The sequence below is a fragment of the Mustela lutreola genome, chromosome 3 (assembly GCF_030435805.1).
Source record: "Mustela lutreola isolate mMusLut2 chromosome 3, mMusLut2.pri, whole genome shotgun sequence".
NCBI lineage: Eukaryota > Metazoa > Chordata > Mammalia > Carnivora > Mustelidae > Mustela > Mustela lutreola.
In genome coordinates this window covers 98,698,068-98,770,156 of record NC_081292.1, presented here as the reverse complement: position 1 = coordinate 98,770,156, position 72,089 = coordinate 98,698,068, and the positions used below count along the sequence as shown (strand labels likewise).

General features: G+C 38.8%; 1 non-coding gene across 1 annotated transcript; it reads left to right on the top strand.

Moving 5' to 3' along the window:
• The first annotated feature begins 36,733 nt into the window (after positions 1-36,733).
• Positions 36,734-36,870, top strand: LOC131828255 (U4 spliceosomal RNA). Its single transcript, XR_009352306.1, has one exon. It is a non-coding gene; the product is annotated as a U4 spliceosomal RNA (small nuclear RNA).
• The last annotated feature ends 35,219 nt before the right edge of the window (positions 36,871-72,089 follow it).

Here is a 72,089-nt window from a genome sequence, read left to right as displayed (position 1 = left end):
CCCATCCTCTCACAGGAGCCAGACCCATGCATTCTTGGGCGCGCTGGCGGCTTAGGGACCAAGACCTGGTTTCTCCACCACACTCTCACTGGATCAGTGCCATGGGAGGCTGTCCTGGGACTGCGGACTTGAGCCCCTGTCCCAGCCACCCCGATTCCTACACTATCCACCCCCCCTGCGATCCTTTGCTCTTTTTGAGTGCTTTCAACCAGTCTCCAAGTTAATGCTGGTCCCCAGACGCAGGGCACTCTTGCTCGTATTGGGGTATTACTTTCCAACCGGTCGCCTCTGGTGGCTCCCTCCCCCTTTTGTTTATCTTCTGATATCAGTCCGCGGTTCCCACTCTGCTTTACCTGCCCACTGGTGTCTTCTGCCCCTGTAGATATCCAGATGTATATAATTCTGATCTCAGGCTGATTTCATGTGTAATCGGAGTTCCTTGGTAGGTAATCAGCTCACTTTGGGGTACAGGTTAAAAGGGTACCTCCTCCTACTTCCCCGCCATCTTGCCCCCCCCCCCCATTAACAGTTTTCTTATGTAGTTGGCTGCTCCCATATTGGGGGCATAGATATTTACAATTGTTAGATCATCTTGGTGGATAGTCCCTTTAAGAATGATGTAGTGTCCTTCTGTATCTCTGACCACAGTCTTTAGTTTAAAATCTAATTTATCTGATATGAGAATCTCTACGCTGGCCTTCTTTTGAGGCCCATTGGCATGAAAGATGCTTCTCCATCTCTTCACTTTCAATCTGGTTGTGTCTTTAGGTTCAAAATGGGTCTCTTGTAGACAATTTATGGGTGGGTCCTGTCATTTTATCCACTTGCAACCCTGTGTCGTTTTATGGGTGCATTTTGGCCATTCACATTGAGAGTGATTATTGTTAGACATGTTTTTATTGACATCGTGTTAACTTTGAAGTCTTTCTTTCTGTAGATTGTCTCTATATTTCTGTTCAATGCCATTCTTAGGATTTTTCCTCTTTTATAGAACTCCCCCTTAATATTTCCTGCAGTGTCGCCTTGGTGGTTGGTTGCATAGTCTTTTAAGGCTTGCCAGTCTTGTAAACTCTTTATCTCTCCAACCAGTTTGAATGTCAGTCTTGCTGGATAAAGTATTCTTGGCTGCATGTTCTTCTCATTTAGTGCCCTGAATATATCTTGTCAGCCCTTTCTGGCTTGCCCAGTCTCTGTGGACAGTTCTGACATTTTTCTGATGGGTTTTCTTTTGTACGTAAGGACCTTCTTTTTCTTGGCTTCTTTCAAGAGGGTATGCCTAGAATTATAATTCTTCATTCTTACTATTAGGTGTCTTGAGGACTTTTGAGAATCTATAATCTCAAAAGGAGATTATAATCTCAAAAGGGAGACCGTACTGCCTCTAGTACATGAACACTGGTTCCATTAGTGAGATTGGGAAAATTTTCATGGGCATCTTGTTCCACTATATTTTCTAGACTTCTTTCTTTCAGGGATTCCAATAATTCTGACATTGGAACATTTCATGGCATCATTTATTTCCCTGATTCTGTTTTCGTGGTTTCTAAACTGTTTGTTCCAGGCTTCCTCCTGATCCTTTCTCTCTTTCTGTTTGTCCTCCAGATCCCTAATTCTATCTTCTGTCTCAGTTACCCTAGCTTTGGGAGAATTTAGATTAGATTGGAACTCATTGAGAGCATTTTGAACATCACTCCTCGTGGCTTTCAGTTATGCCCTAACATTGTGAACATCATCCCTGGTGGCTTTCAGTTCTGTCCTAATCAATTTAGCTTGGTCATCCATGGCTTTCTCCAACCCAGCTATTGCCTGGATAATTGTTAGCTTGAATTCCCTTTCCGACCTATTGTCTATGTGATAGCCATTCACTCTGCTGCAGAAGGCCCATCCTCTGTATTTTTCTTCTGTTGGGCATTCCTCCTTCTAGTCATTTTGGTGAGAGATGACTGAATGGATGTAGCTGGATGTACCGACAGTGATGTAGTCAAGGTGTACCCTGGAATGCCTTTGGCAATCAGGATGCCTCACCCAAATGAGAAAACGAAAAGAACAAGACACACAAAGAGAGAGAGATACACAGGGAAAAAAAAGGGAAGATAAATGAGTGCTCAGCTCAAATGGGCCCCAAGGTAAGATTTATGAAGTAGACAAACAAAAACAGACAAACAAAAAGACTGTTAATAGCATATGACAAGAGAAAAAAATATAGATTTGTAAGAGCAAAAAAGGGAGGAACCTCGTCAAAAAGTACCCCACGTATAACATTTATATACCATCAGGACAAACACAAAAACACAGGAACACTCGTGGAAGAAAAAGATGGGAGAGTGGTTATAAATTCTCTGTGTGGGTGTGGAAGGTTATATTGATTCTTCCTGGAAGTACCTTGATATCTTTGTTAAAGGACTCAACTTTCCTGAGATAAAGGGGAATTAAAAATTGGTTTACCTATAGGGGTAGCATTGATTGGGGAAAGGGGGTTACCTTGAACTTTAACTCTATATGAATATTAGAAAATAAAAAAAAAAAACTAGACTAAAATAAAATGTAAGAAAATATTAAAAAATAGAAAAGCAAAAGAAAAACATGGGTGTATGTATCAAAACGTTCAGGTTAGAAGGTTATTATGGAATTTGATGTACTGGACATCTCACTGTGATGGTAAATAGGTTAAAAAATTATCTATCTATCTATATATATATATAAAATGAACCAGAATAGTGGGAACGAGTTAAAAATAAAAGTTGTGTCTATGAAGTAGTGGTGGTTGTTCTCTTGTCGTTTTTTTTTTTTTTTTTTCTGGTTGGTTTTCCCGGGGAGAGGCCTGCCACGTGGGTTTTCAGTCAATGATGTTCCCTGAGTTAAGTCCTCCCGCCCCCTTCAAGGGGGTGGAGTCTGAGGAAAACAGTTTTTCAGGCTTTTGTTCTCTGGAACTTTTTATGTTTGTTTTTTAGGTTTTTTTTTTTTTTTTTTTCTCTCTCCTTGACAGCTTTTGATGGTTTTAGGACGTTTAGAAGGCAAACTGCACCCTGACCTCCCTCTCAGAGAGAAGCCTCAGTCTGTTCCCCTGCGGGTGCTGCAGAGCTGCTGGCAGAGCAGGTTCCAAATTGCAGTCCCTGGGAATGCAGGATCTCCTGCTTGTACCCAAAACCATGGCATTGGTGGCTGTCTAGGCAGCTCCAGACCACCAGAGAGGTTCCAAGCAGTGATCACACACTGAGATTTTCCTGCTGGCATGGGATGGGAGTGCCTGGTCTTTCCGGGTCCGAGAGAACTGGGCTGGCACCTGCACACACCTCTCCCATGGGAGGGTGTGGGGTGTGTATGTCTAAGGCTCTGATAGCATGGCGCAGCGTTCTGCCATGTTGGGGCAAGGCTCCCAACCCCTCATGGGAGCCGGACCCCAGGCATTCTCAGCATGCTGGCAGCTCAGGGGCCAAGACCTGGTTTCTGCGCTGAACTCTCTCTGGCTCAGCACCAGGGGAGGCTGTCCTAGGTCCGGGGACTTAAGCCCCTCTCCCTAACCACCCTGATAGCCACAATTTCCCCCTGCAATCCTTTGCTCTTTTTGAGTGCTTTCTCCAAGTTAATGCTGGTCCCTAGACACAGGGCACTCTGGTATTGGGGTATTACTTTCCAGTCAGTCGTCTCTGGTGGCTCCCTCCCCCTTTTGTTTATCTTCCGATATCAGTCCGACATTCCCACTTGGCTTTACCTGCCCACTGGCATCTTCTGCCCCTGTAGAGATCCAGATGTGTATAATTCTGATCTCAGGCTGATTTCATGGGTGATCGGAGTTCTTTGGTAGGTAATCAGCTCACTTTAGGGTTCAGGTTGAAATGGCGCCTTCTCCTACTTCCCTGCCATCTTGTCTCCCCAAATTAAAAAAAAAAATAATAATAACTTTGCAAGACTAAAGAATCATGGGGAGAAAGTCATGAATTACATGCTTTGCTTTCCTCTCCTCTGGAATTCCACTGCTTTCCTTGATCAGTGAGCTTGGTCTTGGCTGGATATTCTGCTAATCTTCTGGGGGAGGGCCTGTTGCTGTGATTCTCAAATGTCTTTGCCTAAGGTGGAATTGTGCCATCCTTGCCAGACACCGGGCTAAGTAATCTGCTCGGGTTCGCTCTTGGGAACTTTTGTTCCCTGAATGCTTTCTGTAGAGCTCTGGAAGAGGGGAATGAAAATGAGAGGATTCTCATCTCTGTTCCAGAGAAGCTGAGGGCTCGAGGCCTTGGTCCTCAGTGCACCCTCAGAGAAAAGTGGCCAATCACTCCTGTCTCCCTGGTCTCCAGCCATGCTCCAAGCTCACCTGGTCTGTAACCAAACATTTCTGTCTCTGGCGCACAGTGCTTTTTGGAATCTCCAAACCCAGCAAATTCCTGCCTCCAGAGAAGGAAGGCGAGTCTCACTGGATCTGCCACTTGTGGGGTCTCTGCTCAAAGAGCAGTGGCCTGACTGTGCCATGGATCACAGTTCAAGGTAACCCCAAGCTGAGAACTCACTCCCTGGCTCTCTGTAGTTGGCCTCCCTGCTCTGATACCTGTGAGCTCTGCTATACTCAGACACCCCTGATCCTTCTGTGACCCCATGGGACCTGAGACCACACTGTCCTTGTGAGGGCTCAACCCCTGCTTGGCCTCGGGAGTGATGTCCCTCAATGGAGTAGACTTCTAAAAATTTGGTTTTTGTGCTTCATTGCTCTACTGCTTGCTGGGAGCTGGCCCCTCCCCTTGCAGTCTATCTTCCCATTGCTTCAGATTCACTTCTCCGCATGTCCTACCTTTCAGAAAGTGGTCGATTTTCTGTTTCTAGAATTGCTGCTCTTCTTCTCTTTGATCTCCTGTTGGGTTTGTAGGTATTCAGAATGGTTTGATAATTATCTAGCTGAACTCCTGTGACCTGATGTCATCTCAGTCTGCTACTCTTCTGCCATCTTGACTCCTCTCTCTATTTTAACTGTTCTGATAGGGAAGTAGTAATATCTAACTCTGGTTTATTTATTTATTTATTTAAAAGTATTTTTATTTATTTATTTACTTATGTTATTGTGCTATGTTAGTTACCATACAGTACACAGTACAGTACAATACAGTATTGGGGTGGTTAGGGAGAGGGGCTTAAGTCCCCGGACCCAGGACAGCATCCCCTGGTGCTGAGCCAGAGAGAGTTCAGCGGAGAAACCAGGTCTTGGCCCCTGAGTGTCCCACAGTTCATTGTTTGCATGTAACACTCAGTGCTCCACATAATCCATGCCCTCCTTAATACCGATTAGCAGGCTCACCCGTGCCCATTTCCCTTCCATTTTAAAACCCTCAGTTTGTTTCTCAGGGTCCCCAGTTTCTCATGCTTTGTCTCACCCTGTGGTTCCCCCTCTTCATTACTCCTTTCCATCTCCTAAATCCTCCACGCTATTCCTTATGATCTAAAATTAAGTGAAACCATATGATAATTGACTTCTTGTGTTTGACTTATTTCAAGTAAGCGAAACCATATGATAATTGACTTCCTGTGCTTGACTTATTTCACTTAGCATAATCTCCTCCAGTCCCATCCATGTTGATGCAAAAGATGGGTATTCACCCTTTCTGATGGCTGAGTAATATTCCATTGTATATATGGACCATGTCTTCTTTACCCATTAATCTGTTGAATGGCATCTTGGCTCTTTCCACTGTTTGGCTCTTGTGGACATTGCTGCTATGAATATTGGGGTGCACATGGTCCTTCTTTTCACTACATCTGTGTCTTCGTGGTAATACCCAGTAATGCACTGTGGTTTTAATTTCAATTTCCTAATGGTTGATGATGTTGAACATCTCTTCATGTGATTTTTTTTTTTTTTTTTGGACATTTGGATATCCTCTTCAGTGAAATACTAGTTCATGTCTTTTCTTACCTTCTTTTGCTTGTAAAGATTTATTTATTTGTCAGAGATAATGGGAGTGCAAGTGGGGAGAGGGGCAGAGGGAATCTCAAGCAGACTACCCAACAAACATGGAATCCCATGTGGGGCTTGATGCAGGGTTGATCCCACAAACCTGAGATTATGAATTCAGCTGAAACCAAGAGTTGCATGCTTAAATGAGCCACCCAGGCACTTGTCTTTTGTGATTTTCTAACTAAATTGTTTGTTTGTTTTTTACTGTTGTTTTTTGAGAATTCACTATATATTCCGAATACAAGTCCTTTGTTGGGTACGTGGTTTGCAAATATTTTTTGCAACCTAATTTGTAGGTTGCATTTCAACCTTTAGTAGTATCTTTCATGGAGTAAAAGTTTTTAATTTTGGTGAGATCTTATTTACTGATTTTTTGTTTTGTGGATTATGCTTTTGGATTCAAATCTAGGATCACTTTGCCTAATCTTAGGTCTGTAGATTTTATTTTGTTTTTTTCCTAGAAGTTTTAAAGATTTTTATTTTACATTTAAGTCAATTTTGAATTAATTTTTATATAAGGTGCGGTAAATTTTTGTGTAAGGTGTGAGACTTACATTGAAGTTCACTTTTTGGCCTCCCACACCATTTATTGGAAAGGCTCTTCTTCTTTCTCCTTTGACTTGCCTTTGTGCTTTTCTAAACAATTCATTTGAGGTGTTTTCTTTTCTTTTGACCAGTATGTTTATCCCCTTCTAATACTACACTTTCTTGATTTCTATAGTTTTACATTGATCCCTAATTATAGAAGAGTGATTCTTCCCACTTTCTTTTCTTTATTTCTCCTTCTCCTCTTTCTTTTCACCTATTTATATGCATTTTAGAGTAAACTCATCTATCTCTACAAAACACCTTGCAGGAATTTTGATAGGGATGGCATTAAATCTACAGACCAATGTGGGGACTATTAGTATCTGTACTATGTTGAGTCTTCTGATCATTGAACACAGTATTAGAAATTTTTTGTCATTGATTTATTTCATCAGCATTTTATAATTTTCAGCATATTAATCATGTACATGTTTTGTTAAACTCATACCAAGGGTCTTTTCATTTTTTTTTGATTTTATTTATTTATTTGACAGAGAGAAATCACAAGTAGGCAGAGAGGCAGGCAGAGAGAGAGAGGAGGAGGAAGCAGGCTCCCCGCTGAGCAGAGAGCCCGATGCGGGACTCGATCCCAGGATCCTGAGATCAGGACCCGAGCCGAAGGCAGCGGCCTAACCACTGAGCCACCCAGGTGCCCCGGGTCTTTTCATTTTTGAAAGTGTGAGATAAACTGCATTATTTTTTGGTCAAGAAATATTTGGTTCCATAACTTCATTTCCCTGTTTCTCAATATTTTATTTTTAAAGTTAGAGAATATGGTGTGAGTATGTTAATTTAATTTATAACACCCTTGATTTGGTGTAAAAATTATCTAGGTGAATTGAGTAATTTTCTAACTGAACCTTGAACTTTGAGTGTGAAGGTGCCTGTGTATGTGTGTGTGTTCTGAAAATAATGCAGTTTTAATATATTGTCTTGATTCTGTTTTTAGTGACAAAATATAACAAACCCCAGTATATTAGAACATGTGAAGTTTCTGTTCACTGATTGAGGAATGTAAAAGCAAATCAAAGCCTGTGCTATACAGCTTTTCTAGTTTGCCTACATGATGTAAGCTGAGCCTTATTTCCAGGTGGGACACTCACATTTAGGAGCACCTTTCTCACCTTCATGAGCCATGTGACAAGGAGGTCTTTAAGGATTTTTTGTGTACACATCCATCCCTCAAACACAGTGTAAGGATTGTTGTAATTTCTGGACTCCACTGTGGTGCCAGGCTGTGCTGTCCTGCAGCTGTTTGGTTGTGATGCATGGCTCTTCTCTTGAGGGGAGTGGGAAAAGGCTTCTCCCCACAAAAAGCCAAATGTCCTCTGTGTGCCAGGATGTAGCAGAAGCCTTGGAAAGGGAAAGCCCAAGGTGACATTAAAGAGTTCAGAAGAGGGAAAGGGAGGGCACAGTGTCACCAGAGCCCTGAAAAGAATGGGCAGCATTCTTGCCCACTGGTGAGCACTCAGGATTTTAGGATTGGGCTGTGAATGCTCCCAGGAGCCAGAGCTGGAAACAATGTGGGGACTCCAGCAGTGAAGACTGTAGATCAGCAACATACCACCAAGTCACTGTTCCTGCAGAGGAGGAGGTTGAGACAGAATCAGCCCACTTAACATTTAGTAGCACCTAATAAGCAATTAAAGGCCTTTCAGTCCCTTATTTGTCAGATGGAGTGCTAGGAGCTTAGTACCCATCATTTTATTAGTCTTAGGTGGTAGTTCCTCTTATTGCCAGGAATTTGTGAAAATAGAAGCTTTAGTAGGGTAGTAAAACTTGCCCCTAAATCTTCAGGCAGAATGTGGGGAGCCACATAATCTATGTGGGTGGCCACAGAGATGACCTATGTGGGACCTCATTATAGAGGGTGTGTGCATGGGGTGGGGTGAATGGGAGGCATAGCCCTCATTTAGTCATTTTCCTGTCAGTTTCATTAAGGCCTCCACTGAGAAGGCCCCCTGGGATTTGCCTCCAGATGGAAGCAGGCCAGGTGGAAACTGCCTCTACTCCACAATAAATATTGTCTATCTGTGGTTACCAGACCCAAAATATAGGACAGTGTCTTTCCAGAATGGTGGTTTTTGTGTTATGTGCCTAAGCTCTGCCCAGGAAGGTATCAATGAGTATGTGAACAAGAGAGCAAGGGCAGAGAGAGTGAAAAGTGTACAAGGGTGGTACATGGGGTCAATTTAAGTTTATTGAAAAGCAAAATGAGCTAGAATCAAGTGATACCTGACTGGGTGTGGGAAGGCCAGGATAGTGAAGGAGGTGGGCTGGCTGATAGATGTCTGCTTAGTGCTCTGGTGGGACTTATCTGTCAGGATACAAACTCCTCATGAAAGAGTGTGAGCAAAGCTGGGCTCAAAATATCCCAGTGACTAGAAGGTACCTAGAGCACAGTGGTGTTTTTGGAGATTGATGAAAAAATGAGTGAGTGAAAAATAAAATGCCACACTTGATGAATGAGACCAACTTCACTTTTGAGGTTGGGACACTGGGCATTTAAAAACTAATGATGTACTATACATTGGCTAATTGAATTTAAATTAAAAAAAAAAGAAGAAATTATGATGTCTTTGGGGTCAGATATTCTTTACATAACCTTGGATAAGTTGCTAAGAATCCTGCACCTATGTTTCCTCATCTGTGGAATGAGACTGCCATAGGGGTTTTGTAAGCTGTGGAAGGAGACCCATAGAACCTTGAAAGACTGCCACATGCAAAGGGTTGGCACTGGGTCCCTCCCCTGGTATCTCCCACCCCTTTCTTTCCCTTCTATGGCTTTCCTTCCTGCTCCATGTATGGGATTTCTTGAACTCTCTGTCTCTCCTTGTCTTTCTCTTCCTATATGCCTCTGTCCAATATGACTACCCAACCCCTGCCCAAGATGCCTTTAATGAAAGTTTCTCTCACCAATTGCTTATGTTCAAACATGTCAGTTCAAAGTTTTGAGGTAAAGGAGGTGATGGACTAACCAAGGATAGCCTGGTTTAGGCCAAGTCTCCACCACTGGTCCAATCATTTGTGTTGAGAGGGGTCACATTATGGGTGGAACAAGCAAAGCAGGAAAGCCTGGTGGTAAATTTTCAGGAGTCTGGCCTTGCTCCTTGTGTGATTGTTGGTGGTGCAGGAGTTGGTGGAGACATGCTAGCTCTTTTCTTCCCAGGCTCTCTCTGAGCCTGTGTGAGTAGGGCCTGTGCTCAAGGGCAAGTTCACCAGAATGATTTGATAAATTCAGGTCTTGAGACTACTAGAACTTGGCTGCTAAGATTCATTTCCTTTTCTTTTGCTGTCATGTTATCTGTTGGATGCTATTTCAACTGGATTTATGCTTTTAGTCATTTGGGAAGGAAACAAGGGTTTTTTTTTTTTTCATACATTCATACTTTCCCTTCTGCTGCATGGATCCCAGCTGCTCAAAGTTACAATTCACTTGCTCAGAACAAAAATAAACTAAACAAAGCAAAGCAAATAAACAAAACCAAACAAACTACAGTGCTCTAACTCTCAGTGAGACAGAATAAGATTCTAATTTGACTTTGGTCTTTTACCCAAAGTCAGTAACAATTTATCAGAAAATGTGATTACAAGATTAAATTCAGTCCAAGAGCAGTCAGAGCTGGAGGAAAATATCAGTGTTCAACATTGCTGAGATGAGAGAGAATCAGGGAAGGAAGGAGTGACTCTGGACATACTTGTGTTTCTGAATGAAGGTGCATTTCCCAGTTGGGTGTCAGGGCAAGTCTCAAATATGCAAGCAGAATATCTGAAGGAAGGAATGTTCCCCAAATCCCTCCCCAGACTCCTCTCTTGGCACTGAATCCATCTGTGGTTTGGGTGAGCCCACTTGAAAGTGCTGGCCTTCTCAAGGGTCTAGCTGGAAGTCAGGGTGGTAGACCTTGCATTTATGAGGCAGGGCTCAGGAGTCAGGTAGAAGGAGTGCTTCCCTTGTCTGAGAGGTCAGGGAGCTGTTGTCCCTGAGTCCCTAAGAACCATGTAAAGTGGGGTTTTTATTTCCAGGCTAAAGACCACCGCATGGTCTCCGGTTGAGGCTAAGCAGGTCCCAGGGCCTCTTTCTGTTGAGGTTGTCTGTATGTGCAGAGAGGCCTCTCCCTCACATGTACAGAGGTGAGCCCCACAACTACAAGGTCAGCATTTGGGTCACAAAGTCCATGATCTTTCTAATATAATGCAAATTTCCTAGAAAGAAATGTGCCCCAAGGCACCAGGCTCTGTGGGGTGGGACAGGGAATAAGAGGGGATAAAGGGCAGCAGTGAGGTAGCCAGATGGCTGGAGGACAAGATAGTGTGAGCCAGATGAGTTTCAATAATGCCCATCATGAGTGTGAAGCATTCTGGGTGAACTTATAGATGGCTCAACAAGCTCTCTTTGTTGCAGGCCTTGCAGAGTTAGGAAGGCCAAGGACACTGAGGGGAACAATCTAGAAGTGTCCCATCTGAACAGGAAGGTCCTGGAGAGATGGCAACAGAACTCAACTTTTGTCCAACCACAATCTAATGTCCATGGCAACATGGGAACCAGTTGGTGGCGGGGTGGGGGGCAGCCGTGCATGGGGGTGTTTGAAGCTGGGTGGCTGAGCCCCCTGATGTCAACATTTCTGTGAGGCTACTGGGCTCCATGAACACAGTGTAGAAATCAAGGTTGGGCAAGGAAATATTCCAGGACATAGAGAGGACGAGATGCACATGGGCAGGTTATCACAAAATTGAACCCAGTTCCCTCTATTGTGGGTAAGTAACATTTTGGAGAGAGAGAGGCCTGACTTTGAATGTTAGCTCTATCACATCCTAATTGTGCCTTTGTTGACTTCACATTTTTCACTCTGTACCAGGGACAGGAATGCTCACCAGCTGTTCTCTAAGCACAATACTGTCCTGGGTCAGCTGCCCTCTTCCTGTCCTTCAATTCAGGTATATCTCCTTCAAGAAACTGTTCTAGCTGAGCCTGGGGTATGCCCCCAACACAGGGCCTTGGGCTTCTGCCACCCTTGCTCCCATTCCCCCATGTGTCTCTTCCTCTGCTAGGCCTCTACCCTATCTCAGTGCCAGTAGAATTGGGTAGAATGAGCTCAGGCTCTGGAGTCAGAGGGTCAGACCCCCAGCCTTACACTCAATGCTAGAAACCCACCAGCTTTGTGACCCAAGGTTCAATTCCCTGTTCTCTCAAGGTGGTTGTTGACCCCAGCAAGGTGGTATAATAGAAAACAAGAAACAAAAAACAAACAACAACAACAACATCAACAACAAAAACAAATGATTTGGAAGTAGACACAGGTCAATTAGACACTGCTAATTATGGGTTTAGTTATATACCTGCCTAATTATGGATCAATCACTTCATCTCACTAAGCCTCAGTTTCCACATCTATAAAGTGATCCTTGTGCCATAGAGCTGTTGGAAGAATTATTGAGTTATTGGCATAAAGTTCCTGGCATGGGGTAGGTCTTCCTTTCTGCCTCCCAACTCCAGGGATAAGTGATCCTTTCTTTTCCTCTGACCCACTTTTAGGGCTGAATCATCTTATCCATAAAATGCTAATAGTGATCATAGGTATCCATTGGTTCATTTATTCCCACCTGCCCTGCAGTTATGTGGCCAGTATTTGTTGAATGCTCTGTCCCAGGTAAGTGCCTCCCCAATAGGATGTCTGTGAGACCACAGAAAGCAACTGATAGCTTGTGGTTGGTATGGTTCCTCCCAGTTAGGTCACAGGGCACACACACTGGCACAGAATGTCAACACTCTTTGATGACTATTAGCATGATGGAATAAGTAAAAAATGACACACAAACATGAACAGACATATAAACAAGGACCCAAGTCATCTACAAATGGATTGGCTAAAATGACTGGCTGTTGATTCTTCTCCAGTGACAAATCCAGCCTTGGATCTTTTGTTCTTCTTGCCTCCTAGATAGAAGTTACCAAGATACCTGTTCATTGATCTGTCTCCACACTCCAATAGCACTGAACTTACAATAGCTCCCCTTGCTTCCCTGAACATTCCTTGGTCACCCAACATAAGTCCAAATCCTACAGTAAGCCCTTCTAGACTCCTTTGCATCAAGGTGTCCCATGGCTTCCTGTGGCATGCGCTCTTTCTTGCCCCAGCAGGTAAGCACCAAAATCTGAATGTGCTCCTGGTGGACTTTAATAGGCTTAAAATTTAGACTTTAATAGGCTTAAAATTAAGACCAAATAAAATATTGCAAATCCAAGTGTGATGCAATTTTCAAAGCCTTCCACAAATGAAATGGCCAAGTCACATTAAGGAAAGCTCTCGCTGCACTGGAAGCAGTTGCAAAAGCTGTCTATCAGTCCAGTTTGATGAAGCCCAGTATATTAGGCCAGTCTGTATATCCTGCCAGTACAATGAAGCCCAGTGTGTTCTAAGTTAGCTGCTTCCAGATCCAAAGGACTGCAGTTTGATGTTTCCTCAGGCTAAGTTTAGCAATCTTGTAATGACCTTCACCTGGTACAGAAGGTAATTTGCACACAAACAAATCCAAAGTAGCTATTTTAATCATGTTGTTATTCAATTACCACTTACCAGCAGTAAACAGTTCAAGTGGAGAACTCACCACACCTTATGTCAACATTCCCACCAGCCACATATTTGGCCTCTAATTGCCCTTTAATTTAGTATTTATTTTGCCTGGAAATATTTTGACTCTTTTGCCTGATCATCCCAGAGCAGGGAAGACATTAGCAAATAAACAGAGAAGCACACAAATTTTTCAACAGATGGATTACAAGGAATACAATTATATGTAAAATGCCTTTGCTTTTAGAAAGCATTAACACATAAATTAGTCTGCCAGGAAATGTATACAGATAATTGCACCAAAAAATATAGGGTATTACAGTAATATCATCTACATATAGTCACTTGCAAAGCAGGAGTGATTGGGCACATTATTAATGGAACAGAATTCAAACTGTATTCATTAAATTGCTTTTTTTTTTTTTTTTTGAGGGAAGAAGCCTATTAGAAATATCTTACAACAAACTTACTTCTTTTTACAACTTAATAAGTATTTAACTCTTGTTTGCAGGCCAACTGAAGAAATGATCTTGCCATTTTTATAGTAAACTAAAAAAACAAACAATAAACCATAATAAGCATAGATAGACCAGGCATGGCTGGAAACATCTTGGGGCTTAGTGCTTTGTGTCTGGTTGGAGGGCCTGACATTGACAGGGGCAGCTACCAGTGGTCACAGTAAATTACAGGCTGCCCAGCCCTAATGGAACCATAGAAAAGGGAGCTGACTTAATTGGAATCATCAGATCTGATGTGTGTAGACAAACCAAATTCCACTTCTGAAATGAGGATAAGAACCGCCGATTGCTTATTGTACACCTGACTGATCTCTGTAATGTGGACATCTCAAAGCCTGCATGAACCTTCTTATTTCTGGACCTGGAACATAGCAATGGCTATTTAAATGTGTGTTCCATGCATGTCACCTGGAAGAATTGGTCCTTGACAGTGTGCCTGAGGAATGCATTTATAAGGGGGTATAGGTGGTACAGTGGTTAGATGCTCAGACACTGGTGCCAACTGTCTGGGCTGCTTCATGCTGGGGGTCTGTCAGAGGCATGGGGCATCTGCATGGTTTTGTGAAAAGCAAAGACATAGCCAGTGAGAAATATATCTGTTCACTATTTGTAACTTCTAAGTACTTTTTGCCTCTGCACTCTGACCCACTGTGAACGAAAATAACTATTTTTTTGAAGATACATTTGCTAAAAAGAGTCTGGCATTCAGTTGGTCAGAGGCCCTCTCCAGAACTTGAGAATGATGGTGAAAGCCTCTGGTCTTCTGGCCAGGGTGATGCTCAGTGCCAGAGAACACATTCGTCTCTGAATCAGAAGTAGGGACAACTGAGGGGTGGGAGAATCCAGGGAGAAAGCATACACATGAACAATGGCATAGAGGCGGGAACAGCTGGGCAGTCAGAAAACAAGCAGGGTCTGGAGTGTAGGTTTTAGGGCTGAGGGTGCGAAGCCTGTCAAGAAATAAGCTTACAGGTTCCACCCTGGAGCACTTCAAGAAACAGTGAACTAAATGTGCCAGCAATTCCTTCAGCCTACACCTTGGGCAAGTCCTTTCTCTGTGAACTGGGAATTGTGTTGACAAGTTCTGGCTCAGCAGTGGCTGAAAGTTTTAAAAAATTCATTTATAAGATGAATCACATGCCTTATCAGGTTTTAGGCCATGGTGTTTTTGTTCTCTGAGAATGGCAAGCATCCTCTGTATTTTTATTATATCTTAGTCATAACGCATACCATGGAAAGTCTTTGAGAAGACTTGCTGAGCTGGCAAAGTAGCCTTTCTGTGGATGGAAAGATCAGCTATTATTAAAATGAACCATTAACCAAGATATTTTATAAATTCCAGATGATCTCTTTTTCTATTATACTCTAAGAAGATTAACATTTTTAGTGTTTCTTTCTTTCTTTTTTTTTTTTTTAAAGATTTTATTTATTTATTTGACAGAAAGAGAGATCTTAAGTAGGCAGAGAGGCAGGCTGAGAAAGAGGGGAAAGCAGGTTTCCTGCTGAGGAGAGAGCCTGATGCGGGGCTCAATCCCAGGACCCTGAGATCATGACCTGAGCAGAAGGCAGAGGCTAAACCCACTGAGCCACGCAGGCGCCCCTTTAGTGTTTCTTTTATAAAGTTTTGGGAAAAGACAAATAACCCAAGGTTAAATGGAAGCATCTTTTCCTGTTGTTAATTTCTTTTTCTTAAGATCCTACATTCAGGAACAGGGAGCTCATCACTTCCCAATGCAGTTACATTTTCCTAGTTTCACCAGATCTTGAAAAGTCATTCATCTGTTCAATAATTTTTTTTTTTAATTTTTATTGAGTGACTTACAAGGGTCATATAAAAACTTAAGGACCAGGTAAGGGAAATCAGAAAAGTGGGATGAACATGTTGCAATTTCAAATAGGGTAGGAGGGATAGTCTTCATGTAGAAGGTGGTGTTTGAAAAAATGGTTGAAGAAAGTGAGATGGGTAACCATGATGACACATATCAGTTGTGGATGCATTTGATTCATTGATTTATTTTACATTATGGGTTATATTTTCCTGCATTTTTGTTTGCCTGGTAATTTTTGATTGGATGCCAAACATTATATGTTTACTTCTTTGGATGGTGGACAGTTTGAACTCCTATCAGTATTCTTTTTTCTTTCTTTAATTTATTTTATTTTATTTATTTAAATATTTTATTTATTTATTTATTTGACAGAAAGAGAGACACACAAAAAGAAGGAACACAAACAGGGGGAGTGGGGGAGGGAGAAGCAGGCTTCCTGGCAAGCAGGGAGCCCAATGCAGAGCTCGATTCTAGGACCCTGGGATCATGACTTGAGCCTAAGGCAGATACTTAAAGACTGAGCCACACAGGCACCATTCCTATCAGTATTCTTGAGCTTTGTTATGAGATGCAGTTAAATTATTAAGAAACAGTTTGATCCCCTTAGAATTTAAGTTATTTATTTATTTAGATTTTAAGACTTTTTAGGCAGGACTGAAAAATTACTAGTCTAAGGTCAATTATTCCATGTTCCTAATGTAAGGCCCTTCCATGTACTCCACCTATTGTCCTATGAACCATAACATTTTCTAGTCTAACCGGTGGGGCAATATTTCCAGTCCTATGTGAGTTCTGGGAACTGCACCCTTTCATTCTTTTAGGGGGTCCTTCACTGGCCTATGGTAGTTTCCTTGCATGCATGTTCTGGTGAGGACTCCTAAATGTATAAGGGCTCTCCACAAGCCTCCCATATGCTCTCTCCTCCCTGGTGCTCTGTTCTGCAGACTAAACAGTCTTCCCAGATGCTCACCTCAAGGAGTCTATGGGTTCTAGGTAAGTCCCTTCCTTTGGCTGTGATCAGGAATTTTTTTCTGAGCAGTAATCCTAGGATCAGTAAGGCTCTTCTTACCTGTTGGCCAGTTCTCAGGATGTTTGTCCATTTCTGCTTGATGTACACTGTCTTGAAACTGTCATTTTGTACATTTTGTTAATTGTTTTTTTGACTATTTCATCCAGGAGGATAATCTAATCCCTGTCACTTCCTCTTGGCTGAGGGCAGGAACCTCTTGTCATCCCATTTTATAGTTTTGGAATTAGGATGCAAAGATTTTTTTAAATTAAATTTATTTATTTTCAGCATAACAGTATTCATTATTTTTTCACCACCCCAGTGCTCCATGCAATCCGTGCCCTCTATAATACCCACCACCTGGTATCCTAACCTCCCACCCCCCCTCCACTTCAAACCCCTCAGATTGTTTTTCAGAGTCCATAGTCTCTCATGATTCACCTCCCTTTCCAATTTACACCAACTCCCTTCTCCTCGCTAACACTCCTTGTCCTCCATGATATTTGTTATGCTCCACAAATAAGTGAAACCATATGATAATTGACTCTCTCTGCTTGACTTATTTCACTCAGCATAATCTCTTCGAGTCCCGTCCATGTTGCCACAAAAGTTGGGTATTCATCCTTTCTGATGGAGGCATAATACCCCATAGTGTATATGGACCACATTTTCCTTATCCATTCGTCCATTGAAGGGCATCTTGGTTCTTTCCATAGTTTGGCGACTGTGGCCATTGCTGCTATAAACATTGGGGTACAGGTGGCCCTTCTTTTCATGACATCTGTATCTTTGGGGTAAATACCCAGGGTGCAAGGCAGGGTCATAGGGAAGTTCTATTTTTAATTTCTTGAGGAATCTCCACACTGTTCTCCAAAGGGGCTGCACCAACCTGCATTCCCACCAACAGTGTAAGAGGGTTCCCCTTTCTCCATATGCCCTCCAACACATGTTGTTTCCTGTCTTGTTAATTTTGGCCATTCTAACTGGTGTAAGGTGATATCTCAATGTGGTTTTAATTTGAATCTCCCTGAGGGCTAGTGATGATGAATATTTTTTCATGTGTCTGATAGCCATTTGTATGTCTTCATTGGAGAAGTCTCTGTTCATATCTTCTGCCCATTTTTTTATATGATTGCCTGTCTTGTGTGTGTTGAGTCTGAGGAGTTCATTATAGAGCCTGGATATCAACCCCTTGTCTGTACTGTGATTTGCAAATATCTTCTCCCATTCCGTGGGTTGTCTCTTTGTTTTCTTGACTGTTTCCTTAGCTGTGCAGAAGCTTTTGATTTTAATGAAGTTCCCAAAGTTCATTTTTGTTTTTGTTTCCTTTGCCTTTGGAGACATATCTTAAAAGAAGTTGCTGTGGCTGATATCAAAGAGGTTACTGCCTATATTCTCCTCTAGGATTCTGATGGATTCCTGTCTCACAATGAGGTCTTTTATCCTTTTTGAGTGTATCTTTGTGTATGGTGTAAGAGAATGGTCGAGTTTCATTCTTCTACATATAGCTTTCCAGTTTTCCCAGCACCATTTATTGAAGAGACTGTCTTTTCTCCACTGTATATTTTTTCTTATTTTGTCAATGATTATTTGACCATAGAGTTGAGGATCCATATCTGGGCTCTCTACTCTCTTCCACTGGTTTATGTGTCTATTTTTATGCCAGTACCATGCTGTGTTGGGGATCACAGCTTTGTAGTAAAGCTTGAAATCAGGTAACATGATGCCCCCCAGTTTTATTTTTGTTTTTCAACATTTCCTTAGTGATTCAGTGTCTCTTCTGATTCCATACAAATTTCTGGATTATTTGCTCCAGCTCTTTGAAGAATACTGGTGGAATTTTGATCAGAATGGCATTAAAAGTATAGATTGCTCTAGACAGTATAGACATTTTAACAATGTTTATTCTTCCGATCCAAGAGCATGGAATGGTCTTCCATCTTTTTGTGTCTTCTTCAATTTCATTCATGAGTGTACTGTAGTTCCCCAAGTACAGATCCTTTACCGCTTTGGTTAGGTTTATTCCCAGGTATCTTATGGTTCTTGGTGCTATAGTAAATGGAATCGATTCTCTAATTTGCCTTTCTGTATTTTCATTGTTAGTGAAGACACTTCAGTCCAAAACCTATGAGATACAGGAAAGGCGGTCCTAAGGGGGAAATACATAGCCATCCAAGCCTCCCTCAAAAAAATTGAAAAATCCAGAACACAGCAGCCGTCTCTATACCTTAAAGAACTGGAGAATCAACAACAAATAAAACCAACTCCACACATAAGAAGGGAAATCATCAAGATTAGAGCTGAGTTCAATGAGGTAGAAACCAAAGATACAGTAGAACGTATCAATGAAACTAGAAGTTGGTTTTTTGAAAGAATCAATAAGATCGATAAGCCACTGGCCACACTAATCCAAAAGAAGAGAGAGAAAGCCCAAATTCATAAAATTATGAATGAAAAAGGAGAGATCACAATGAACACCAAGGAAGTAGAAGCAATCATCAGAAATTATTATCAACAGTTACATGCCTATAAGCTAAGCAACCTAGATGAAATGGATGCATTCCTGGAAAACTATAAACTCCCAAAATTGAACCAGGAAAAAAATCGACAACCTGAATAGACCAATATCTAGTAACAAGATTGAAGTAGTGATCAAAAACCTCCCAAAAAACAAGAGCCTAGGACCTGACGGATTCCCTGGGGAATTCTACCAAACTTTCAAAGAAGAAATAACACCTATTCTCCTGAAGCTGTTTCAAAAAATTGAACCAGAAGGAAAACTTCCAGACTCTTTCTATGAAGCCAGCATTACCATGATCCCCAAACCCGGCAAAGACCCTACCAAAAAGGAGAATTTCAGACCAATATCACTGATGAATATGGATGCTAAGATTCTCAACAAGATCCTAGCCAACAGGATCCAACAGCACATTAAAAAGATTATCCACCATGATTAGGTGGGATTCATCCCTGGGCTACATGGATGGTTCAACATTTACAAATCAATGAATCAATGTGATACAACAAATTAATATAAGAATAGAGAAGAACCACATGATCCTCTCAATTGATGCAGAAAAACATTTAACAAAATCCAGCATCTGTTCCTGATTAAAATGCTTCAAAGTATAGGGATAGAGGGAACATTCCTGAACTTCATCAAATCTATCTATGAAAGACCCACAGCAAATATCATCCTCAATGGGAAAAAGCTTGCAGCCTTCCCATTCAGGAACAAGACAAGGATGCCCACTTTCACCACTCTTGTTCAACATAGCATTAGAAGTCCTAGCAACAGCAATCAGACAACAAAGAGAAATAAAATGTACCCAAATTGGCAATGAAGAAGTCAAACTCTCTCTATTCGCAGATGACATGATTCTTTATATGGAAAACCCAAAAGACTCCACCCCCAAACTACTAGAACTCATACAGCAATTCAGCAATGTGGCAGGATTCAAAGTCAATGTGCTAAGATGCAAAGATTTTAAGTAGCTTGCTCAAGCTGGTAGATGCTGGAACCAAGATTCAAGCCTCATGCTTTTTCCAATATGCTATGCCATTCTGTCTTAGACTAATTACTTGAATTCTTTAAACCTGTTTTTTTCCTTGGTGAAATGGGACAGTAATGAGATGTGCATGGATAACACCCAGCCTGCTGCCTAACTCATAGTTAATATGCCTACTGTGGATACTACTTTAGCACCCCAGCAAGGGAAAGAGAGTCTTCTCCTTAGGAACAGCCCAGAAAAGGTAGGTGGTCACAACTTAGCCAATGAGCAGCCATCATACTTTCATCTACCAGTTTACTCCAATGAACTTTGGGTTTACCACAGCCTCCCCAACTTCCCTTTTTCTCTATAAAAGTATTCCTCTCCTTTGTCCTGTGGGCTTGCCTATGGTTTTGCCATAGCCTGTTCCATATTGCAATTCATTGCTAGTCCTAAATAAACTCACTTTTGATGGTGAAATACATGGCAGTTTTATTTTTATTTTTTAAAGCTTTATTTATTTATTTATTTTGCAGTGGAAAGGCCAGAAAAAGAGGAAGGCAGAGAATTCTCAAGCAGACTTCCCATTGAACATGGAGCCAAACTTGGGGCTCTATCTCAGAATCCTGAGATCATGACCTGAGATGAAATCAAGAGCCTGCTGATTAACTGAGTGGACCACCTGGGGGTGTCTCTGGCACTTTAATTTTTATGGTTAACATGTTCAGTTCACAAGTGAGGTTCTCATTGGCAGGATGGGGTATGCTTCTCTTTGTTGCATCCGGATGAAGTGTGTTTGAGGAATTCTTCATTCTCTATCCAAGTGGTCAGAACCTTGCCAGTGAAATGTCTCAAAGTTTCACCTTCAGTAGATTCTTTGGTTCTAACTCTCAGCATATATTAATTACTAGTGAAAACAATCCTGCAACAGATAAGATGAGTATTGGCCTGTTGATATTCATTAGACCAAGTGGAGCAGTGAGTCCTGAATTTGTTCAAAGAATGAACCTTCATTCCACACAGTTAGTGCTTCTGTGGACAAGTCATATTGACTGGAATATGGTGGAATCCCTGGCATTCAGTAGAAGGGGGGCTGAGAAACTCATGCCCAGCTGTTGGCTTTGGGATGTCACATGATTCAGGGCTAGAGAGCTGGGTGGACTCAGTGCCAGCTGTAGTTTGCTGTGTGAGATTGGGTAGGTCAACTCCTTTTTCTTCATCTGTAAAATGGAAATAATAATACCTAATTTTATAAGGTTGTTATGAAGTTTGTAAATAAGGCATGTAAAGTGAGTGGCACATAACAGATGCTCAGTAAATCATAATTTAACTGGAAAACTTAAACTGTATCCAAACAGCATGTTTCCAAACAGGGTTTGGGGTCAGGAACAATGAAATATTTCAGAGCTGTTATGACATCATATAAAATTATTAGACCCCCAGATCTCACATAAAATCAATCTTAATTGAGTAAGACCTGCTATCAATTTGTAATATGAAGACTTCATTTTACTTTATGGTGGGCTGCACTTAAGTAAGATGTTTATAATACTTGTGCTATGATGAAGCCTGCAGGTAAAACCATAGCAGGCTGAGTTTATTTTGGGAGAGGCGGGAAAAACCTAGGGAGTTTGCCTTTAGACCCAGCGTCCTAGAAGGAAGATATGAATGGCCCCAGGAAAGCATGTTTTCCTGACATCTCCCATTCATCTTTATTGTAACACCTATTATGTGTCAAGTGTTCTTTTATCCAGGAACTCTGCATTGTATCTTACTTTATTCTCACAACAACCCTGCAACATCAGGATCATGTATGAGGGCCTGGAAGCTTAGGGGGATGTAGCTTAAGCTGGCTCTGTAGCTGGTGGCTGGCCACTCTGTGACAAGAACCTGGACCTGTCTGACTCCAGACTGCCTGTTTCAGAGGAACCTGGACTTAGATACTATGTGTGTCCAGGAGGGTGCAGCAGGTGTCTGCTCACAGCAGAGCATCCTCAGAGCATGAAAGAGAAACTGGAGATGTAAGGAGCTAGCCAAGAAGAAGTGCACAAAATGCTGCATGAAAGATTATGTCAGGGAAGGTCTGGTAACTGGAGGTTAACACTTGAGGACTCATAACACTGAGCCCTAACTAGGTACATGGGTGGTTCTGAAGCCACAGGTCAGGTTAAGTGGGAAAGTAGGTGGAGCTCTTGGGCATGTTGGTGGGCCTGTATTCTGCTTGGGGTCAGGACTGACTGAGATATTGACTGGATGGTAGTGAGTTTGTTGATAATCTGGGGAGAACTGACATGTTTACATTATAGAGACTTCTAATCTATAAGTGTAATTGCTTATTTGTTTATGTCTCTTTAAGTTTTCCTTGCATAATGCTTTGTGATTTTCTGTGTAGAGGGGTTGCCAACATTTTGTTAGACTTAATCTTAGGTATTTCAGGTTTATTAGCCATTTTTATAAGTGGGTATCCTTTATTAAATTTAATTTTCAAATTTTTTGTTACTGGAATACAGAAATATACATTATCGTTTAATTTCTTCCTTTCCAGTTCTCAAGAATTTTATTACTTTTTGTCTGCCTTTGGCATTGGCTAGTATCTTCAATAAAATGTTAAGTGGAAGTGGTAATCAGCACTGATTCTTGGTCCTGATTTTAGAGGTTAAGTTTTCAGTATTTTATCATTTAGTTATGATATTTGGTGCATAGATTTTTAGTAGATATTATTTATTAGATTCAGGAAGTTGTCTTCTAGTCCTAGTTTGTTAAAGTATTTTTTTTCCTAAATGGATGTTAAATTTTATCAGATGCATTTTCTGCAACTAATAAGAAAGCTTGTATAATTTTATTCCTTTGTTCTGATACTGTTGAATTAAACTGTTTTAATTTTAATTGGAAACCAATCTTTCCTTCCTAAAATAAACTCAACTTGGTTCCTTTAAAAAAAAAAAAAAACACCACTGGACTTAATATGACTTTTGCATCCATATTCCTGAGTGAGATTCCCAGTGTGAGATTTTCCTTTCCTGTAATGCCCTTGCCAACTTCTGGTAGCAAGGTTAAAGTGAGTTGGGGAATGTTCCTTTCTTTTCCACTATTTAGCCCTGAATATGTCTTTGTGGGAAGAATTTTCATTACTGATTCAAAGTTTTAAAAACCTTCAGAAGATCTTTGGAGGAGTCAAGATGGAAGAGAAGTAGCAGGCTGAGATGACATCAGGTAGCAGGAGATCAGCTAGATAGCATATCAAACCATTGTAAAGAGCAATCCTAGAAACAGAAAATCAACCACTTTCTGAAAGGTAGGACTGGAGGAGAAGTGAATCCAAAGTGACAAGAAGATAGACCACAGTAGGAGGGACCAGCTCCTGGCAAGCAGCAGAACAAAGGAGCACAAAATCAGGACATCTAAAAGTCTGCTTCTCTAAGGGATATCACACCAGAGGCTAAACCAGGGTGAAGCTTATGCGGGGTCAGCATGGCCCCAGGTCCCGTGGGGTCACAGAGGAATCAGGGGTCTCTGAGTGTCACAGAGTTCACAGGTATTAGAGCAGGGAAGCCAGCTACAGAGACAGAGCCGAGGAGTGAGCTCTCAACTCGGGGTTACCTTAAACAAGTCACAGGCTGGGTGAGCTCGGAGCACAGCCAGAGGCCAGGGAGATGAGAGTAATTGAGCGCTTTTCTCTGAGGGCACACTGAGGAGTGGAGTCCTGAGCTCTCATCTCCATCAGGCCAGATATTGGGAGGCTGCCATTTTTATTCTCATCCTCCTGAACTCCACAGAAAGCGTTGAGGGAACAAAAGCTCCCAAAGGCAAACCTGAGTGCATTACTTAACCTGGGCCCTGGTTAGGGCAGTGCAATTCAGCCTCCGACATAGACACTTGAAAATCATTACAACAGGCCCCTCGCCCAGAAGATCAACAAGAAATCCAGCCATGACCAAGTTCACTTACAAGGAGAACAGTGGAATTCCAGAGGAGGAGATTCTTTAGTCTTTCAGTTAATTAATTTTTCTTTTAATTGTATTTTTTTTCTTCTGCTAATTTTTTTAACTTTTACCCTTTTCTCTTTTAACATTTTTAACTAGTTTATCTTAGTAATACCTTTCATTAAAAAAAATCTATTTTGAACCTTTATTATTATAGTCATATTTTATTCTTCATTGTATCTAACTTTATTATTTTTTTTTATACACACAGGGTTTTTTCTTCTAAAAAAATGAGGGTACAACTTCTTCTAATAGATCAAAATATACCCTAAATCTAGCTCTGGGCTTGTTCTAGTCTCCAGCCCAAGCAAATTCTCCCCACTTTCATTTTTGTTATTCTCCCAACCAACTTACTTTATCAACTTCTTTTTTAGAAATTAAAAAATATTGCATATTTATAGGCATATTCCATCCCTTCACTGTGTTTACCCTTATATATGTTTTTCATTCTTTAAAATTTTGGGAGGAAGTTTCTTCTAAGAGACCAAAATACTCCCAAAATAAAGTGTGTGACCCTGTTCTATCACCAGTCTCTCTCTCTCTATATATATATTTTTTTCCTTTTTATATTTTTTCTTTATTTGTTTTATTTCTTTTTATCCCCTTTATTCCTTGGGGTCTCTTCTGATTTGGTAAAAGCACATTTTCATGGGGTCTTTACCACCCTTTTAGTATTTTATTTGCTCCTTCATATATTCTTATCTGGAAAAAACGACAAGGCCGAAAAACTCATCACAAAAAAAAAAAAAAAAAAAAAAAGAGGCAGTACTGAAGGCTAAGGACTTAATCAATACAGACATTGGTAATATGTCAGATCTAGAGCTCAGAATGACGGTTCTCAAGGTTCTAGCCAGGTTCAAAAAAGGCATAGGAGATATTAGAGAAATGATGTCTGGAGAGATAAAAGCCCTTTCTGGAGAAATAAAAAAACTAAAAGCTAACCAAGTTGAAAAAAAAAAAGCTATTAATGAGATGTGACAAAAAATGGAGGCTCTTACTGCTAGGATAAATGAGGCAGAAAAGAGCATTAGTGATATAGAAGACCAAATGACAGAGAATAAAGAAGCTGAGCAAAAGACAGACAAGCAAATACTGGACCACGAGGGGAGAATTTGAGAGATAAGTGACACTGTAAGATGAAACACCATTAGAATAATTGGGCTTACAGAAGAAGGAGAAAGAGAGAGGGGAGCAGAAGGTATATTGGAGAGAATTATTGGAGAGAATTTCCCCAATATGGCAAAGGGAACAAGCATCAAAATCCAGGAGGAGCAGAGAACCCCCCTCAAAATCAATAAGGATAGGGCCACACCCTGTCACCTAATGGTAAAATCCACAAGTCTTAGTGACAAAGAGATACTGAAAGCAGCCCGGGAAAAGAAGTCTGTAACATACAATGGTAAAAATAATTAGATTGGCAGCAGGCTTATCCACAGAGGCCTGGCAGGCCAGAACGAGCTGGCATGATATATTCAGAGCACTAAACGAGAAAAACATGCAGCCAAGAATACTATATCCAGCTAGGCTATCATTGAAAATAGAAGAAAAGGTAAAAAGCTTCCAGGACAAACAAAAACTGAAAGAATTTGCAAACACCAAACCAGCTCTACAGGAAATATTGAAAGGGGTCCTCTAAGCAAAGAGAGAGCATAAAAAGTAGTAAATCAGAAAGGAACAGAGACAATATACAGTAACAGTCACCTTACAGGAAATACAATAGCACTAAATTTATATCTCTCAATAGTTACCCTGATTGCAGATGGGCTAAATGCCCCAATAAAAAGACACAGAATAACAGAATGGATAAAAAAAAAAAAACATTAATATGCTGCCTACAAGAAACTCATTTTAGACCCAAAGACACCTGCAGCTTTAAAGTGAGGGGGTGGAAAACAATTTACCAGCGCTAATGGACATCAAAAGAAAGCTGGCGTGGGAATCTTTATATCAGATCAAATAGATTTTAAGCCAAAGACTATAATAAGAGATGAGGAAGGACACTGTATAATAATCAAAAACTCTATCCAACAAGAAGATCTAACAATTTTAAATATCTATGCCCCTAATACAGGAGCAACCAACTATATAAACCAATTAATAACAAAATCAAAGAAACATATCGACAATAATACAAGAACAGTAGGGGACTTTAACACTCCCCCCAATGAAATGGACAGATCATCCAAGAAAGAGATCAACAAGGAAATAAAGGTCTTATATGACACACTGGACAAGGTGGGCATCACAAATATATTCAGAACATTCCATCCCAATGCAACAGAATACACGTTTGTCTCTAGTGCACATGGAACATTCTCTAGAATAGATTACATCCTGGGTCCTAAATCAGGTCTCAACCGGTATCAAAGATTGGGATCATTCCATGCATATTTTCAGACCACAATGTTTTGAAGCTATAACTCAATCACAAGGGGAAAGTTGGAAAGAACCCAAATACATGGAGACTAAACAGATCCTTCTAAAGAATGAATGGGTCAACCAGGAAATTAAAGAATTGAAAAAATTCATGGAAACAAATATAATGAAAACTCAATGGTTCAAAATCTGTGGGACACAGCAAAAGCAGTCCTGAGAGGAAAGTATATAGTGATACAAGCCTTTCTCAAGAAACAAGAAAGGTCTCAAATACACAACCTAACCCTAAACCTAAAGTAGATGGAGAAAGAACAACAATGAAAGCCTAAACCCAGCAGGAGAAGAGAAATCATAAAGATCAGAGTGGAATTCAATAAAATAGAAACAAACAAAAAAAAAATAAAAAGAACAAATCAACTGTTTTTTTGAAAGAATTAATAAGATTGATAAACCCATGGCCAAACTTATCAAAAAGAAAAGAGAAAGGACCCAAATAAATAAAACCATGAATGAAAGAGGAGAGATCACAGCCAACACCAAAGAAATAAAGACAATTATAAGAACATACTATGAGCTACTCTATGCCAACAAATTTGATCTGGAAGAAATGGATGTATTCCTAGAGATATATAAACTACCATAACTGAACCAGGAAGAAATAGAAAACCTGAACAGACCCATAACCAGTAAGGAGATTGAAACAGTCATCAAAAATCTCCAAACAAACAAAAGCCCAGGGCCGGACAGCTTCCAAGGGAATTATACCAAACATTTAAAGAAGAATTAATTCTTATTCTCCTGAAACTGTTCCAAAAAATAGAAATGGAAGGAAAACTTCCAAACTCTTTCTATGAGGCCAGCATCACCTTTATCCCAAAACCAGACAAGGATCCCATCAAAAAAGAGAATTACAGACCAATATCCTCGATGAACACAGATGCAAAAATTCTCACCAAAATAATAGCCAATGGGATCCAACAGTACATTAAAAAAATTATTCACCACCACTAAATGGGATTTATTCCAGGGCTGCAAGGTTGGTTCAACATCTGCAAATCAATCAATGTGATACAATACATTAATAAAAGAAAGAGCCAGAACCATATGATACTCTCAATAGATGCTGAAAAAGCATTTGACAAAGCACACCATACATGCCTGATCAAAACTCTTCAAAGTGTAGGGATAGAGGGCACATACCTCAATATTATCAAAGCCATCTATGAGAAACCCACTGAAAATATCATTCTCAATGGAGAAAAACTGAGAGCTTTTCTGTTAAGGTCAGGACCATGTCAGGGATGTCCATTATCACCACTGTTATTCAACATAGTTCTAGAAGTCCTATCCCCAGCAATCAGACAACAAAAAAGAAATTAAAAGTATCCAAATCGGCATGGATGAAGTCAAACTATCACTCTTTCCAGATGATTTGATACTATATGTCGAAAACCCAGAAGATTCCACTCCAAAACTGATAGAACTTGTAAAGGAATTCAGTAAAGTGTCAGGATATAAAATCAATTCACAGAAATCAGTTGCATTTCTTTACAACAGCAACAAGACAGAAGAAAGAGAAATTAAGGAGTCAATCCCATTTACAATTTCACCCCAAACCGTAAGATACCTAGGAATAAATCTAACCAAAGAGGCAAAGAACCTGTACTCAGAAAACTATAAAGTACTCATGAAAGAAATTGAGGAAGACACAAAGAAATGGGAAAATATTCCATGCTCCTGGATTGGAAGAACAAATATTGTGAAAATGTCTAAAGATGCCTAAAGTAATCTACACATTTAATGCAATCCCTATAAAAATCCCATCCATTCTTTTTTCATAGAAATAGAACAAATAATCCTAAAATTTAGATGGAACCAGAAAAGAGCTCCAATAGCCAAAGAATATTGAAAAAGAAAGCCAAAGTTGGTGGCATCACAATTCTGGACTTCAAGCTCTATTACAAAGCTGTCATTATCAAGACAGTATGGTTCTGGCACAAAAACAGACACATAGATCAAGGGAACAGAATAGAGAGCATAGAAATAGAACCTCAACTCTGTGTTCAACTAATCTTCAACTAAGCAGGAAAGAATGTCCAATGGAAAAAAGAGAGCCTCTTCAACAAATGGCATTGGGAAAATTGGATAGCCACATGCAGAAAAATGAAATTGGACCATTTCTTTACATCACACAAGAAAATAGACTGAAAATGAATGAAGGACCTCAATGTGAGAAAGAAATCCATCAAAATCCTTGAGGAGAACCCAGGCAGCAGCCTCTTCGACTTCAGTGGCAGCAACTTCTTCCTAGGAACATTTCCAAAGGCAAGGGAAACAAGGGCAAAAATGAACTATTGAGACTTCATCAAGATCAAAAGCTTTTGCACAGCAAAGGAAACAGTTAACAAAACCAAAAGACAACTGATAAAATGGGAGAAGATATTTGCAAATGACATATTAGATAAAGGACTAGTATTCAAAATCTATAAAGAACTTAGCAAACTCAACACCCACAGAACAAATAATTCAATCAAGAAATGGGCAGAGGACATGGACAGGCGTTTCTGTAAAAAAGACATCCAGATGGCCAACAGACACATGAAAAAGTGCTCCACATCTCTCAGCATCACGGAAATACAAATCTAAACCACAATCAGATACACCTCACACCAGTCAGAATGGCTAAAGTTAACAAGTCAGGAAATGACAGATGTTGGCAAGGATGAAGAGAAAGGGGAATCCTCCTACACTGTTGTTGGGAATGCAAGCTGGTGCAACCATTCTGGAAAACCGCAGGGTGATTCCTCAAAAAGTTGAAAATAGAGTTACCCTATGACCCAGCAATTGCACTACTGGGTATTTACCCTAAAGATACAAACGTAGTGATCTGAAGCCAAAGCTCATGCTTCTCAAGTGCAGCCGAATGTTTATAGCAGCAATGTCCACAATAGCCAAACTATGGAAAGAACCTAGAAAGAACCTAGATGTCCATCAACAGATGAATGGATAAAGAAGATGTAAATATATATATATATATATATATATATATATATATATATATATGTAGCAGCCATCAAAAGAAATGAAATCTTGCCTTTTGCAATGACGTGGATGGAACCAGAGGGTATCATGCTTAGCGAAATAAGTCAAACGGAGAAAGACAATTATCATATGATCTCCCTGATACGAGGAAGTGGAGAAGCAATGTGGGGTGTTTGGGGAGTAGGAAAAAAATAAATGAAAAAAGATGGGATTGGGAGGGAGACAAACCATAATTGACTCTTAATCTCACAAAACAAACTGAGGGTTGCTGGGGGGAGGGGGTTTGGGAAAGGATAGTGTGGTTCTGGACATTGGGGAGAGTATGTGCTATGGTGAGTGCTGTGAAGTGTGTAAACCTGGCGATTCACAGACCTGTACCCCTGGGGCTAAAAATACATTATCTGTTTATAAAAAAATTAAAAATTAAAAAAATTAGAAGATCCTATTTATTTGATAGAGAGATCAGGGGGAGGAGAAAGGGATAGGATCAAAGGAAGAGGGACAAGCAGACTCAATGCTGAACCTAGAGTTAAAGTAAAGCTCAATCTCTCAACCCTGAGACCATGACCTGAGCCAAAATCAAGAGCTTAAATGACTAAGCCACCCAGATGCCTCCAAAGAATCAAATTTTTTAAAAGGTTATCTAACTCTTTAGATTTCCTTTCAGTGTAAGTTTTGGCAAGTTGTGGTTTTCAAGAAATTTGCTCATTTAGTTTAAAATTCCATGTGTATTACCATAATTTTTTTTATTTTTTTCCCCCACATTTTATTTTATTTCTTTTAAGTGTTCCAAAATTCATTGTTTATGGACCACACCCAGTGCTCCATGTAATACGTGCCCTCCATAACGCCCACCAGCAGGCTCACCCAAAGCCCCCTCCCCTCAAAACCCTCAGTTTTTTTCTCATGAGTCCATAGTCTCTCATGGTTTGTCTCCCCCTCCAATATCCACAATTTCACTTCTCCTCTTCATCTCCCAATGTCCTCTAGTTATTCCTTAGGCTAAACAAGTAAGTGAAACCATATGATTCTTGACTCCTTGTGCCTGACTTATTTCACTCAACATAATCTCTTCCAGTCCCATCCATGTTGATATAAAATATGGGTATTCATCCTTTCTGATGGGGGCATGACAATCCATTTGTTTGTTGAAGGGCACCTTGGTTCTTTCCACAGTTTGGCAACTGTGGCCATTGCTGCTATGAACATTGGGATACATTGGGATACTTCTTTTCACTACATCTGTACCTTTGGGGAAAATACCCAATAGGACTATGGCAGGGTCATAGGGAAGCTCTATTTTTAATTTCTTTTTTTTTCTATTTTTAATTTCTTAAGGAATCTCCACACTGTTCTCCAAAGTGGCTGCACCAACATGCAATCTCACCTACAGTGTAAGAGGGTTCCTCTTTCTCCACATGCTCCCAACACATGTTGTTTACTGTCTTGTTAATTTGGGCCATTCTAACTAGTGTAAGATGGTATCACAATGTGTTCTTGATTTGAATCTCCCTGATTGTTAATGATAATGAACACTTTTTCATGTGTTTTTAGCCCTTTGTATGTCTCCTTTGGAGAAGTGTCTGTTCATGTCCTCTTCCTATTTTTTGACATAATTATCTGTTTTTTTGAGTGTTGAGTTTGAGGAGTTCTTTATAGATCTCAGATATCAGCCCTTTGTCTGTACTGTCATTTGCGAATATCTTCTCCCATTCCATGGGTTGTTTCTTTGTTTTTTTTGACTGTTTCCTTTGCTGTGTAGAAGCTTTTGATCTTGATGAAGTCCCAAAAGTTCATTTTCATTTTTGTTTCCTTTGCCTTTGGAAACATGTCTTGAAAGAAGTTGCTGTGGCTGATTTTGAAGAGCTTACTGCCTATGCTCTCCTCTAGGATTTTGATAGATTCCTGACTCACATTGAGGTCTTTTATCCATTTCAAGTTTATCTTTGTGTATGGTGTAAGAGAATGGTCGAGTTTCATTCTTCTACTCATAGCTGTCCAATTTTCCCAGTACCATTTATTTGAAGAGACTGTCTTTTTTTTCACTGTATATTTTTTCCTGCGTTGTCAAAGATTATTTGACCATAAAGTTGAAGGTCCATATCTGGGCTCTCTACTATGTTCCACTGGTGTATGTGTCTGTTTTTGTGCCAGTACCATGTTATCTTGGTGATCACAGTTTTGTAGTAAAGCTTAAAATCAGGCAAAGTGATACCCCAGTTTTGTTTTTCTTTTTCAACATTTCCTTAGCAACTACATAATACAACTGTTAATCAAGATAAAGAGTCATATTGATATGAATACATTAATAGTAGGGTATCTTAATATACCACTCTCAGTAATAGACAGATCATCCAAGAAGAAAATCAATAAATAAAAAAGAGCATTGAATGATACATTGGATTAGATGGATCTCACAGGTACATACAGAACATTCCACCCCAAAACAACAGAATGCTCATTCTTCTCAAGTGCACATTAACTTTCTCCAAAATAGATCAGATACTGGGTCACAAATCAGTACTCAACAAATATGAAAAGATTGAGATTATTTCCTGTATATTCTCAGACCACAATGCTTTGAAACTGGAACTCAACCACAAGAAAAAGTTTAGAAGGAGTTCAAACACTTGGAAGCTAAAGACCACCCTGCTTAAGAATGTTTGGATCAGAGGCCAGTCAAGATGGTGGAACAGTAGGAGGAGGCGCACTTTAACCTATCTCCTCAAGTGAGCTGATGACCTACCAAAGAACTCTTACCACTCATGAAATCAGCCTGAGATTAGAATTATACACTTCTGGATCTATATGGGGGAAGAAGACCCCAGTGGGCAGGTAAAGTGGAGTGGGATATTGGACTGGTATTGGAAGATAAAAGGAAGAGGGAGCCACCAGAAGCTACCCATTGGAAAGTAATACCTCAATATGAGAGTGCCCTGTGATTGGGGACCAGCATTTACTTGGAGTCTGGTGGAAAGCACTCAAAAATAGCAAAAGATTATAGGGGGAAAATGTGGGAATCTGGCAGTTAGGGACAGGAGCTTAAGTCTGCAGACCAGGACAGCCACCATTGGCACTGAGCCAGAGAAAGTGCAGCAAAGCGGCCAGGTCTTGGTCCCTGAGCCACCAGCACACATGAGAGCGTCTAGGTGGCGGTGCCCATGAGGGCAAGGGAGCCTCGCCAGCCAGCAGAACCACAGACTTTTGCACTCTGCACGTGTGTGTGCATGCTGCTCGACCAGAGTCTGAATCGCGCCCTACACCCTCCCCTGAGAGAGGTGTGTGCAGGCACCAGCTGGAGCTCTCTCAGACCCAGAGAGTCTGAGCACTCCCAGTCTGGGCCAGTGTGAAAATTTCAGTGGGCTATCACTGCTTGGGACCTCTCTGGCAGTCTGGAGCTGTCTAGACAGCCGTGGCTAGTATTTCTTGTGGTTTTGGGTACAAGCAAGAGTTCCTGTGACCCCAGAGACCGTGACCAGGAAAGTGCTCTGCCAGCAGCAGAGGGGGAATTTATGTGCTCTGGAGCACCCAGAGGGGACAGACCGAGGTTCTCTCTGAGAGGAATGTCTGGGAGAAGTTTGCTTTCCTCTAAACCTCCAAAAACCATCAAAAGCCTCCAAGGGGAGAAAAAACAAACAAACAAACAAACAAACCCTCCAGATAATAAAAGCATGAAAAACCTGTTTCCTCAGAGCCCACCCCATTGATGGGGAAAACCCACAGGGCAGGCCCCTCCCCAGAAAGGCAAAAAAAAAAAAAAAAAAAAGGGCAACCTCCACTACTTCATAGATACAACTTATATTTTTAATTTGTTCCCACTATTCTGGTTCTTTTTATTTTTTTATATATAACTTTTTAACCTATTTACCATCACAATGAGATGTCCAGTACATCAAACTCCATAATAAACTTTTAACCTGAACTTTTTAAAAAATTTATTTATTTTCAGCATAACAGTATTCATTATTTTTGCACCACACCCAGTGCTCCATGCAATCCGTGCCCTCTATTATACCCACCACCTGGTACCCCAACCTCCCACTCCCCACCCCTTCAAAACACTCAGGTTGCTTTTCAGAGCCCATAGTCTCTCATGGTTCACCTCCCCCTCCAATTTCCCTGAACTCCCTTCTCCTCTTTAACTCCCCATGTCCTTCATGCTATTTGTTATGCTCCACAAATAAGTGAAACCATATGATAATTGACTCTCTCTGCTTGACTTATTTCACTCAGCATAATCTCTTCCAGTCCCGTCCATGTTGCTACAAAAGTTGGGTATTCGTCAAACTGTGGAAAGAACCAAGATGCCCTTCAACGGATGAATGGATAAGGAAGATGTGGTCCATATGCACCATGGAGTATTATGCCTCCATCAGAAAGGATGAATAACCTGAACTTTTTGATACATATATCTATGTTTTTCTTTTGCTTTGTTATTTTTGAATTTATTTTATTTTACATTATTATTTTTCTTTCTTTTTAAATCCATATAGAGATAAATTTCGAGGTAATCCCCTTTCCCCAATCAATGCTATCCCTATAGGTAAACCAGTTTTTAATCCCCCTTTATCTTAGGAAAGTTGAGTCCTTTAACAAAGATATCAAGATACATCCAGGAAGATTCAAAATAATATCTGTACCCACGCTGAGAATTTATAACCACTCTCCCATCATTTTCTTCTGTCAGTGTATCTGTGTATTTGTTTTTGTCCTGGTAGTATATAAATCTTATACTTGGGGTTCTTTTTGACAAGGTCCTTTTTTGTTTTGTTTTTATTTATTTATTTTCTCTTGTCATCTATTTTTGTTGGTCTTTTTGTTTGTCTGTATTTGTTTGTAGACTTCATAAATCTTACCTTGGGGCACATTTGGGCTGGGCCTTCTCTTCTATTTTATCTTTCTGTCTTTAGCTCTCTCTTTTTTTTCTTTCTTTTAGGTGGGGACACTTGATGGCTCAGAAGAATTCCAGGGTGCACCTTTCCTGCACTGCAGTCGATGCATTCAACTACTTCTCACCAAAATGACCAGGAGGAGGAATGCCCAACAGAAGAAAAATTCAGAGACAGGGCCTTCTACATCAGAGCTATTGGATATAGACATAGACAGTGTGTTGGAAAGGAGGTTCAGGCTAGCAATTATCCAGGCAATAGCTAGTTTGGAGAAAGCCATTGATGACAAAATAGAATTGATTAGGGCAAAGTAAAAGCCACCAGGGATGATGTTCACAATGTTCTCAATGAGTTCCATCTAATCTAAATTCTCTAAAAGCTGGGGTAACTAAGGCAAAAAATAGAATTAGTGATCTAGAGGACAAACAGAGAAAAAGGATCAGGAGGAAGCTTGGAACAAACAGCTTAGAAGCCATGAAAACAAAATTAGGGAAATAAATGATGCCATGAAATGTTCCAATGTCATAATTATTGGAATCCTTGAGGGGGAGGAGAAAGAAGGAAGACTAGAAGATATAATTGAACAAATTCTCCACAAAAATTTTCCCATTCTGACGAATGGAACCAGTATTCATGTACTAGAGGCAGAAAGGTTTCTCCCAAAAATCATAGAATTGAGAAAGACCTCGAGGCACCTCTTAGTGAAAATGATCAATCATAATTTTATACAGGCGCTCTTGAAAGCAGCTCAGGCAAAAAATTTCCTTACGTACGCAGGAAAGCCCATAAGAATAACATCAGACCTGTCCATAGAAACCTGGCAAGCCAGAAAGGGCTGGCAAGACATATTCAGGGAATTAAATGAGAAGAACATGCAGCCAAGAATACTTTATCCAGCAAGAAAGACATTCAAAATGGATGGAAAGATAAAGATCTTCCAAGACCAGCAAGGTTTAAAATATTAGGCAACCACCAAGCTGACATTGCAGGAAATATTGAGTGGGGTTTTATAAAAGAGGAAAAGTCCTAGGAATATCATTGAACAGAAAATATATGGAGATAATCTATAGAAACAAAGACTTTAAAGGTAACACGAGGTCAATTAAAATATATCTCTCAGTAATCACTCTCAATGTGAAAGGCCTAAATGTGGCTATAAAATGACAGAGGGTTGCAGATTGGATAAAACAATAAGACCCATTCATATTTTGTCTACAAGAGACCCATTTTGAACCTAAGGATACATCTAGACTGAAAGTGAAGGGATGGAGAAGCATCCTTCATGCCAATGGGCCTCAAAAGAAGGCTGGGGTAGTGATTCTCAGAATCAGAATCAATATCAGAAAAATTAGATTTTAAACTAAAGACTGTAGCCAAAGATACAGAAGGACACTACATAATTCTTAAAGGAGCTATCCACCAAGATGATCTAACAATTTTAAATATTTATGCCCCCAATATGGGATAAGCCAATTACATAAGAAAACTGTTAATCAAAATTGTCATATTGATATGAATACATTAATAGTAGGAGATTTCAACACACCACTCTCAGTAATAGACAGATCATCCAAGCATAAAATCAATAAAGAAACAAGAGCATTGAATGACACATTGGACCAGATGGACCTCATAGATACATACAGAACATTCCACCCTAAAACAACAGAATCCTCATTCTTCTCAAGTGTACATGGAAACCTTCTCCAGAATAGACCACATTCTGGGTCACAAATCAGGGCTCAACCAATACCAAAAGATTGAGATTATTCCCTGCATATTCTCAGATCACAGTGCTTTGAAACAGGAGCTCAATCACAAGGAAAAATTCCAAAGGAACTCAAACACCTGGAAGCTAAAGACCACCTTGCTTAAGAATGTTTGGAACAACCAGGAAATCAAAAGAAGAACTTAAAATTCATGGAAATCAATGAAAATGAAGACACTTCCATCCAAAACCTATGGGGTACAGCAAAGGTGGTCCTAAGGGGGAAATACATAGCCATCCAAGCCTCCCTCAAAAAAAAATTGAAAAACCCAGAACACACCAGCTGTCTCTACACCTTAAAGAACTAGAGAATCAACAACAAATTAAGTCAACTCCACACACAAGAAGGAAAATAATCAATATTAGAGCAGAGCCAATGAGATAGAAATTAGAGATACAGCAGAACGCATCAATGAAATTGAAGCTGGAATTTTGAGAGAATCAGTAAGATCGATTAACCATTGGCCAACCTAATACAAAAGAAAGAGATAAGGCCCAAATTAATAAAATTCTGAATGAAAAGGGAGAGATCACAATGAACACCAAAGAAATAGAAACAATCACCAGAAATTAATATCAACAGTTATATGCCAGTAAGTTAAGCAACCTAGATGAAATGGATGCATTCCTGGAAACCTATAGACTTCAAAATGAAACAGGAAGAAATTGACAACCTGAGTCGACCGATATCTACTAACTAGATTGAAGCAGTGATCAAAAACCTCCCAGAAGCTTTGCGCAGTGGCAGTATCGTAGCCAATGAGGTTTATCCGAGGCGCGATTATTGCTAATTGAAAAACCTCCCAGAAAACAAGATCCCAGAACCTGATGGATTCCCTCTGGAATCCTACCAACCTTTCAAAGAAGAAATAACATATATTCTCCTAAAGCACTTTGAAAAAATTGAAGCAGAAGGAAAACTTCCAGAATCTTTTTATGAAGCCAGCATTACCTGATCCCCAAACAAGGCAAAGACCCCACCAAAAAGGAGAATTTAAGTCAAATATCTCTGATGAATATGGATGCTAAGATTCTCAACAAGATCCTAGAAAATAGGATCCAATCAATGTGATAGAACAAATCAATAAGAGAAGAGAGAAGAACCACATGGTCCTCTCAATTGATGCAGAAAAAGCATTTGGCAAAATCTAGCATATGTTCCTGATTAAAACACTTCAAAGTATAGGGAGAGAGGGAACATTTCTCAACTTCATCAAATCTATATATGAAAAAAACACAGCAAATATCATCCTCAGTGGGAAAAAGCTCTTAGCCTTTCTGTTGAGATCAGAAACACAAGAAAGCCCTCTCTGACCACTCTTGTTCAACATGGTATTAGAAGTCCCAGCAATGGCAATGAGACAACAAAGAGAAATAAAAGATATTCAAATTGGCAATGAAGAAGGCAAACTCTCTTAACAGATGACATGATACTTAATATGGAAAACAAAAAAGACTCCACCCTAAACTACTGGAACTCATACAGCAATTCAGGAACATTGCAGGATACAAAGTCAATGTACAGAAATCTGTTGCTTTCTTATACACTAATATTGAAAATACAGAAAAGGAAATTAAAGAATCAATTACATTTACTATAGCACCAAGAACCATAAGATATCTTGGAATAAGCCTAATCAAAGAGGTAAAGTATCTGTACTCAAAGAACTACAGAACACTCATGAAAGAAATTGAAGAAGACACAAAAAGATGGAAGAACATTCCATGCTCATAGATGGGAAGAATAAACATCGTTGAAATGTCTATATTGCCTAGAGAAAGCTATATTTTCAATGACATTCCAATCAAAATTCCACTAGCATTTTTCAAAGATTTGGAACAAACAATCCCCCAATTTGTGTGGTATCAGAAGAGACCCTCCCTGAATTGCTAAGGAAATGTTGAGAAACAAAAATAAAACTGGTGGCATCACGTTGCCTGACTTCAATCTTTATTAAAAAGCTGTGATCACCAAGACAGCATGGTACTGACATAGAAACAGACACATAGACCAGTGGAACAGAGTAGAGAGCCCAGATATGGACCCTCAACTCTATGATCAACTATTCTTCAACAAAGTAGGAAAAAATATACAGTGGAAAAAAGACAGTCTCTTCAATAAATGGTGCTGGGAAAATTGGACAGTTATATGTAGCAGAATGAAACTTGACCATTTTCTTACACCATACACAAAGATAAACTCGAAATGGATAAAAGACCTCAACATGAGGCAGGAATATATTAGAATCCTAGAGGAATACATTGGCTGTAATCTCTTCAATATCAGCCACGGCAACTTCTTTCAAGATATGTCTCCAAAGACAAAGGAAACAAAAGCAAAAGTGAACTTTTGGGACTTTATCAAGATCAAAATATTCTGCACAGGAAAGGAAACAGTCAACAAAACAAAGAGGCAACCCACAGAATGGGAGAAGATATTTGCAAATGACAGTACAGACAAAAGGTTGATATCCAGGATCTATAATGAACTCCTCAAACTCAACACACAAAAAACAGACAATCATATCAAAAAATGGACAGAAGATATGGACAGACAATTATCCAATGAAGACATACAAATGGCTATCAGACACACAAAAAAATGTTCATCATCACTAGCCATCAGGGAGATACAAATCAAAACCACATTGAGATATCACCTTACACCAATTAGAATGGCCAATATTAACAGGACAATAAGCAACGTGTGAAGAAAGCAAACCCTCTTACATTGTTGGTGGGAATGCAAGTTGTTGTAGCCCCTTTGGAGAACAGTGTGGAGATTCCTCAAGAAATTAAAAATAGAGCTTCCCTATGACCCTGCATTTGCACTACTGGGTATTTACCCCAAAGATATAGATGTAGTGAAAAGAAGGGCCATCTGTACCCCAATGTTCATAGCAGCAATGGCCATAGTTGCCAAACCATGGAAAGAACCAAGATACCCTTTAATGGATGAATGGATAAGGAAGATGTGGTCCGTGTACACTATGGTGTATTATGCCTCCATCAGAAAGGATGAATACCCAAATTTTGTGTCAACATGGACGGGACTGGAGGACATTATGTTTTGTGAAATAAGTCAAGCAGAGAGGCAATTATCATATGGTTTCACTTATTTGTGGAGGATAAGAAATAACATGGAGCACATGGAGAGATGGAGACAATAGGGAGTTGAGAGACTATCGACTCTTAACAACAATCTGAGGGTTATGAAGGGGTGGGGGGTGGGAAGGTGGGTGAGCCTGGTGGTGGGTATTGGGAAGGGCACGTATTGCATGGAGTACTGGGTGTGGTGCATAAAAAATGAATTCTGGTACACTGAAAAGAAATTTAAAAAAAATGTTTGGATCAACCGGGAAATCAAAGAACTTCAACAATTCATGGAAACCAGTGAGAGCGGAGACACTTCGCTGCAAAACCTATGGGATACAGTGAAGGTGTTCCTACAGGGGAAATATATAGCCATCCAAGCCTCCCTCAAAAAAATTGAAAAATCCAGAATACACCAGCTCTCTTTACCCCTTAAAAGCCAGAGAATCAACAACAATTAAGCCAACCAGACACAAAAGAAGGGAAATAATCAAGACTAGAGCAGAGATCAATGAGATAGAAACTAGAGATACCGTAGATCACATCAATGTTACTAGAAGCTGTTGTTTTTTAAAGAATCAATAAGATTGATAAACCATTGTCCAAAGTAATCCAAAATAAAAGAGAGAGGACCCAAATTAATAAAATTATGAATGATAGGGAAGAGATCACAGCTAACACCAAGGAAATAGAAACAATCATCAGAAATTATTATCAACAGTTATATGCCAATATGTTAAGCAACCTAAAAGAAATAGATGCTTTCCAGGAAACCTATAAACTTCCAAAACTGAATCAGGAAGAAATTGCTAACCTGAATAGATCAATATCTAGTAACAAGATTGAAGCAGTGATCAAAAACCTCCCAGAAAACAATAGCGCAGGACTTGATGGATTCTTTGCCGAATTCTACTGACCTTTCAAAGAAGAAATAACACATATTCTCCTGAAGCTGTTTCAAAAAATTGAAACAGATGGAAAACTTCCAGACTCTTTTTATGAAGCCAGCATTACCCTGATCCTTAAAGAAGGCAAAGACCCCATCAAAAGGGAGAATGTCAGACCAATATCCCTGATGAATATGGATGCTAAGATTCTCAAGAAGATCCTGGATAATATGATCCAACAGTACATTAAAAAGACTATCTACCATGACCAAGTGGAGTTTATCCATGGGATGCAAGGGTGATTCAACATTTGCAAATCAAACAATGTGATAGAGCAAATCAGTAAGAGAAGAGAGAAGAACTGCATGGTCCTCTCAATTGGTGAAAAAAAGCATTTGACAAGATACAGCATCTCTTACTGATTAAAATTATTCAAAGTATATCGATAGAGGGAACATTCCTCAATTTCATAAAATGTATCTACAAAAATCCCACAGTGAATATCATCCTTAATGGGGAAAAGTTGACAATCATCCCTTTGAGATCAGGAACACGACAAGCCCACTCTCACCACTGTTGTTCAAAATAGTACTAGAAATCCTAGCAGCAACAATCAGACAACAAAAATAAATAAAATATATTCAAATTGACAAAGAAGAAGTCAAACTCTCTCTCTTTACAGATGACATTATACTGTATATGGAAAACCCAAAAGACTCCACTCCCAAAGTACTAGAACTCATACAGCAATTCAGTAATGTGACATGATACAGAATCAATTTACTGAAATCATTTACTTTCTTTTACACTGACAATGAAAAATAGAAGAGGAAATTAGAAAATAAATTCAATTTACTGTATCACCAAGAACCATAAGACACCTGGGAATAAACCTAACCAAAAAGGTAAAGGATCTGTACTCAAGGAGCTACAGAACACTCATGAAAGAAATTGAAGAAGACACAAAAAGATGGATGGCCATTCCATGCTCATGGATTGGAAGAAAAAAATATTGGTAAAATGTGTATACTGCCTAGATAAATCTTTACCTTCAATGTCATTCTGATCAAAATATCACCAGAATTTTTCAAAGTGTTGGAACAAACAATCCTGAAATTTGTATGTAAGCAGAAGATACCATAAAATTTTTATAAATTTTTTTCCTATTTAACAGTTTCTGTATAATCATATTGATGTTTCTTTTTTCTTTCTGACATTAATTGTGTCTTCATTTTCTTTTTAAAAAATATTTAAATTCTAGTTAGTTAACATATAGTGCAATATTGGTTTCAGAAGTAGAATTCATCATTTATATACCACATCCAGTGATTGTCACAAGTGCCCTCCTTACATATCACCCATCTATCCCATCCCCCACCTACTTTTCTCCATCAAGCCTCAGTTTGTTCTCTATTGTTAAGTGTCTCTTGATAGTTTCTAGAGGATGGGAAAAGAGTAGGGGACCCTTGTTTCATATAGTCCCTTGAATTCAGCTATATATCTATCAAATCATTCTGAACACCTATGAATTCAACCTGAGATCCAATAAAATAATTGCTACAATTCTACAAACAAAAAATCAACCACTTTTGCAAGGTAGGAGGTACAGAGAGTTGAATCTGATGGGCTATATCAGAAGATTAAAACACAGGTGATGGAGTCTCCAGAAGATGGTCCTTGGAAAGAGCATCAGAGTGCAAATTTGGAACTTTTAAAAGTCTGCTCCTGTGAGGGAGATCCCTGCTTGAAAGGTGTTCAGGTGGTGAAAAGGGGCAGAATCCTAGGTTGGACAGTGGGTTTCAGGATCCCTTGGGTCACAGAGAGAATAGGGGTACTTAAGCCAGCAGAGTTCCCAAGCAAGTGAGTCCTGGAGTGGCTTCTCAGCTAGGTGTTGCCATAAATCAGAATCAGGCATGATCTGGTGAATGCTCTCCACGTATAGGCCCATCAAGCAGCAAAACCACTCCAGTACCTTAATCCTTTCCCCAGGAGGAGCAGCAGGGGTGCACACATGTTTGGGCAACCACTCCTGGAGCATGGGCTCAACAAGTAGTGGTGCATGGTGACACCCCTCTGTCTCCTGGGAGAATCAGTGTGCATATGAACAACAGGAGTCTGTAGAGTTTGGTGCACACAAAGGTGCTTGACTGTATTTTCATGAGGATGCACTGAAGAGTGGGGACTGTGATCATTTGGGTTCAGGGCTGGAGACTAGGGCACCCTCATTTTATTTTGATCCTTTAAAGCAGCATGAGAAGCCTACATAGAACAAAAGCCATATAGAGCAACCCAAATTAGTTTATACTGAGCCTGACCCCCTGACAACTGTTGGTACAACTCCACCCAGACAAAGACACCTGAGAATCAGCACAGCAGACCCCTTCTCCATATGACCAGCTGGAACATCATGGAATACCAACTTTATGGAGTACACAGAATTGCAAAACTCCAGTGCTAGGGTATAGAATTCAAGTTTTTTTTTTTTTTTTTCCTCATGAATCTTTAGTCTTCTAGTTTAGAATTACCTTTTTTCTTTTCAATTAGCTTATTTTATCAACTCAAGTCTTTTTATTTAATTTCTCATTTTTGCATTTACCTTTAGATATATTCTTTATTTTTGGCTTCCTTTCATTGTATTCCATTTTATTTTTATATCTATATAAGTTTTTCTTTTTTTACAATTTTGGTATCAAATGTCTTTTAAAAAATATTTTATTTATTTGTTTGAGAGACAGAGAAAGCACAAGTGGGGAAGAGAGGGAGAATCAGGATCCCTGAGCAGGAAGCTCAATGCAGGGCTTGATCCCAGGACTCTGGGACCATGACCTAAGCCAAAGGCAGACACTCAACCAGCTGAGCCACCCAGAAACCCCTTAAGTGTCTTCTAATAAACAGACCAAAATACATCCAGGACCAAGTGTATCATCCTGTTCTGCCTCCTTGCTTGATTATAGTCTCACTTTTATTCCTTTCTTTTTTCTTTTTTGGTTTCTGATCTATTCTTATTCGCCTAGTGTATATTCCACTGAGATCATCATTGATATTTGTATTTTTTTAATTTCTTTTTTGTTTTCTTGTTCATCTATTGTCTGGAAAATATGACCAGAGGGAAATTTTCCAGGAAAAAGGACAAGAAGCATAATCACTACCAGAGATTTAATGAATATTGATATTGGTAAAATGTCAGAGCTATAATTTAGAACAAAGAATATAAAGATACTACCTGGGCTTCAGAAAATCATAGAAGATACTACATCATCATCAACACTTTCCAGAGAAATAAAGGAACTAAGATCTAATCAGGTTGAAATAAAAAGGGTATTGCTGAGATGCAATAAAAAATGGAAGCTCTTACTGCTAGCATAAATGTGAGAGAAGAGAGAATAAGTGATACAGAGGATAAAATTATGGAGACTAAGGAAACCAAGCAAAAGATAGATAAACAATTACTGGACTATGAGGGGAAAATTTGAGAGGTTGGTGATACCATAAAGCAAAACAATATTAAGATTACTGGAATTCTAGAGGAAGAAGAAAGAGAGAGGGGAAGAAGGTATATTTGTGAAAATTATAGCTGAGAATGTCTCTAATCTGGGGAAGGAAATAGACATTCAGTTCCAGGAGGCACAGAGAAACCTCCTCAGAATCATTAAAAATAGATAAACACTATGGCATAGAATAGTGAAACTTGAAAAATTCAGAGATAAAGAGAAAACCCTGAAATCCAGAGGCAATTGGTCTTTATCTTACAAGTGAAAGAACATTAGATTGACAGCAGACTGGTTTACAGAGACCTGGGAGGCCAGAAAGGGCTGGCATGATATATTCAGGGTACTAAATATGTGCAGCCAACAATACTTTATCCAGCAAGGCTGCCATTTAGAATGTAAGGAGAGAGAAAGATCTTGCAAAACAAACAGAAACTAAGAAAATTTGTGATAGCTAAACCAGCCCTAAGAGAAATATTAAAAGGGATCCTGTAAACAAAGAGAAACAAAAAGTAACACAGATTAGAAATTAGCAGCGATAATGCACAGAAACAGAGACTTTATAGGTAGTATAAAGGCACTAAATTCGTATCTTTTAATAGTTAGTTTGAATGGAAATGAGCTAAATGCTCCAATGGAAAGGCAGGGTTTCAGATTGGATAAAAAAGCAAGACCCATGGATATGCTGTCTTCAGAGACTCATTTTGGACTTAAAGATAGCTACAGAATGGTAGAGAACCATTTATCATGCTAATGGACCTCAAAAGAAAGCTGGGATAGCAATCCTTAAAACAGACAAATTAGATTTTAAACCAAGACTGTAGTAAGGAATGAATATCTTACTTAAAGGGTCGATCAACAAGAAGATCTAATAATTATAAGTATTTATGTTTCTAACATAGGAGCAGCCAATTACATAAATCAATTAAAACAAAGTTAAAGAAACACATTGATAATAATACAGTAATGTAAGGGAACTTTAACTTAACTCCCCTCTCACATCAATAGACAGATCATCTAGGCAGAAGATCAACAAGGAAGAAAGGGCTTTGAATGAAACACTGGACCAGATAGTCTTCACAGATATATACATAGCATTCCATTCTAAAGCAACAGAACACACATTCTTTCAAATTGCGTATAGAAAATTCTGCAGAATAGGTCACATACTGGGTCACAAATCAGATCTCAACCAATACCAAAAGATTGGGATTATTCCCTGTGTATTTTACACAATGCCTTGGAATTTGAACCCAATCACAAGAGGTAATTTGGAAGTAACTCAAATACTTGAGGGTTTTTTTTTTCTTTTAAGTATTTTAATATGAATACTTACAAAAAGGCATAAAGAAAAAAAAAAGATCACACATGAGGCAAACAGAAGTTCAGCAGGTGTCCACCACTCTATTGTTGAAAAAAATATTTTGAATGTGCCAAATCTCATAAATATAGCACTAAAGAAATTTTTTAAACAATGCAAATAAGAAACAACCACTTACATGGGATCACCATGTCCGTCTCACATACACAGGCTCATGTATTATTTCATGTAATATCCTCATGAAGAAAGGCATATTCTTTTTTTTAATTGAAAAATATATTTATTTAATTAAAATTTAAATTCAATTACTTAACATATAATGTAGTATTGGTTTCAGAGGTACATGCCTATGATTCATTAGTCTTATATAATACCCAATGCTCATTACATCACATACCTTCCTTTATGTCCACTGCCCAATTACCCCTTCCCTTCACCAGCTCCCATCCAGCAAACATCAGTTTGTTTTGTATGATTAAGAGTCTCTTATGTTTTTTTTCCCTCCCTGGTTTTGTATTGTTTTATTTTTTTACCTCTCTTCCCCTATGATCCTTTGTTTTGTTTCTTAAATTCCACATATCAGTGGGATCATATGATCATTTTCTTTCTCTGATCAACTTATTTCACCTAGCATAATACCCTCTATTCCATCCACACCATAGAAAATAGCAATATTTCACTTTTTTGATGGCTGAGTAATACTGTTATATATATATATATATATATATATATATATATATATATATAATACATATATATATATAATACATACATCTATATATCTATATATCATATCTTCTTTATCCATTCATTTGTTGATGGACAACTGGCCCCTTTCCATAGTTTGGCTATTGTGGACATTACTGCCATAAACCTTGGGGTGCAGATGTCCCTTCAGATCACATTTGTATCTTTGGGATAAATATCTTGTAGCAATTACTGGAACATAGGGTAACTCTATTTTTAACCTTTTGGGAATATCCATACTGTTTTCTAGAGTGGCTGCAACAGCTTGAATTCCCACCAGCAGTGTAGGAGGGGTCCCCTTTCACTTGGAAGATAAAGAATATCTTACTAATGAATGAATGGGTCAACCAAGAAATTAAAGAGGAATTAAAAAAAATCATGGAAATAATGAAATGAAATAATGAAATGAAAACCCAAAGTTTAATACCTTTGGGATGCAGCAAAGACAGTTGGGGGAAGTACATAGTAATACAAGTCTTTCTGAAGAATAGAAAATTCTCAATACACAAGCTAATCTTACACTTAAAGAAGGTGGAGAAAGAAGAGCAAATAGAGCATAAGCCAAGCAGGAGACCAGAAACAATAAGGATTAGAGCATAAATCAATGAAATAGAAACCAAAATAACAGAACATATTGATGGAACTAGAAGATGGCTCTTTGAGATAATTAATAATAATGATAAACCCCTAGCCAGACTTATCAAAAAGAAAAGGAAAAGGACACAAATCAATAAAATCATGAATTAAAGTGGAGAGATCACGACTAATTCCAAGAAAATAAAAACAACTTAAAGAACATATTATGAACAACTATATGCCAGTAAATTAGGCAATCTAGATGAAATGGATGCATTCCTAGACACTAATAAACTACCAAAACTGAAACAGGGAGAAATAGAAAATCTGAACAGACCCATAACAGCAAGGAAATTGAAGCAGTAATAAAAAATATTCCAATAAAGAAGAGTCCAGGACCAGATAGCTTCCTAGAGGAATTCTACCAAACATTTAAAGAAGAAATAATGCATATTCTTTGAAGCTGCTTCAAAAAATTAGAAATGGAAGGAAAACTTCTAAACTCGTTTTATGATGCCAGCACTACCCTGATCCCCAAACCAGAAAAAGACTCCCACAAAAACAGAAAATTAACGACCAATGATGAACATGGTTCCAAAAGTTCTCCCAAGATACTAGCCAATAGGATCCAGCAGTTCATTAAAAGGATTATTCATTGTGACCAAGTGGGATTTATTGCTGGGCTGTGAGGTAGTTCAAATTTGCAAATCAATCAACATGATACATCAGATTAATAAAAGAAAGACAAGAACCATATGACTCTCTCAATTAAAGCAGAAAAAAGCATTTGACAAAATACAGCATCCTTGCTTGATTAAAACTCTCCACAGTGTTGGGATGGAGGTAACACACCTCAATATCATAAAAGAAATCTAGGAAAGGCTCACAATAAATATCATTCTCACTTGGGAAAATCTGAGAGAGGGTAGGGACATGACAGGATATACACTCTCACCACTGTCGTTCAACATAGTCTTAGAAGTCTTAGTCTAAGCAATCAGGCAAAAAAAAAAAAAAAAAAAAAAAAAAAAAGAAAGAAAGAAAGTATTCAAACTTCTGGGGAAGAAGGCAAACTCTCACTCTTTGCAGATGACATGATACTTTGTGTGGAAAACCCAAAAGGCTCCATCCCAAAATTGCTAGAACTCCTACAGGAAATAAGCAATGTGTTGGGGTATAAAATCAATGCACAGATGTCAGGGGTATTTCTATATACAAACAATGTGGCAGAAGAAAAAGAAAGCAGTGGATTGATCCCATTTACAATTGCATCAAAAACCATAAGATACTTAGGGATAAACCTAACCAAAGAGGTTAGGTTAGGTAAATGATCTGTACTCTAAAAACTAAAGACACGAAGTTTCCAGAGTACACATCTTTACCTCTTTGTTTAGGCTTATTCCCATGTATCTTATGGTTTTTGGTGCAACTGCACATGGGATACATTTCTTGATTTATTTTTCTGCTGCTTTGTTATTGGTGCATAGAAATGCAGCAGATTTCTATAAATTGATTTTGTATCCTGCCACATTGCGGAATTCATGTATTAGTTCCAGCAAATTTTGGTGGAATCTTTTGGGTTTTCAAAATAGAATGTTATGTATTCTGCAAAGAGTGAAAATTTGACTTCTTCCTTGCTGATTTGGATGTCTTTTATTTCTTTTTGTTATCTTATTGCTGAGACTAAGACTTCTAGTATTATCTTATATAGTAATGATGAGAGTGGACATGTTTGTCTTTCCATAGGGGAAAGGCTCTCAGTTTTTCCCTGTTGAGGATGACATTTGCTGTGGGTCTTTCATATATGGCCTTTATATGTTGGGGTATGTTCTATCTATCTCTACTTTGTTGAGAGTTTTTAAAACCAAGAATGGATACTGTACTTTGTCAAATGCCCTTTTCACATCTATTGAGAGGATCATATGGTTTTTTCCTAATGGTTGTATATTTGAGATTTTCTTTTTATTAATGTGGTTTATCATGTTGATTGGTTTGCAAATATTGAACCAACCCTGCAGCCCAGGAATAAATCTAACTTGATCATGGTGAATGATTCTTTTCATGTACTGTTGGATTTGATTTGCCAGTATCTTGTTTAGAATTGTTGCATCCTCTTACATCTGGGACCTTGACCTGTAAGTCTTCTTTTGAGTGGAGTGTTTGGTTTTGGAATCAAGATAAAGGTGATCTTGCAGAAGGAATTTGGAAGTTTTCCATCCATTTCTATTTTGGGGGAACATTTTGAGAGGAATAGGTATTAACTCTTCTTTAAATAGCTGGTAGAATTCTCCTGGGAAGCCATCTGGCTCTGGACTTTCATTTATTGGGAGATTTTTGATTACTGATTTAATTTCTTCACTGGTTATGGGCCTGTTCAAATTTTCTATTTCTTCCCATTTAAGCTTTGGCAGTATGTATGTTTCTAGTAATTTGACCTTTTCTTCCAGATTGCCCATCTTGTTGGCAGAAAATTTTTCATAATATTCTCTTTTAACTGTTTGTATTTCTGTGGTATTGATTGTGATCTTTCCTCTTTCATTCATGATTTTATTTATTTCAATCATTTTTCTTTTCTTTTTGATAATTCTGGATAGGGATTTATCAATTTTATTAATTCTTTCAAAGAACCAGCTCTTAGTTTCATTGATCTGTGCTTCTTTTTTTTCTTTGTTTGTTTCCATATAATCTATTTTTGCTCTACTCCTTATTATTTCCCTTCTCCTGCTGGCTTCAGGTTTTATTGGCTGTTCCTTTTTCTTGGTCATTTAGATGTAAGATTAGGTTGTGTATTTGAGACTTTTCTTGGTTCTGAAGGTAGGCCTGTATTGCAATATACTTTCCTCTTAGGACTGCCTTTGGTGAATCCCAAAGGTTTTGGACTGTCATGTTTTCATTTTCATTGCTTCAATCTACTTTTTAATTTTTTCCTTTAATTTCCTGGTTAATCCATTCCTTCTTTAGTAGGATGTTCTTTAAACTTCATGTATTTGTGGTTTCTCCAAATTTTTTCTTGTAGTTTAATTTAGGTTGCATATATTGTGGTCTGAAAATATGCATGGTATGATATCCATCTTTTTTGTACTTATGGACTGATTTGTGACCCAGTATGTGATCTATTCTGGAGAATGTTCTGTGTGTACTAGAAAAGAATGTGCATTCTGCTGGTTTAGGATGAACTGCTCTGAATATATCTGTTAAACTCATCCAGTCTAGTGTGTCATTCAAAGCCAATGTTTCCTTGTTGATTTTCTGCTTAGATGATAAATCCATTGCTATTGGCAGAGTATTAAAGTCTCCTAAAATTATTGTATTATTATCAGTGAGCTTCTTTATGTTTGTTATTAATTGATTTATATATCTGGGTACTCCCAAGTTGGGGGCACAAATATTTACAGTTGTTAGATCTTGGTGAATTGACACCTTAATTATGATATAATGTTCTTCTTCATGTCTTGTTACAGTCTTCATTTTAAAATGTAGTTTGTCTGATACAAGTAGGCTTTCTTTTCACATCCTCCATTCACATGACAGATGATGCTTCATCCCCTCACTTTTAATCTTCAGGTGTCTTTAGGTCTAAAATGAGTCTCTTGTAGGCAGCATATAGGTGGATTTATTTTATTTTATTATTTTATTTTATTTTAATTTTTTACACTTTGCCATAGTGTTACCATGTTACCTGTAGAGTTGGTGTTTCTGGTAATGTTTCCTAGTTATTTCTAGTCTTTGTTACTTTTGGCCTTTTTACTTTTTGGTCTTTTTTATTTATTGAAGGGCTGATTTAGTGGACATGAAACTCCTTCAGTTTTTGTTTGTTTGGGAAACTCTTAATCTCTCCTTCTATTCTGAATGAAAGCCTTACTGGATAAAGCATTCTTGGCTGCATATTATTCCCATTTAGCACATTGAATATATCCTGTTACTGGATGTTACTTCTGGACTGCCCAATTTCTGTCAATAGATCTGTTGTAGGCTTATCTATCTTCCCTTTTATGTTAAGGACTTCTTTCCTTTGCTGCATTTAGGATTCTTTCCTTGTCTGAGTATTTTGTGAATTTCACTATGGTATGCCTTGTTGATGTCAGACCTTTGTTGAGTTAAATGCAAGTTTTCTGTGCTTCTTGAATTTTGATATCTCTGTCCTTCAGTTTAGAGTTGTTTTTAGTTATAATTTGCTCAAATAAACCTTCTGCCACCTTTTCTCTGTCTTCATCTTCTGGGACTCATATTATATTTTAGTAAGTTGCTGAGTTCCCTAATTCTACCTTCCTGATCCATTACCTTTGTTTTCCTCTTTTTTTCAGCTTCATTATTTTCCATAATTTTATCTTCTGTGTCACTGATTTGTTCCTCTACTTCACCCATCATCATTTTTATGGCATCCAGTTGGGTTTGTATCTCAGTTATAACACTTTTAATATTGACCTGACAAGATTTTAGTTCTTTTATTTCTGCAGGACGGGATTCTCTTGTGTCTTCTATGCTTTTTCTCAAGCCCAGCCAGTGTCCTTACAATTGTTGTTTTAAATTTTAGTTATGATATCTTACTTATATTTGTGGTGATTAAATATCTGTCATTTCTTCCTTTTTTTAAATTTTGGGGTGATTTCTCTGTATTGTCATTTTGGAGGTAAAAAAAATAAGTTAAATAAAATTTAAAAATTAAAATTAAAAAATAAAAGAAAATAAGGGAAACTATATTCTAGTGTTTTGGTCTGCTTGTTAAGAGAAGCTTCATAAAAAAATATTAAAAATTAGGAAAATAGAAAAAAATAAAAATTTGTCTTAAGACAAAAACAAAAAACTCAAAGGAACCTAGATCCTGTTTCTCCTAGAGCTGAAGCTTTGCAACACTCTGTGACCAGTACACTTCATTTATGGACAAAGTTTTTGCTGGTTTTGTGGTAGAGGGTCCTGCTGCTCTGATTCTCAGAAGGGCTTGCCCTATTGGAGAAGTGCCAGCAGGGCATGGGGGGTTGGGACTTGGTGTAAGCAGTTCTGTTCTCCATTTGGTGGTGCTCTTCTTCTCTAGGTGAGTTCAGTCACTGCTGGTGGGGAAGGGGTCAAAATGGCTTTGCTCTGCTCATTGGTCTCTAGAGTGGGGAGCTAGTTCCTGCCAGTCTTCAGGAAGCCCTTACAGAAGAGCAATCATCTTTTCTGTGTCCCTGGATTTTGTCAGATCCCCATCCTGTTTCACCTGTGTTATATGCTCATTAGGCCATGAAGTACTCTTGTATTTCATCTTAGGTGGGGCTAGGATTAAAAACTGCACATGCAGAGACCCCTTTTGTGCAGACTTGCACTGATCCTCTGGGGAAGGGCCTTGATGATCTACTGTGGCTGGATGCTGGCTTGTCCCAGAAAACAGCTGAATGACCATGCAGCAGCTTGAAATTTATGGCTAATCACAACAAATTCAGGGCCAGGCTTTGCTGCCCTTAGTCCGTGTTTTTGTTCTTATACTGGTGGATTTGGCAGTTCAGTAGCCACCACAGGATCTTTTGCCCATGGGGAGGCTGTATCACATTTACCAAATGCATGCCAAGCAGTGGAACAGCTTCTGCTCCAGTGACCCTCAGACTCTGGGACTCTTCAGACTGTACCACCTGCTTCCAGGGCTCTGTTCTCCATCCCCACTGGAGCACTGCCAGGCATGACATTTGGAATGACACTTGTAAGGCTTTACAGGCGAGATAAACACAATACCAGGTGAGGTAGGCACAGGCAAGATTTATTAAGGGCGCCCTCCGGCGAAGTTCCATGACTCCGGAGAGGAGAGTTGGGAAGTCGTGCTGGAAGTGGGTCAAGTGAGTCTTATCTGGGTTAAGAAAGGGCATAGGTTCACAGCCATATAAGGTAATGTATTTGGTGATTGGAGGCTTGGGGGAGTCCTGATTTCCCTGTTTCTTGCATAGGTATTGTGTTACTTATGATGATGTGTCCTCAGCATATATCCTTTGGGTGGAAGAGTCATGGGTTAAGGAAGAGCGGGGGCCTGGAAGATGACGGCCGGGCGGCCACTTTTATTGTTTCCCCTGCATTCCCGGGGCCGACGACCCAACAGCACAGACCTCTAAAGCTTCAGACTATACTCTCCTGTTTATGAAAAACTGAGGGTATTTAAACCCTCTTTTTTCCCCAGTTAGTGGTTTTGAGGAACAATATTTTTGAGTGGTTCCCTGTGTGTGTTTTCACTCTTGTTTGTTTGTTTTTTTTTTTTTTTAAAGATTTTATTTATTTATTTGTCAGAGAGAGAGAGAGAGTGAGAGCGAGCACAGGCAGACAGAGTGGAAGGCAGAGGCAGAGGGAGAACCAGGCTCCCTGCGGAGCAAGGAGCCCGATGTGGGACTCGATCCTAGGACGCTGGGATCATGACCTGAGCCGGAGGCAGCTGCTTAACCAACTGAGCCACCCAGGCGTCCCTCACTCTTGTTTGTTTTTAGCGCTCTCTCTCTTCATTCTCTTCTGCTCCTTTTTCTGTGATCAGGGCTCCCTCCCTGCTGTAGTAGTACCCCTGGCTCTTTTCTCCTCCAAATCAATTCTCCACAGCTCCTACCTACCACATTGTTTTTTTCTGCTTGTAGATGTGCTGCTTTGTTCTCTAAAATCTCTGATCCATTTCTTGGGTGTTCAGAGTGAGATGATATTTATCTAGCTATATTCAAGGGAGGAGGCAAGCTTAGGGTTGCCCCACTCCTCCACCATCTTAACCTAGATGTTTTCTTCTCTATTTCTTGACTAGTTTAGTTTAGAATTGAAAACAACAACAACAATATTTGGTGATGTTGATTTCCTGTATTACATGTTTGCGTCTTCCTTAATTTCTGTTCTTAACATTATTTTTTTTTTTACTGATTCATTTGTTTTTTATTTTTTTTTTACTTTTTCTTATTTTTGAGAAGTTACTTAAATAATTATTTTTAGACTCTCTTCTAATATATACATTTATGACTATTTAATTTTCACTAATTTTAAATTTTGCTATGTCATATTGACATTTTTTAACCCATGGATTTATTATTCTAAATTTTTTTGCATAATTTCCAAATATTTAGGAATTTTATATTTACCCTTGTTATTTATTTCTAATCTGAATACTAAGATTTCTGATTTAGAATGATTCTAAGACTTGAAACTTGCTTTATGGCCTAATATACAGCCAGTTTTGATAAATAATTTCATACGTACTTGGAAATGTTGTTCATTCTGCAGTTGGATGTTGTTTTATGTATTTGCCAATTATGTAAAGTTTGCTAATTGTGTTGTTCAGATCATTTATATTCTCAATGATTTTTTGGTCTTTTTTTCCTATCAGTTGTTCAACAAAGTGTTCAGATTAGCCTCTGTGAGTGCAGGTTTGTCTACTTCTCCTTTTAGTTCCATCTATTTTTGCTTTACATAATTTAATATTATGCTATTAGGTGCATACATGGTAAGAAGTGTTATGTCTTCCCAATGGATTGAACCTTTTATCATGTGAAAATGTTTCTTTGTGTTTTCAATGTTTTTTTTTTTTACTTTAAAGTCTACTTTGATGTTGGCATTTTCACATCACCTTTTCTTTTATTATTTTTTTTTCTATTTGTTCACTCTCAATCTTTTCTGTCCTTAACTTGAAGGTATGTTTCTTAGAAATAACATATAATTTCTCTTATTATGAAGTCTCAACTTTTTGAAAATTCAGTCCATTTATATTTAACTGAATTGCTGACATATTTTGGATTTAGATTGATCACATTTTCTTGGTTTCTCTTTTCTCCCTTATATTATGTTCTTTAAATTTTTTTTTTCTTTTTACTTTGTTACCTGCCTTTGAAATCATTAGGTGTATATTTATTATTTTTTTAATATCTTTTAACATATTAGTCATTTTACTGTTTTTGAGGGGTTAATCTTGAGACTATAACATGCATCTTTGGCTAATTACTGTCTAATGTAAATTAGTATTTTTACTGTTTTCCAAGAATGCTTGGACATTAGAACACATTACTTTTTTATTTTAAGATTTTATTTATTATTCATTTGACAGAGATCACAAGTAGTCAGAGAGGCAGACAGAGAGAGAGGAAGGGAAGTAGACATGCTGCCAACCAGAAAGCCCGACATGGGGCTCTATCCCAGGACCCTGGGATCATGACCTGAGCTGAAGGCAGAGGCTTTAACCGACTGAGTCATCCAGGTACCCCTAGAACACTTTATTTTTATTTCTTTATTTTTTAAAGTAATTTCCATACCCAATATGGGACTGGAGTTTATGACCTTGAGATCAAGAATAATGTGCTGTACTGACTGAGTCTGATGCCCCTAGAACATTTTAACTTTGTTTAATCCCTCAAAACTTTTGTGGCATTTTTGTCATACATACAAATTCCATATATATTTTATTTTTAAAAAAAGATTATTTATTTATTTATTTCATAGAAAGAGATCAAACGTAGGCAAGGAGGCAGGCAGGCAGAGAGAAGGAAGCAGGCTCCCCATGGAGCAGAGAGCCCAGATGTGGGGATTGATCCCAGGACCCTGAGATCATGACCCGAGTCAAAGGCAGAGGCTTTAACCCACTGAGTTACCCAGGTGCCCCTCCATATATATTTTAAACCACACATGAAATTATTATTATTTTTGTTTGGATAGTCAGTCCTCATTTAGATTTCATTATATTTTTATCCTTTCCATTTCTCTTCATTCTTGCATTTACATCATTTTGTCCAAAGAACAAACTTCAGTATTTCTGTTTTCCTTTGAAAATTCTTTTTTTTAATTTTTTTTTTCAGCATAACAGAATTTATTATTTTTGCACCACACCCAGTGCTCCATGCAACACGTGCCCTTCTTAATATCCCCCACCTGGCTCCTCCAATCTCCAACCCCACGCCCCTTCAAAAACCTCAGATTGTTTTTCAGAGTCCATAGTCTCTCATGGTTCACCTCCCCTTCCAATTTCCCTCAACTCCCTTCTCTCCATCTTCCTATGTCATCCATGTTATTTGTTATGCTCCACAAATAAGTGAAACCATATGATAATTGACTCTCTCTGCTTGACTTATTTCACTCAGCATAATCTTTTCCAGTCTCGTCCATGTTGCTACAAAAGTTGGGTATTCATCCTTTCTGATGGAGGCATAATACTCCATAGTGTATATGGACCACATCTTCCTTATCCATTTGTCCATTGAAGGGCATCTTGGTACTTTGCACAGTTTGGCGACTGTGGCCATTGCTGCTATAAACATTGGGGTACAGATGGCCCTTATTTTCACTACATCTGAATCTTTGGGGGAAATACCCAGTACTGCAATTTCAGGGTCATAGGGAAGTTCTATTTTTGATTTCTTTTTCTTTTTTTTTTTTTTTAAAGATTTATTTATTTATTTATTTGACAGAGAGAAATCACAAGTAGATGGAGAGGCAGGCAGAGAGAGAGAGGGAAGCAGGCTCCCTGCCGAGCAGAGAGCCCGATGCGGGACTCGATCCCAGGACCCTGAGATCATGACCTGAGCCGAAGGCAGCGGCTTAACCCACTGAGCCACCCAGGCGCCCTCTATTTTTGATTTCTTAAGGAATCTTCACACTGGTTTCCAAAGTGGCTGCACCAACTTACATTCCCACCAGCAGTGTAAGAGGGTTCCCCTTTCTCCACATCCTCTCCAACACACGTTGTTTCCTGTCTTCCTAACACACACGTTGTTTCCTGTCTTCCTTCTTTGGCTATTATAACTGGTGTAAAGTGGTATCTCAATGTGGTTTTGATTTTTTTTATTTGAATCTCCCTGATGGCTAGTGATGATGAAAAATTTTTCATGTGTCTGGTAGCTATTTGTATGTCTTCATTGGAGAAGTGTCTGTTCATATCTTCTGCACATTTTTTGAAATGATTGTCTGTTTTTTGTGTGTTGAGTTTGAGGAGTTCATTATAGATCCTGGATATCAACCTTTTGTGTGTACTGTCATTTGCAAATATCTTCTCCCATTCCGTGGGTTGCCTCTTTGTTTTGTTGACTGTTTTTCTTTGCTGTGCAGAAGCTTTTGATCTTGTTGATGTTCCAAAAGTTCATTTTTGCTTTTGTTTCCTTTGTTTTTGGAGACATATCTTGAAAGAAGTTGCTGTGGCTGATATCGAAGAGGTTACTGCCTATGTTCTCCTCTAGGATTCTGATGGATTCCTGTCTCATGTTGCGATCTTTTATCCATTTTGAGTTTATCTTTGTGTACAGTGTAAGAAAATGGTCAAGTTTCATTCTTCTACATATAGCTGTCCAGTTTTCCCAGCACCATTTATTGAAGAGACTGTCTTTTTTCCACTGTATATTTTTTCCTGTTTTGTTGAAAATTAGTTGACCATAGAGTTGAGGGTTCATATCTGGGCTCTCTGCTTTTTTCCCCTGGTTTATGTGTCTGCTCTTATGCCAGTACCCTGCTGGTCTTGGTGATCACAGCTTTGTAGTAAAGCTTGAAATCAGGTAATGTGATGCCCCCATTTTATTTTTGTTTCTCAACATTTCCTTAGCAATTCAGGGTCTCTTCTGATACCATACAAATTTTTGGATCATTTGCTCCATCTCTTTGAAAAATACTGGTGGAATTTTGATCAGAATGGCATTAAAAGTATAGATTACTCTATGAAGTATAGACATTTTAACAATGTTTCTCCTTCCAATCCGAGAGCATGGGATGGTCTTCTATCTTTTTGTGTCTTCTTCAATTTCTTTCATGAGTGTTCTGTAGTTCCTCGAATACAGATCCTTTATGTCTTTGGTTAGGTTTATTTCCAGGTATCTTATTGTTCTTGGTGCTATAGTAAATGGAATCAATTTTCTAATTTCCATATCTGTATTTTCATTGTTAGTGTCTAAGAAAGACACTGATTTCTGTACATTGACTTTGTGTCCTGCCACATTGTGGAATTGCTTTATCAGTTCTAGTAGTTTGGGGGTGGAGTCATTTGGGTGTTCCATATAAAGTATCATGTCATCTGCGAAGAGAGAGAGTTTGCCTTCTTCATTGCCAATTTGGATACTTTTATTTCTCTTTGTTTTCTGATTGCTGTTGGTAGGACTTCTAATACTATGTTGAACAAGAGTGGTTGAGTGGGCATCCGTGTCATATTCCTGATCTCAAAAGTAAGGCTGCAAGCTTTTTACCATTGAGAATGATATTTGCTGTGGGTCTTTCATAAATAGATTTTATGAAGTTCGGGAATATTCCCTCTATCCCTGTACTTTGAAGAGTTTTAATCAGGAGTGGATGCTGGATTTTGTCAAATGCTTTTTCTGCATCAATTGAGAGGACCATGTGGTTCTTCTCTCTTATCTTATTGATTTGTTCTATCACATTGATTGATTTGTGAATGTTGAACCATCCTTGTAACTTGGTCATGGTGGATAATCTTTTTAATGTGCTGTTGGGTACTAATAGATAGGAGCTTGTTGAGAATATTAGCATCCATATTGATCAGTGATATTGGTCTGAAATTCTCCTTTTTGGTGTGGTCTTTGCCTGGTTTGGGGATCAGGGTAATGCAGGCTTCATAAAAGGAGTCTGGAAGTTTTCCTTCTGCTTCAATTTATTGAAACAGTTTCAGAAGAATAGGTGTTATTTCTTCTTTGAAAGGTTGGTAGAGTTCCCCAGTGAATTTGTCAGGTCCTGGGCTCTTGTTTTTTGAGAGGTTTTTGATCACTGCTTCAATCTCGTTACTATATATCGCTCTATTCAGGTTGTCAGTTTCTTCCTGGTTCAGTTTTGGGAGTTTATTGTTTTCTGGAAATGCATCCGTTTAATCTAGGTTGCTTAACTTATTGGCATACAACTGCTGATAATAACTTTTGATGATTGTTTCTACTTCCTTGGTGTTAGTTGTGATCTCTCCCTTCTCATTCATTATTTTATTTTATTTTTTAAAAGATTTTATTTATTTATTTGACAGAGAGAGATCACAAGTACGCAGAAAGACAGGCAGAGAAAGACAGAGGAGGAAGCAGGCTCCCTGCTGAGCAGAGAGCCTGATGTGGGGCTCAATTTGAGGACCCTGGGATCATGACCTCAGCTGAAGGCAGAGGCTTTAACCCACTGAGCCACCCATGCACCCCTCATTCATAATTTTATTAATTTGAGCTTTTTCTCTTTTCTTTTGGATTAGTGTGGCCAATGGTTTATCGATCTTATTGATTCTTTAAAAAAAAAAAACAGCTTCTAGTCATTGATACATCCGACTGTATTTCTAGTTTCTACCTCATTGATATCTGTTCTAATCTTGATTATTTCCCTTCTTATGTGTGGAGTTGGTTTGATTTGTTGTTGATTCTGCAGTCCTTTAAGGTGTATAGACAGCTAGTGTATTCTGGATTTTTCAGTTTTTTTGAGGGAGGATTGGATGACTATGTACTTCCCCCTTAGGACCGCCTTTGCTGTATCCCATAGGTTTTGGACTGAATGAAGTGTCTTCATTCTCATTGGTTTCCATAAATTGTTTCAGTTCTTCTTTGATCTCCTGGTTGATCCAAGCATTCTTAAGCAAGGTGGTCTTTAGCTTCCAGGTGTTTGAGTTCCTTCCAAACTTTTCCTTGTGATTGAGCTCCAGTTTCAAAGCATTGTGATCTGAGAATATGCAGGGAATAATGTTTGTCTTTTGGTATCAGTTGAGCCCTGATTTGTGACCCAGTATGTGGTGTATTCTTGAGAAGGTTCCATGTGCACTTTAGAAGAATGAGTATTGTTTTGTTATAGGGTGGAATGTTCTGTATATATCTATGAGGTCCATCTGGTCCAATGTGTCATTCAATGCTCTTGTTTTTTTATTGATTTTCTGCTTTGATAATCTGTCTATTACTAAGAATGGCATGTTAAGATCTCCTACTATTAATGTATTCATATCAGTATGACTCTGTATCTTGATTACCCATTTTATTATGTAATTGGCTGCTCCCATATTGGGGGCATAGATATTTACAATTGTTAGATCATCTTCGTGGATAGTCCCTTTAAGGATTATGTAGTGTCCTTCTGGATCTCTGACTACAGTCTTTAGTTTAAAATCTAATTTATCTGATATGAGAATTACTACCCCACCCTTCTTTTGAGACCCATTGGCATGAAAGATGCTTCTCCATTCCTTCACTTTCAGTCTAGGTGTATCTTTAGGTTCAAAATGGGTCTCTTGTAGACAAGATATGCATGGGTCCTGTCATTTTATCCAATCTGAAACCCTGTGTCATTTTATTGGCACATTTAGGCCATCCACATTGAGAGTAATTATTGATAGATACATTTTTATTGACATCGTGTTATCTTTGAAGTCTTTCTTTCTATAGATTGTCTCTATATTTCTGTTCAATGCTATTCTTAGGATTTTTCCTCTTTTATAGAACCCTCCCTTAATATTTCCTGCAGTGTCGGCTTGGTGGTCACATACTTTTTGAAGCCTTCATGGTCTTGGAAACTTTTTATCTCTCCATCCATTTTGAATCTCAGTCTTGCTGGATAAAGTTTTCTTCACTGTATGTTCTTCTCATTTCGTGCCCTGAATATATCTTGCCAGCCCTTTTTGGCTTGCCAGGTCACTGTGGACAGGTCTGATGTTATTCTGATGGGCTTTCCTCTGCATGTAAGGAGCTTCTTTGTCCTGGCTGCCTTCAAGAGGGCCTGCCTATAATTATAATTTCTCATTCTTACTCTTAGGTGTCTCGAGGGCTATTGAGAATCTGTAATCTTGGTGGGAGACCATTCTGCCTCTAGTACATGAACACTGGTTCCATTCAGGAGATTGGGAAAATTTTCATGAACAACTCGTTCCACTATATCTTCTAGACTTCTTTCTTTTTCCTCCCCTTCAGGGATTCCAATAATTCTTACATTGGAATGTGTCATGGCATCATTTATTTCCCTGATTCTGTTTTTGTGGCTTCTAAGATGCTTGTTCCAGGCTTCCTCCTGATTCTTTCTCTCTTTCTGTTTGTCCTCCAGATCACTAATTCTATCTTCTGTCTCAGTTACCCTAGCTTTGAGAGAATTTAGATTAGATTGCTCATTGAGAGCATTTTGAACATCACCCCTGGTGGCTTTCAGTTCTGCCCTAACATTGTGAACATCATCCCTGGTGGCTTTCAGTTCTGCCTTAATCAATTCCATTTGGTCATCCATGGCTTTCTTCAACCTAGCTATTGCCTGAATAATTGTTAGCCTGAATTCCCTTTCCAACATATTGTCTATGTTGGTAACCATTTTCTCTGTTGCAGAAGGCCCATCCTCCGTTTTCTTCTGTTGGGCATTCCTCCTCCTAGTCATTTTGGTGAGAGATGACTGAATGGATGTAGCTGGATGTATTGACTGTGATGCAGTCAAAGTGCACCCTGGAATGCTTCTGAGAAATCATGATTCCCCACCCAAATGAGGGAAAAAAGAAAAGAAAAAGAAAGAGAGAGAGACAGGAAAAAAAGGGAAGATAAAAGAGAAAGCTTAGCCCAAATGGGCACCAAGGTAAGATTTATGAAGTATACAAACAAAAACAGATAAACAAAAAGACTGATAAAAGTATATGACAAGAGAAAATATATATATATATAAGCAAAAAGAAAAATAAAGAAAGAAAGAACCTCATCAAAAAAAAAAAAAAAAAAAAGAACCCCAAGTGTAGGACTTATATACTATCAGGACAAACACAAATACACAGAAACACTGGTGGAAGAAAGAGATGAGAAAGTGGTTTTAATTCTCAGTGTGGGCGAGGAAGGTTATTTTGATTCTCCCTGGATGTATCTTGACATCTTTGTTAAAGGACTCAACTTTCCTGAGATAAAGGGGGATTAAAAATTGCTTTACTTATAGGGGTAGCTTTGATTGGGAAAAGGGGATTACCTTGAAGTTAATTCTATGGAAAGAACCTGATGCACTTCAACAGATGAATGGATAAGGAAAATGTGGTCCATATACACTATGGAGTATTATGCCTCCATCAGAAAGGATGAATACCCAACTTTTGTAGCAGCATGGACGGGACTGGAAGAGATTATGCTGAGTGAAATAAGTCAAGCAGAGAGAGTCAACTATCATATCATTTCACTTATTTGTGGAGCATAGCAAATATCATGGAGGACAAGAGGTGTTAGAGAGGAGAAAGGAGTTGGGGTAAATTGGAAGGGGAGGTGAATCATGAGAGACTATGGACTCTGAAAAACAATCTGAGGGGTTTGAAGTGGCAGGGGGGTGGGAGGTTGGGGTACCAGGTGGTGGGTATTATAGAGGGCATAGATTGCATGGAGCACTGGGTGTGGTGAAAAAATAATGAATACTGTTTTTCTGAAAATAAATAAATTAATTTAATTTAAAAAACTCTATATGTATATTAAAAAATAAAAACAAAAAAGAATAAACTAATGCATCTTAATATATATATATTAGACTTCAATAAAAAGTTTAAAACACTAAAAAAGAATAAATTAAACTAAACTAAAATTAAAAAAAAATTTAAAAATAGAAAAGCAAAAGAAAAACAAGGGTATATATATCAAAAATTTCAGACTCTGAGGAAACTGCTTTTTCATGCTTTTGTTTTCTGGAGGTTTTTTTGTTTGTTGGTTTGTTTCATCTCACCTGCACAGCTTTTGATAGTTTTTGGATGTTTAGAGGAAAGCAAACTGCACCCAGACAGAGAAGCCTCAGTTTGTTCCCCTGTGGGTGCTACAGAGCACATAAGTTCCCTCTCAGCCACTGGGAGAGCACATTCTGAGTCACAATCCCTGGGCACACAGGAACTCCTGCTTGTACCCAAAACCACAGCAGCATGGGCTATCTGGGCAGCTCCAGACTGCCAGAGAGGTTCCAAGCAGTCATCTCACACTGAGATTTTCCTGCTGGCCTGGGCTGGGAGTGCCTAGTCTTTCATGGTCTGAGAGCACAGAGCTGGCGCCTATGCGCACCTCTCTCAGGGGAGGGTGTGGGGCGCAACTCAATCTCTGATAGCACAGCATGGTGCATGAGTGGGGACTGCAAAAAGTCTGTGTTTCTGCTTGATGGTGAGGCTGCCAGCTCCTCATGGGTGCTGGACGCTCCCCCCCCCCCACTCTCAGATGCGCTCTCAGATGCGCTCCAGCTCATGGACCAAGACCTGGTTTCTACCCCCACTCTCTCTGGCTCAACACCAGGGGTGGCTGTCCTGGGTCAGCAGACTTAAGACACTGTCCCTAACCTCCCCGATTCCCACAATTTCCCCACACAATCCTTTGTTCTTTTTGAGTGCTTTCAACCAGACTCCAAGTTAATGCTGGTCCCCAGACACAGGGCACTCTCATATTGGGGTACTACTTTCCAATGCGTAGCTTCTGGTGGCTCCCTCCCCCTTTTGTTTATCTTCCAATATCAGTCTGACATTCCCACTCCACTTTATCTGCCCCCATGGAGATCCAGACGTGTATAATCCTAATCTCAGGCTGATTTCATGGGTGATTGGAGTCCTTTGGTAGGTAATCAGCTCACTTTAGGGTACAAGTTGAAAAGGCGCCTCCTCCTACTTCCCCACCAACTTATCTCCCCTCCCCCCCAAAAAAAATCTTTGATTTTAGGATATTTTTCCAGGGTATAGAGGAGTAAGTTTGCAGTTTTTTTTTTTTCTGCACTATTTCTTGCTGGTTTACATTGCTTCCAAGAGATTTTCTGTCAGTCTTAATGTTGTTCTGTTGAAGGTTATCTCTATCTGTTCTTATTTTTTACTAGGATTACACACATGCAAGACTATTCACCATGTCTCCATATCCTTTATGCTTGTTTGTGCATTTTCCATCTTCTGTGGTTTCGTCTAGATATATTTTTCTGATACATCTTTCAGTTTGTGAATTATTTCTTCATTATACTTAAACTGCCATTTATTGAGTTATTTCTGTTATTCCATATTAATTTAGATTTTTCACGTTTTTTGCTAAAATTCTCTATCATTTAGTTTATTGAACATATTAATCACTATTTTAATACCCATTTCTGATGACTCTGATCTACAGATATCCAGTGTTGTGTTTCTAGTGTTTTTTCTCTCCTTTTGCTACAAGAAGCTCTCCGTTTCCTTTTTTTTTCTTTTTTCTTTTGCATTTTTTTAAATTGGAGGCCTGTTAGTGGGGGTGCAAACTGCTGTAGCCACCAGAAAAACAGTGTGCAGTCTCCTCAAAAAGTTAAAAGTAGAACTACCCTATGATCCATCTACTGCACTACTAGGTTTTTGCCCAAAGGATACAAAAATACTGATGTGAAGGGATCGTGCAACTGGATGTTTATAGTAACATTACCAGTATTAGCCAAATTATGGAAATAGTCCAAATGTCCATTAACTGATGAATAGATAAGGAAGATGTGTGTGTGTGTATAAATATGTATGTATATATATAATGTAATATTACTCAGTGATGAAAAAGAATGAAATATTTCCATTGTAATGAAATGGATGGAGCTAGAGAGTATAAGAAATATAAGTCAATCAGAGAAAGACAAATGCATATGATTTCACTCATATGTGGAGTTTAAGAAACAAAACAAATGAGCAAAGTGGGGGAAGTAAGAGAGAGGCAAACAAAGAAAGAGACTCCCCCCTTCTTTTTGTATATTTTCGTGTGTTTATTTTTTTATTTTTAATTTTAATTTATTTTTTCCATGTTACAAGATTCATTGTTTATGCACCACACCCACTGCTCCATGCAATACTCATCTTCCTTAACACCCACCACCAGGGTCACATACCCCTCACCCCTTTCCCCTCCAAAACCCCCAGTTTGTTTCTTGGAGTCCACAGTCTTTCGTTGTTTGTCTCCTCTTCCAAATTCCCCAATTTATTTATCCTTTCCTTCTCCTAATGTCCTTCATGTTATTCCTTATGTCCTACAAATAAGTGAAACCACATGATAATTGACTCTCTCTGCTTGACTTATTTCACTCAGCATAATCTCCTCCAGTCCTGTTCCATGTTGGTAAAAAAAATTGGGTATTCATCCTTTCTGATGGAGGCATAATATTCCATTGTATATATGGACCTTATCTTCTTTATCCATTCATCAGATCACCAAAACAGCATGACACTGGCACAAAAAAAGACACATAGATAAGTGCAACTGAGTAGAGAGCCCAGATAAGGACCCTCAACTCAATGGTCAAATAATCTTCAACAAAGCAGGAAAAAATATACAGTAGAAAAAAAGGCAGTCTCTTCAATAAATCGTGCTGGGAAAATTGGACAGCTATGTATAAAAGCATGAAACAACCATTCTCTTACACCATACACAAAGATAAACTCAAAATGTAGAAAAGACCTCAATGTGAGGCAGGAATCTATCAAAATCCTAGAGGAGAACATAAGCAGTAACCTCTTCAACACTGACCACAGCAACTTCTTTCAAGACATGACTCCAAAGGCAAATGAAACAAAAGTAAAAGTGAACCTTTGGAACTTCATCAACATAAAAATCTTCTGCACAGAAAAGGAAATAGTCAACAAAATAAAGAGGCAACCCACAGAATGGGAGAAGATATTCGCAAATGAAAGTACAGACAAAGGGCTGATACCCAAGATCTTTAAAGAACTCCTCAAAGTCAACACTCAAGAAACAGATGGTTAAGTATAGAAAATAAACTGAGGGTTACCAGAGGGGAGGCAGGCAGGGGATGGGTGGGGGATAGGTGATGGGGATTAAGAAGTGCTCATGTTGTGATGAGCACTGAATGATGTATGGAAGTGTTGAATCACTATACTGTATGCCTGAAATTAATATTAACTAATTGTATTCAAATAAAAACTTAAAAATAACTTTCAGTGAACTAAAAATAAAAGTGAGTAAACTAGAGAAAAAATAAATTGAAGGCCATAATAGTGTGTCATAAAATCATAGATATAATTTAAGGCTCTGGATGAGGTTATAATCCTCCAGAAAAGATTTGTTTGTTTCTGGTGGGCTTCTAGCACAGGGAAAAATCACCTAAATCTGAATGAACTAGAAGCTTGGATTCGGTTTTTGCAAGGTGACCAATTTCTTGGGCAGTATGTGCCTTGGGGAGACATGGCAGAATGCCCATGGTGCTCACCAGGCCACCTCATCCTCATCTGTCCTGAGCTGTACTTTCTCTCCCAGTGTCCTGAGAGGCTGCCAAAGCTTTGTTCAGCTCTCAGCTCTAAACCCCTGCCTTCCAGTTGACTGCTTGATTTGAGAACGGAAAGGTGCCCTCAGCCCTCAAAGACAGAGTGGGTGAAGTGTGCCCAGTCCACTGCTATCAGCTCTGCATTTGCCCTGTCATTTCTCTCTGCCTTCCAGGTAGAAAAGAGGACCAAAGTCACAAGGCACAACTTCTCATTGGTGCTTCCATGAAGGTTAGTCCTGTTTTCAGAGGCTATGGCTGCCAAAGCAGAATTGATATCCAAGTACGGTAAGGGCAATGGGTGAACAGGCAGCAGATAGGGCAACCCTTTATCCTAGCTAGCATCCTAAGTAAATAAAGACTTTCTTCAGTAGTTTTTGTTGTTGTTGTTGTTGTTTTTATCTCCTGTCCTAGGTTGAAAGTAAGTTGAAATTTAAATCATCTTGGGAAGCCAAAAGATACATTGATGTTTTTCTTTAGCAAAGAGTATAAATAACTCTGTTTCAAGAGTAAAGTTAAATAGTTTACTCCAGAACCTAATTTGTTGGTTCCAGAGAGCAATTTGTTTCAGGAGTGCAGGGTGCTTTGTCAGATCTGGAATGTACTGAGCTTCAAATTCTATGGGCAAGTAGAAGACGGCAGAGATCAGGGAGGAGAAATTTTCTATTTTTTTAACTTCTTTTTTAAAAAAAAATATTTATCTATTTTCAGCATAACAGTATTCATTGTTTTGAACCACACCCAGTGATCCATGCAATCTATGCCCTAGTTAATACCCACCACCTGGTTCCCCCAACCTCCCACCCCCTGCCGCTTCAAACCCCTCAGATTGTTTTTCAGAGTCCATAGTCTCTCATGGTTCACCTCCCCTTCCAATTACCCCAACTTCCTTCTCCTCTCTAACTCCCCTTGTCCTCCATGTTATTTGTTATGCTCCACACATAAATGAAACCATATGATAATTGACTCTCTCTGCTTGACTTATTTCACTCAGCAAAATCTCTTCAAGTCCCATCCATGTTGCTACAAAAGTTGGGTATTCATCCTTTCTGATGGAGGCGTAATACTCTATAGTGTATATGGACCACATCTTCCTTATCTATTCGTCCATTGAAGGGCATCTTGGTTCTTCCATAGTTTGGCGACTGTGGCTGTTGCTGCTATAAACATTGGGGTACAGATGGCCCTTCTTTTCACTACATCTGTATCTTTGGGGTAAATACCCAGGAGTGCAATTGCAGGGTCATAGGGAAGTTCTATTTTTAATTTCTTGTGGAATCTCACACTGATCTCCAAAGATGCTGCACCAACTTGCATTCCCACCAACAGTGTAAGAGGGATCCCCTTACCCCACATCCCCTCCAACACATGTTATTTCCTGTCTTGCTAATTTTGGCCATTCTAACTCATGTAAGGTGATATCTCAAGGTGGTTTTCATTTGAATCTCCCTGATGGCTAGTGATGATTAACATTTTTTCATGTGTCTGAGAGCCATTTATATGTCTTCATTGAAGAACTGTCTGTTCATATCTTCTGCCCATTTTTTGAAATGATTGTCTGTTTTTTGTGTGTTGAATTTGAGGAGTTCATTATAGATCCTGGATATCAACCTTTTGTCTGTACTGTCATTTGCAAATATCTTCTCCCATCCCGTGTGTTGTCTCTTTGTTTTCTTGACTGTTTCCTTTGATGTGCAGAAGTTTTTAATTTTGATGAAGTCCCAAAAGTTTATTTTCGCTTTTGTTTTCTTTGCCTATGGAGACATACCTTGAAAGAATTTGCTGTGGCTGATATCGAAGAGATTACTGCCTATGTTCTCCTCTAGGATTCTGATGGATTCCTGTCTCACATTGAGGTCTTTTATCCATTTTGAGTTGATCTTTGTGTATGGTGTAAGAGAATGGTTGAGTTTCATTCTTCTACATATAGCTGTCCAGTTTTCCCAGCACCATTTATTGAAGAGACTGTCTTTTTTCCACTTTATGTTTTTTCCTGTTTTGTCGAAGATTAATTGACCTTAGAGTTGAGGGTCCATATCTGGGCTCTCTACTCTGTTTCACTGGTCTATGTGTCTGTTTTTATGCCAGTGCCATGCTGTCTTGGTGATCACAACTTTGTAGTAAAGCTTGAAATCAGGTAATGTGATGCCGCCAGTTTTATGTTTGTTTTTCAACATTTCCTTAGCGATTCGGGGTCTCTTCTGATGCCATACAAATTTTAGGATTATTTGCTCCAGCTCTTTGAAGAATACTGGTGGAATTTTGATCGGAATGGCATTAAAAGTATAGATTGCTCTAGGTAGTATAGACATTTTGACAATGTTTATTCTTCCGATCCAAAATCATGGAATGGTCTTCCATCTTTTTGTGTCTTCTTCAATTTCTTTCATGAGTGTTCTGTAGTTCCTTGAGTACAAATCCTTTACCTCTTTGGTTAGGTTTATTCCCAGATATCTTATGGTTCTTGGTGCTATAGTAATGGGAATCGATTCTCTAATTTCCCTTTCTGTATTTTCATTGTTAGTGTATAAGAAAGCCACTGATTTCTGCACATTGACTTCGTATCCTGCCACGTTGCTGAATTGCTGTATTAGTTCTAGTAGTTTGGGGGTGGAGTCTTTTGGGTTTTCCATATAAAGGATTATGTCATCTGCGAAGAGAGAGAGTTTGCCTTCTTCATTGCCAATTTGGATACCTTTTATTTCTCTTTGTTTTCTGATTGCTGTTGCTAGGACTTCTAATACTATGTTGAACAAGAGTGGTGAGAGTGGCCATCCTTGTCCTGTTCCTTATCTCATAAGGAAGGCTGCAAGCTTTTTCCCATTGAGGATGATATTTTCTGTGGGTCTTTCATAGATAGATTTTATGAAGTTCAGGAATGTTCCCTCTATCCCTATACTTTGAAGCGTTTTAATCAGGAGCGAATGCTGAATCATACTTGTAGCCTAGGAATGAATCCCACCTGGTCATGGTGGATAATCTTTTTAATGTGCTGTTGGATCCTGTTTTCTAGGATCTTGTTTAGAATCTTAGCATCCATATTCATCAGTGATATTGGTCTGAAATTCTCCTTTTTGGTATGGTCTTTGCCTGGTTTGGGGTCAGGGTAATAGTGACTTCATAGAAACAGTCTGGAAGTTTTCCTTCTGCTTCAATTTTTTGCAACAGCTTCAGGAGAAGAGGTGTTATTTCTTCTTGGAAAGTTTGGTAGAATTCCCCAGGGAATTCGTCAGGTCCTGGGCTCTTGTTTTTGGGAGTTTTTTGCTCACTGCTTCAATCTCATTACTATATATTGGTCTATTCATGTTGTCAATTCTTCCTGGTTCAATTTTAGGAGTTTATAGGTTTCCAGGAATGCATCCATTTCATCTAGGTTGCTTAGCTTATTTGCATATAACTGTTGATAATAACTTCTGATGATTGTTTCTACTTACTCAGTGTTAGTTGTGATATCTCCCTTTTCATTCATAATTTTGTGAATTTGGGCTTTCTCTCTTTTCTTTTGGATTAGTGTGGCCAATGGTTTATCAATCTTATTGATTGTTTCAAAAAAACCAGCTTCTAGTTTCATTGATATGTTCTACTGTATCTCTGTTTTCTACCTCATTGATCTCAGCTCTAATATTGATTATTTCCCTTCTTATGTGTGGAGTTGGTTTGATTTGTTGTTGATTCTGCAGTTCTTCAAGGTGTAGAGACAGCTGGTGTATTCTGGATTTTTCATTTTTTTGAGAGAGACTTGGATGGCTACGTATTTCCCCCTTGCTGTATCCCATAGGTTTTGGACCGTAGTGTCTTCATTCTCATAGGTTTCCATGAATTTTTTCAGTTCTTCTTTGATCTCCTGGTTGATCCAAGCATTTTTAAGCAAGGTGGCCTTTAGCTTCCAGGTGTTTGAGTTTCTTCGGAACTTTTCCTTGTGATTGAGCTCCAGTTTCAAAGCATTGTGATCTGAGAATATGCAGAGGATAATGTTATTCTTTTGGTTTCTGTTGAGTCCTGATTTGTGACTCAGTATGTGGTCTGTTCTGGAGAAGGTTCCATGTGAACTTTAGGAGAATGAGTATTCTGTTGTTTTAGGGTAGAATATTCTGCATATACGTATGAGGTCCATCTGGTCCAATGTGTCATTCAATGCTCTTGTTTCTTTATTGATTTTCTACTTTGATGATCTGTCTATTTCTGAGAGAGGTGTGTTAAGATCTCCTCCTAGTAATGTATTCATATCAATATGACTTTTTATCTTGATTAACAGTTTTATTATGTAATTGGCTGTTCCCATATTGGGGGCATAGATATTTACAATTTTTATATCATCTTGGTGGATAGTCCCTTTAAGAATGATGTAGTGTCCTTCTGGATCTCTGACTACAGTCTTTTTTTTTTTTTTAAGATTTTATTTATTTATCTGACAGAGAGAGATCACAAGTAGGCAGAGAGGCAGGCAGAGACAGAGGAAGGAGCAGGCTCCCCGCAAGCAGAGAGCTCGATGTGGGGCTCGATCCCAGGACCCTGGGATCATGACCTGAGACGAAGGCAGAAGCTTAACCCGCTGAGCCACCCAGGCTCCCCTCTGACTACAGTCTTTAGTTTAAAATCTAATTTATCTAATAGGAGAATTGCTACCCCGGCCTTCTTTTGAGGCCCATTGGCATGAAAGATGCTTCTCCATCTCTTCACTTTCAATCTGGGTGTTCCTTTAGGTTCAAAATGGGTCTCTTGTAGACAACATATGGATGGATCTTGTCGTATTATCCAATCTGCAACCCTGTGCCATTTTATGGGCACATTTAGGCCATTCACATTGAGAGTGATTATTGATAGATACGTTTTTATTGACATCGTGTTACCTTTGAAGTCTTTCTTTCTGTAGATTGTCTCTATATTTCTGTTCAATGCTATTCTTAGGATTTTTCCTCTTTTATAGAACCCCCCTTAATATTTCCTGCAGTGTCAGCTTGGTAGTTGCATAGTCTTTTAAGCCTTGCCGGTCTTGGAAACTTTTTATTTCTCCATCTATTTTGAATCTGAGTCTTGCTTGATAAAATATTCTTGGCTGCATGCTCTCCTCATTTAGCGCCCTGTATATATCTTGCTAGCCCTTTCTGGCTTGCCAGGTCCCTGTGGATAGGTCTGACGTTATTCTGATGGGCTTTCCTCTGTAAGTAAGAGCCTCTTTGTCCTAGTGGCTTTCAAGAGATTATATCTACAATTATGATTCCTCAATTTGACTATCAGGTGCCTTGTTTTTTTTTGAATCTATAATCTTGGGTGGATACCATTCAGGCTCTAGTACATGAATGCTGGTTCCATTCGCTAGATTGGGAAAATTTTCATGAAGGACTTGTTCCACTATATCTTCTAGACTTCTTTCTTTCTCCTCCCCTTCAGGGATTCCAGTAATTCTGACATTGGAACGTTTCATGGCATCATTTGTTTCCCTGATTCTGTTTTTGTGGCTCCTAAGATGTTTGTTCCAGGCTTCCTCCTGATTCTTTCTCTCTACTTGTTTGTCCTTCCGATCACTAATTCTATATTCTGTCTCAGTTACTCTAGCTTTAGATTAGAGAATTTAGATTAGATTGGAACTCATTGAGAGCATTGTGAACCTCATCCTTGGTAGCTTTTAACTCTGCCCTAACATTGTGAACATCATCTCTGGTCGCTTTCAGTTCAGCCCTAATCAATTCCATTTGGTCATCCATGGCTTTCTCCAACCTAGCTATTGCCTGGATAATTGGTAGCCTGAATTATCTTTCTGACATATTGTCTATTTTGATAGGCATTATCTCTGTTGCAGAGTCCTCTGCAAGGGTGAAAAATACATCCTCTGTATTTTTCTTCTGTTGGGCATTCCTCCTCCTAGTCATTTTGGTGAGAGATGACTCAACAGATGTAGATGGATGTATCGACCGTGGTGCAGTCAAGGTTCACCCTAGTCACTTCTGAGCAATCAGGATTCCCCACCCAAATGAGAGAAAAAAGAAAAGAGAAAGAAAAAGATAGTGAGAGATAGATAGAGAGAGAGAGAGACAAGAAAGGGAAGATAAAAGAGAAGTTTCAGGCCAAATGGGCCCCAAGGTAAGATTTATAAAGTATACAAACAAAAACAGACAAACAAGAAGACTGATAAAAGTATATAACAAGAGAAAAAAGAATATATATATATATATATATATATATATATATATATATATTCAAATAAAGGAAGAACCTCATCAAAAAGAACCCCAAGTGTAAGTTTTATATACTATCAGCAGAAACACAAAAACACAGAAACACTGGTGGAAGAAAAAGATGGGAGAGTGGTTATAAATTCTCAGTGTGGGTGAGGAAGGTTGTTTTGATTCTTCGTGGATGTATCTTTGTTAAAGGACTCAACTTTCTAAGACAAAGGGGGATTAAAAATTGGTTTACCTATAAGGGTAGTATTGATTGGGGAAAGGGGATTACTTTGAAGTTTAACTCTATATGAATATTAGAGAATAAAAATAAAAAAGGAATAAACTAGACTAAATTAAATTAAAATAAAAAAAGAAATTTAAAAAATAGAAATGCAAAAGAAAAACACAGGTGTATGTATCAAAAAGTTCAGGTTAGAAGGTTATTATGGAATTTGATGTACTGGACAGCTCACTGTGATCGTAAATAGGTTAAAAAATTATCTATATAAAAAAAAATGAGCCAGAATAGTGGGAGCAAATAAAAATAAATGTTGTCCTATGAAGTAGTGGTGGTTGTTTGCTTGTCGTCTTTTTTTTTTTTTTTTTTTCCTTTCCTGGTTGGTTTTCTGGGGGAGGGGCCTGCCACTTGGCTTTTCAGTCAATGATCTTCCCTGAGTTGTCTTTCCACCCCCTCAAGGGGGTGGGCTCT